The 72089-nt window shown below is 40.7% G+C and overlaps 1 long non-coding RNA gene across 1 annotated transcript; it reads right to left on the bottom strand.

Moving 5' to 3' along the window:
* Nucleotides 1–29114: 29114 nt before the first annotated feature.
* Nucleotides 29115–49960, bottom strand: LOC137096406 (uncharacterized). Its single transcript, XR_010909447.1, has 3 exons — nt 49419–49960; nt 48794–49165; nt 29115–29670 (listed from the first exon to the last, which is right to left on the bottom strand). It is a non-coding gene; the product is annotated as an uncharacterized lncRNA (long non-coding RNA).
* Nucleotides 49961–72089: the final 22129 nt, after the last annotated feature.

The raw sequence follows: 72089 nt of genomic DNA, 5'->3' as shown, positions 1-72089 counted from the left end.
GAGCCATGACAGTTAAGGTGGTATCAAACTGCATTAATTCTACAGTGTATATTTGTCCCCAGGTACATTTACCCAAATGCAGCTTACTTCTGAGTAGACACATATATTCAGGGTCTCTCTCTCTCTCTCTCTCTCTCTCTCTCTCTCTCTATATATATATATATATATATATATATACACACACACACACACAGTAAACAGTATACATATACACACACACACACACACATACAGTAAACAGTTTATAATTCTAGATTTTTTTCATCCTGGCCCTCACTAAAAATGTATACACTCTTTGTATACATTTCTTTGCTATTATTCCAATAGTAGAGAAATGTCATGAAATTAGAAATCAAACTTGAAGTGAGGTTTACAACTCTGTGCTTTGACAATGCAAAGCTGCACATGAATGACAATTTGCACACCATACACAACACTGTCATTTAAGATGGAATTTGCAACACTAATTAAATCATCATTATAACATTTATTTTCTGATATAAATATATTTGCTTAACCTTCAAATTTTCAAGACTACTATTAGCTGCTAAAGAGCCTCTACAGTGTGAAGGCATCCTAGGACTGCACTTTCGATATGGGTGGTATTTTCTTTTTGTTTTATTTTTTACAAATGAAAATATTTGCAAGACAAAAGGGCTGCTCTGTTCACCCTTAACCATTTCTAAAATGCAAATTGTAAAAACCTTGTACTACTTGATGGGCAATTTATGGCAAGAAGGAGGCAAAGGCTTTACCAAGGTTGTTGGGAAGATCAGTATGACAAATGAAAACTGATCTCTCTAACCACTGGACCATATTGCCTCTAATAATCTAGCTTCCTTCCAGTTTCCTTTGATTCTATTCGAGTCTGCAGCGCTCTCATCTTCAATAAATACCAGGGGGAAGGGAGGGGGTTGCAGGGCGGCCAGGCAGGCATTGATGTACCTTGTGATCTCTGTGGATACAAATTCTGTCAAAGGATCCCTTGCAGGGAGAATAAACACCTCAGTAGGGCTTTGGAGATACCAAGAGGTAAATGAAAAAGCTCAAGGGATAAATGTACTGTGTACTGGAGCTGTTTGCCCTTGAAAGAATGAAATTATAGGTTTCATTAGAGGGCTGCATTGCACAGCCACCATGCATAAATAGAGCATATTTATCCCATTACTTCCTCACCATGCTGGGCGGCTGACACTTCGCTAATGGGAAACTTGTGGAATGTTAGGATTTACCTTGCACATTTGCCAACCTGGCAGGTTTACTCTGTGTTGTATGGATGGAACTGGTATATTCACAGTCTGTCATGGGCAAGGTAGCAAGTGCATCAGGCCCGAAATCCCCAGCTGATCTGCTCTGCTTGATTCAGTCCATGGCACAATAGCTCTCTGTGTGTGTTTGTGTTTGTATGTGTATTCATGTGTCTATAAATTCAAAATAGGGGTAGCAATTAAGTAATATAGTTTACTGAACTGCTTTCTGTTCACGTACACAGAAATTAGGCTTTTGAATGGCACAATTTTTCAGCAGGTGACAAGGAAAGTAAATCATCCAGATATTACCATATATGCATAAACAGTGGTGACTGCTTACTTAAGCTGCAATCCTATACCTACTTATCTGGCATGGAGACACCACTAAACTCAGTGGGGATTCATGTTCATTTCGAACCAAGCTCTGTAAAACATGGTCTGGATTCCACCTCCAGATTTCAATTCACATATCTTTTCTGATATGCAAGAAGAACTTCTGTTATTCAGAAGAAGAAATATTGCACTATGTGGACCAATGGCTTAGTTCACTCTAAGCCTATCAGGATGACTAGGAAACATACAACATTAACTAGAATAGGACTTCAAAGCAGTAACTGCCTGTGAGACCAAAGTTCCTGTTTAGGTTTTGTTTTTGTGCCAACTGGTTTGACATGAATTCAAATCATTTGACAAAAGGCTGACTCATCTCTAAAGCAGATGAAGCCACCTGGTTCAAATAGTGCAACAGAAAGCAGAAGAAATGAAAGCAGGACCAGGTTGTGGCGCAGCTGGTTGGGAGTCAGCTTCATTAAAATCACTACTGACTGAGAGGTCATGAGTTTGAAGCCAGTCCGGGTCAGAGTGAGCTTCCAGCCATTTGTCTAGCTTGCTGTTGACCTTTGCAGCGCGAAAGACAGTCAAGAAGGAAATTTAGGTACCGCTTATGCAAGAAGGCTAATTTTACTAATTTACAAGGCCATAAAACTCTCCAGCAGCGCGCAAAACAATGAGGAAGTACACCATCGGTGTCACAAGTGGATGGTGAAGCGACAGCTCCCCCGGTGGCCAAAATTCAAAAAACATACCCTCAGAAAGCTGGAAAGTTAAATAGCTTCTGTGCCTCTGTCTATATATGGGGAAAGTATTTATTTATGCCCATTTCTTCTAATAATTGTTTTTGTTTTTATTTTGTTGCAGTTGTTAAGTCCAGTTGGCCCTTCATGCCCACAGATTCTGCCTCCACAAAGTCCACTATGCATGGCTTGAACATATTTTTAAAAATGAATCCCAAAAAAAAAATATTGATTTTACTGTTTTATATAAAGGGACACAATTTTACTATGCTACTGTATTTAAATGGGACTTGAGCATCCATGGATTTTGGTATCCACTGAGGGTCCTGGAATCAAACACTGGGAGATACTGAAAACTCAATGAACATTTTCTAATATACTTATTTTGAAAGTAATATTTTCTTCAGAATCTGGAATTTTATTAGCCAAATTTTTTATTGTTAAGATAAATAACAGGGGAGTGAGCGAACATCCTTTTCCCCTCTGGATAGGAAAATACTCAAAGTGTTCTCTGTTAATTTGTACTGTTGCCCTTTATTCCACTGAGGAATTTGTTGCCACAATTTATCTATGAATTTCCAATTGCTCTTATTGAATGCTTTTCCATATCCAAGAATATAAAGCTGCCTGTTTCTATTACATTGTAGAAATTTAATTAAGTTAGTTACCATTCTCATGTTATCTTTGGTTTGTCTACCAGATAGGAAACATGCCTGGTCCATGTTTATCCAAGTTCTCTTTTTTTATTCTGTTGGCCAATGTGGCTGCATATAATTTGTAATCAGTGTTTAACAAAGAGATGGGTCTATAATTTTGAATCTTTTTTATATCCTGGTCTTGTTCCCACTAGCCCATTCAACATTTGTGTCCAGTATCCTGCTCAGTTGTTTCTCCATCTCTGGTTCCTGTTTTTCATGTTCTGCAATCTCAATCCCCATCTTTCTCAGATTGTGGACATTTTTGGCATAATTAGAATTAATTCTGTGAACAACTCCAGATGTTTCTTATTTTCCTGGGGCAGTATGGTAAGCAATTCCACAAATGCTTCTACTACTGCCGATCTCAAATTTTCTATCTTTTCTGGGATGCCTCTTGGTTTCAATGAAAATTGACCTTGCAGATAGTCCAAGTGTTGTATCTGGTTGACTTCATTTAGAAGTTGTCCTTCATACTGTTGTTGTTTTCCTTCTAGTTCTTTTAAATTTTTCATGTTGGTCTTGTGTTGCTTTCATTTCCTCTGCCATTAATTTCACTTCACTCATTCCTTTTTTGATTTCATGATGTGAGATATTCAAATGGTCGAATTTATTTGTAAGGCCTGCTAGACTATTTGAAATGTCAGTGAAAATGTTCTCAAATCCATCCAGTCTTTTGTTAATTTTGCCTATATTTTAAACTGTGGCATCAACTAATTTGAAAAGTCTTCATCTTTTCTCCATTGCATCATCATATTACTTCAGTTGTTTTCTTTCTTTCTTAATTCTTTTATTTTGTTGCAATATTTAAAACCTGAATATTGACAAGAAAGAGCTCTCATTTGAGTTTCAAGATACATACACTCATTGTAAACAGAAGAGTATATCTGCATTACAGAGTTATAGCAGTTTGTTACCATCAGGCCCGTAGCCAGGATTTTGATTCAGGGGGTGGGGGGGGGGGGGCTGAGTCTGAGTAAAAGAGGGTCTACCCTAGCAAACCTTTTTGTATCGTTACCCCAATACCCGCATGCATATGGGATATATTGAGCATGGTGATCAGATCATGATATGAATAAACATTACAGTTTAAATAATGCACCAGTAAGGCCTTTTCGCGAACCACCATGAGAATTTCGAGGGGGGGGGAGGGGCTGAAGCTACATGCCTGGTTACCATTTAAACTGCTGTGGTTTAATCTAAAATGGGTATCTCCTGTCACTTATGGACCCACCATCAAGACTCTACCCTTTGAAGACCATCATACTCAGCCACAACTGATCACCTATGATGATGACCTGAGAGAATCCTGGGTTTTATTCCTTGTACCTTAAAAAAGTACTTAGAACTCTTTGATTGTACCTGAATTACAGTAGAGAAGTCTAAGTCCCTTCCCAACTGCAAATCTCAGAATTCCCTAGGATGGAAACTGGCTGTCAAAGTGGCATCACACTGCTGTAACCGTACTGTGCAAATATATTTTGAGTTTCTGGACAGTTAACACCACTGCACAGATGGGATTCTGAGCATCTCCACTGCCAAGACTTCATTAGACTCTCGGTTAGGGTTACAGAGCTTGAAAGTTGGAGCCATTCATGTGGGACAAAGGGCTTAGAGTCAGGATACCATTTACATGCCAAGACCAAAGGCTTTATCACAGCAGCCTGTTGTCTTGCAGCAACTGCATCATTTAAGCAAACAGAAACATGCCAGCATAGAAACAACTTTCACACCTTTCCAATGGTACTATGGTGTTACTTCAGTGATGCATGTACCTGCAATCAGTTTTCATTTAACCCTACTTTCTTACCCTGAACACTGTTCCATTTAGTATTAATTCTTCAGCTGTGCCAGTGCACCATTCCAACACCTCTTGAAAATGGAGGGTGCTGCCATAATTAGATAATTGCAGCATCCTGGTGATAGTTATCCAGCACAGTGCTGCAATTGTGCAACTATAGCAAAACATTTTTTTAAAACAAAATAAGCAATGACTTTGCCCTACTTAGGGATGGAGGCAGGGAGAGAAGAAAGCAACCATGCCCTCTCACAGCATGTGACTTCTGGAATATTGGAACTGCAGCAGAACAAAACAATAACTGAGTAGTAGTGATTAGGGCTGGGCAGTTTCGTTTCGTTAATTCGTAATTCGTTAATAACTCGTTAATTTTTTCAATTACAAAACGATAACGAACCATTCTGGAGCAATTATAAAAAAAACGAATTTTCAAAAACGTTTTGTAAATGCTTCGTATTTCGATATTGTATTCGTTTCGTTATTGTTTTGAGGTCGTTTCGTTATTATTTCCGCATGTCTGGGCCAGTTTTATGGTTTAATTAGTGAAAAAAAATTATAATATCACACCAACAGTCAACAACAGAGGGAGAGGGAAGCTTCAGAAGGTTTTGGAGGTTTTTTAGCGTATTTCGCGGTCGCGTCCGCCATTAACGAATCGATTCGTTATTGTTTCGGAAATCGATTCGTTAATTTTTTACCATTTACGAAATTTCGTAAATATCAAACTTTTTAAAAGGAAAATTTTGTAATTATTTTAAATATCGAAACAAAAAAAAACCCCAAATACAAATCGATTTTAGAAACAAATTTTTCCGTTGTTACCCAGGCCTAGTAGTGATATTGCAGCCATTGCTGGGTTTTCCCATCTTTGAAAAGATGTGACCTGATAATGATGGAAATGTAATGCAACAACAGTAGGGTCGTGATATCATGTGATAAGGACAGATCAAACATAGAACTTACTCAGTGCAATTTTGCCACAAACATATCATGTGATAAAGTCCCAAGTCACTGGAGATGGCTCAAAAATTGACTGACAGCCCTGTACGCCTTAAAATGGTTGCTCTTCTGTAGCCATTCTATTCTCATTGAATAAACAGTCTTAATCCTATCATCCTCATCACCAACACTACCAGACAGGGTACCATGCTTCTGATCATGTACTGTGTATGGGCAAAAAACAATGTTGCTAAATATATCTGTGTCCATCATATTTATTTATCGAGTCATCAGCAACCAGTCAATTATATTACATTTCTAACAGAACAAAGCAAACAAACAGACAAAATACAAAAATACAAAATACAGAATACAAAATTTGTGAGTTTAGTAGTTGATTAAATGTCCTTTGACCAGTATCTGGCCACTTGGAGTGCTTCTGGTGTTGCTGCAAGGAGGTCCTCCATTGTGCATGTGGCAGGGCTCAGGTTGCATTGCAGCAGGTGGTCAGTGGTTTGCTCCTCTCCACACTCACATGTCGAGGATTCCATTTTGTAGCCCCATTTCTTAAGGTTGGCTCTGCATCTCGTGGTGCCAGAGCGCAGTCTGTTCAGCACCTTCCAAGTCGCCCAGTCCTCTGTGTGCCCAGGGGAGGGAGTCTCTCATTTGGTATCAGCCATTGGTTGAGGTTCTGGGTTTGAGCCTGCCACTTTTGGACTCTCACTTGCTGAGGTGTTCCAGCGAGTGTCTCTGTAGGTCTTAGAGACAAGCTAACTACATCCCTCACATTTGAAAATTATGGTAATATAGAATTTGTTGAAATGGCCGCTTTGGAAAAGGGTGGTCTTGTTCTTCCATGAGTCCCAAGCAGATCAGTCATCCTGAAAACTCAGAATTAGTCCAGAGGCTAATGAAAGCCCTAATCTCAAAAGTGTGTGTGTGTGTGTGTGTGTGTGGGGGGGGGGGGAGAGAGAGAGAGAGAGAGAGAGAGAGAGAGAGAGAGAGTCTTGAAAAGCAAAAATGAAGCACATCCAATGAGTGGGATTTTGCTCTGCAGAATTTTTAAGCCATGATGAAGCGGCATTCCCCATTATTTGTTTCCTTGGATATTTTTGTGTGACATTTATGTCTTTGCCTTAAATGTTTTCACTTGATTCTTCATTTTTAAAGAAGCTAAGGCAGTGCATATGAAAAAGTTTGAAAATCAAGCATATCACAAAAACCAGTACCAATTTAATCAATGCAGAGAGAAATTGTGAGGCAAAGATGTCTCAGGGAACAATACCGTTAATTTAAAATGCCTGGGCAAATAAATGCCTCCTGACCTCGTGCCAAAGAGAATACAGAATCATTTCAAATAATAGTAGTGCATTTTTGAGGGCATTCCAGAGCTAGAATGCCACTATAGAAAAAAATTCTTTTTGTAAAAGGTAAATGCATTTTTATTTCAATGCCGGGACCCAGTGAAGAGCCTACTCTATCTTAGGTTGACATCCTGTTGGTTAGTCCTAACTAAGGTAGATCAATTCAATCAATTGCCAAGTAGCAAATCAATGCATGCACAAATTCTATTCATTCAATGGTGTATTTTAGTTAGAACTAACAACAGGATTAGGCTTTAGTGTGTAGATAAAATGTTACAATAGAATCCTTTCACATAGATCTGACTCAAGCAGTTAGAAGGTTGAAGATAACCTTCAATACTTTACATTACTCACTGTAAGCAATAGGGAGCCAAGGTAGTATGGTCCCATCTAGATAACCAAGCCAAAATCCTAACAAAATCATATTGGAAAATCAGTACCACTTCAAACTTCCAAACCATTTTCAAGGCCATTGTGGTAGGTACCGGAGCCTGGATAACCACCATATTCAAGAAAAGGATAACCATCACTTTGAAGAAAAGATCATGACTGGCAAACCAACAGAAGCTAAGCAAAGGTCATCAAGTCATTGAGGTCATTGTTATTTCTCCTGATGACACCAAGTTATCTCATAGCTCCCCAAGCTGTGCATCTACTCCTTTGGGTCCAGAATTGGTTAGACATCTATTTTTCAGATTCATGAGCCCACCTCTTGACAACATGTATGACAGAACTCAGCCTCTTGACAGAACTCAGGCTCAGTTTCTTCACCTTCCCATTACTGAACCCAAGCAGGGGGTCAGCAAGTTCCCTTATCATTCTGATGAAACAAAGAAAAATAGCTGGATGTCAACACATAATTTTGTTTCTCAATTTTACAACAAGGGCCATAGAAGCTTTATTATTATTATTATTATTATTATTATTATTATTATTATAGATTTGTTTGTACATAATAACACAGCACATATGTTAGGTCCAAGTGTCTGCGATTCATCTCTGAATATCGGGCTCTTCCCAAGAGCCTAGGATATTAGAGGTATTTTCAGAGAATGTGCACAATTCTGAGAAGTGCTGCCTTCTGCAGCATGAGGATTGATGTCCTGTCCAAATTAAGGTTTTTCCGGTGCTTTTCAGGGTTTCTTGGAATGCCTCCAAATGCACCAACCACTATTGGTACCATTGTTATTCTCTTTTGCCATAGTCATCCAATTTCAATTTGTAAGTCCTTGCATTTCCAGCTCTTTGTCCTCGACTACTGTCTCCTGGTACTGCAACGTCAATAATATAAACATGTTTCTTTTCCACAACAGTTATAGCTTCTTCATTTTTGCTTCTTCATTTTTCCATGGTCTTTTATGCTGAAACAAGGTTTTACTGCAGAGTAGGCCATACTTCTTGCAAAGGTTCGAGTTCACCATCGCTGCACACCTGTTGTAATGTTCATCATCATCATTATTGACTTTATTTCTACCCCACATTTCTCCCGGGGGGGGGGGGGCTCAAAGTGGCTATCAGCCACACAAGTTGATTCATTTACAACAAAGCAAATACATTTTTTTTAAAAAAATGGTACTGTGTGTCTTAGGTTAAAAATACAGTTACAATACAATAAATAAAATTAAAATGCATTTTAAAACACACAACCACCCCTTCCAAATCCCATCCACAACCTCTCCAGCAACATGTTCATTAACCTTCTCCAAATAGCATAGAGGCTGCAAGTGGCACCCCCCCCCCTTTTAGGGTGCTTTGTCATTCATGATTACAACTAATATAGCAGCTTCCCCTTTTGCTAACCAAAACTCTTTAGCCAAAAAGACCTCCATAGCAGCTTAGAAATCATGAATTTGGTAATTTCCTGCCCTCAGACTTACAACTTAATACAGGCTTGTGTGTATATCCTGTTGTCACATGTTGAATTATGATGACCCAATGAATTTCATAGGACAAGGACAAGGAATACTTAGAGGTATTTATTAGGCCTGGGTAACAACGCAAAAATTTGTTTCTAAAATCGATTTGTAATTGGGGGTTTTTTTTGTTTCGATATTTAAAATAATTACAAAATTTTCCCCTAAAAAAAGTTCGGTATTTACAAAATTTCGTAAATATTTACAAAACATTTTGTAAAGATGGCGCCCTTTTTTTTCAATATTTTTAAAATATTTTTTTAATTTAATTATTAATTTAGTAGAATAGGGAGGAGAAATTAAAATTATTATTAAGGAGGGAAGGCAGGCACTCACTCTGGCGGGCCCTCTCGCTCGCCGCTCGCTCGCCCCTCTCGCTCGCCGCTCGCTCGCCCCTCTATGCTTAGGAGAGACGGAAAGCATCCCAAATCCTCCTCCAGCCCCCTCTCCACCACCCCTGACTTGGGACTGAACGGCTTCTGATCCCAGGACAAACTCCCTTCCAAGGAAAAGGAAAAGCTCACCCTCAGTCCATCCATCCAGCGTGCTTTTCTCCCACTCTTCCCCGGCTTGGAAGAGGGGGAGGAAAGAAGTCATTCAAACACCCCTGCCTGCCGTAGGTATGTGCTTTAAAGCTCTTTCTGTGTATTGGGGGGGGGGGGAGGAGATGAGAGATGAACAACACCAAAAGGACTCCTTCTCTACCACCAAAGATAGACTAATGCAATGAAAATGTCTCTGGTTAATCGCCCCTCTCGCTCACCGCTCGCTCGCCCCTCTCGCTCGCCGCTCGCTCGCCCCTCTATGCTTAGAGACGGAAAGCGTCCCAAATCCTCCTCCAGCCCCCTCTCCACCTCCCCTGACTTGGGACTGAACGGCTTCTGATCCCAGGACAAACTCCCTTCCAAGGAAAAGTAAAAGCTCACCCTCAGTCCATCCATCCAGCGTGCTCGCCGCTCGCTCGCCCCTCTCGCTCGCCCTCTCGCTCGCTTGCTCAGCCGGTGCCGAGAGAGGAGAGCTCCCAGCAAGCATCGGCAGGCGGCCATCTTACGTATTTCCAAAATGGACGGAAATACAAAATTTTTTGGCGCCTGCCGTTTCGATATTTAAAAACACTTCCGGGTTTAAAAAAAAGTTTTGTAATCGTTTTGTAATTGCTAAAATTAACGAATATTTAACGAATTACAAAATTAACGAACGAAACCGCCCAGGCCTAGTATTTATATCCCACCACCATCTCCCTGAAGGGACTTGGTAGGCTTACAAGGCACTACACGTGTAGTATATAACATAAACAGTACATGAGTATAAAAGCATTATCACATAAAAGTTATAAAAACAACCACAATCAATACATAAAATAAAATAAAAACACAGTTCAAAACACAGACCATTCCTAGCTAAAACTAGCAACCTTCAATTCATAAGTAAAGTGCCAAAGTGTCAACATCATATGGGCCCATTTCAGCCTACTCGAGGTCAAAAGCCTGCTTAAAAATCCACGTTTTTAGGTTGGAGGGAGTCAAAGGTGGCAGCTAACCTAATCTCTTTTGGGAAGGTATTCCAGAGCCAGGGAGCCACTACAGAAAAGGCTCTCTCTATCATCCCCACTAACCACGCTTGAGACGGTGGTGGAATTAAGAGAAGGGCCTCCCCTGCTAATCTCAAAGCCTACAGCACCTGGGATTCATTAGAGACCCTTGTTAACTTCCAAGATCAAATGGTATCTGGTGCCCTTAGGTGCTTCAGCTTTAAGTTACAGGACATCCTAGAAAAATTGGGTGGAGTTAGGCTTTTTAGATGCCAGAGCAAATGCAGTTGGGATCTGTAGCAAGTGATTTTATTGATTGTTTATTGTTTATTGATATTGACTGTTATGTATAATTTGTTTTAATGCGTATGGTATTGTCTTGTGATAATTTGTATTGTGTAAACCGCTTTGAGTCACCTAAGGGCTGAGAAAAGCGGTATAGAAATAAAGTAAATAAATAAATAAATAAATAAATTTTCATCAACCGCTTGGGCATGTGCCTTACTCGGAGGCCAGAGCAATCGTTAGACTACGGACCTCTTCAAACAGGCTCTTTTTCAGTAGTGTTTAGCAGTTCTGCCATGGAGCCCCATGACTCTCGTCATATCCCAGAGAAGTCCTTCTGGGGCGGGTCTGTGGTGAAATTGGCAAAAAAAAAAAAAAATCTCCAAAAAACCTGCTGCCACTGCAAAATAGCTGCCAGTGAAAGATGGGAGGCATCCCATCATTCGATTGGAATCTAGAAGACTGTGTGATGTTTCCCCCCTGTGAAGGGAAGCCAGGATGGTGTGGGGTATGGGGCAATGGGTCTCCATGCCCCCTGGGCAGGCACCACCATTATTGCTGTGAGCCATGGCAATCCACAGCGATTTCGATGGTGCATATGGGGAAGTCCTACAGCCTAGGTCTGCAATATTGGGGGATACACTCTAATATCAGCAGAAACAGAAATCTTCCACTAGTCAATGTATCCTCCTTTCTTTCCTTTTCTTTTTTTTTTGGGGGGGGGGGTAGCCAAAGACTGAATTGGAAGCAGCAAGTTGACATCCATGTGACTGGGTGGAGTGGAGGGAAATCGTAATAAATTATATACATGCACTGAATACATGTAATAAATGTAGGTGAAATTGGAATAAATAAATTTAATGGAATTTAGCTGGCAAAGTCTTAATTAATGCAATGAATTAAAATAAGTGACAAGGAAATTAAGGAGATTGTGGTGTTTAAAACAAATTGGATGAATTAAATTAGAATACATTTGAATTAATTACATTTGTGGGTGTGCGCACACACGGGCACACATTTGTGTCCATGTCCATATCTGTCTGTCCACATGTCTCAATGTATGTCGACATGCACGCGTGTGGTTACCAAGAGAGTCCAAATGCAGTCCTCATGGAGAAAAAGTTTACGTACCCCAATGTAGATATTAAAGGTTGTGGGAAAGCATCCAGACAAAGGCACAATTCATTACAAATTACCAGCTGAAGTCAGTTTGCAATATATTTAGAATACAATGAAATAGATATTAATTGCTAGGCAAAAGTATTTACAATCTCCCCCTGCCAAGCTCTCCACTGTGCCAACTGCTAACAGAAGACCTTGAAAAAAAACAACTGCTGAGGCCGACAGATGATAGTCCTTCCCCCACTGGGTTGAGCATCCTTCTGTATGCTGCTACTGCTGTTAAGTACTGAAGTTTTTGTTTTTTAGGTGCATCTACACTGTAGAATGGATGCAGTCTGACATTACTAACTGCCATGGGTCAATAACAGTTAAATACTTTTACAAGATCTCTAGTGTTCTCTACCAAAGGGTTAGTGCTTCACCAAACTACACCAGAAGTGACTTGCAATCTTTCAAGTCGCCTCTGACACGATTAAAAAACAACAACAAAACTACAACTCTCATAATTCCATAGCATTGAGCTATGACAGTGTCAAACTACATTCATTCTACAGTATAAATTCACCTTTGTGGCACTCTCACAGGAGCAAAATGTCTTTGGAAACAATTTTATTTTTAAGCTACTACCACCTTCACCCCTTTTCAAATGTTGGAACTGTTACTCTGATTTCTGAATTGTTAGGCCTCTTGGTGTTGGCTTCTCTTGTTAACTATTACACTATTTGTAGGTACTATTTACTTATTGGAAATGATCCATTTCAAATCCAAGCAGTTTATGTTCTACACAAGATGTGCAAGATAAAGGAGAACCACAAAGACAGGTTTGGCAAAGCCTTATTTGCCAAGAGAACGGCAAATAACTGTGGTGATGATCAGTAAGAGACAGAGCATGAAAAATACTTTGGATGGGAATCTGCTTTAGGTTTCTGGAGCAACATGAACATAAAGAGTGGGCCAGACTGAAGCTTTGCCAAGATTAGTATGAGTGTTTCCAACAAAGGCTGACCAAATGGTGGAAAAAAGACTCAGATGTTGGAAAAGAAAGAGACCAGATTTTGAGGAGAGGTAGTTTTATGTTTAGTAATATCAGTATATTTCATACCCGTGCTGGCTAGGACACATAGTCCAGCGCATCTATAAACCACCAGACTGGGGGATTCTGTGTCAGAAAAAATACAAAGAAAGACAGAAGAAATTTGTAGTTCCTTCTAGGCAATTTTAAGGAAAGGAACCTCCTTATGGCCTCTTTCTGCACCACAGCTATAATGTGTTAACTGCTTTATCACATGCAGGATTTAAAGTGGGCAACCCCACATTTGGGGCTTCTTCTACCACCTACAGAATTCTGGGTACTATAGTTTAATGTGGGGCCTTTTGAATTCCCAGCTATAGAGGTCCTTGCCTTGAAACTACATTTCCCAGAATTCTGCAGATGGCAGAACCTGCCAAAATGCAAAGCTGCCCGCTCTAAAGCCCTCATGTCATGAAGCAGTAAATAAGCAGTTGACCTTCATTCCCTCATGCAAACTTCATGTATTGACGCTGCATCTGAAGCACACACAATGTGCTCTAGATAATGATGCATGCATTCAATTGCAGACATTATTTAGCAGCTATTTTAATCTTTGTACTGTTGAATTGGTTTAAGTATGTATTTCTCATTGCCTTTGGCTAAAGCAATGCTTATTGATTTGCCAGGGCTGACCCAAGCACTGTATGTGACAATCAACAAAATCTAATAAACTATTCTAATTGTATATATGACAATAGAGACTAAAGGAATGCTTATGGATCAAAGCTACACTTCTTGTGTCATTAAACAATATCCAAAGATGGATTCCTAGGCTTCCCAACTGACCATACAACAAAACATAACACCAAAGTGGCTTGAACTCCAGAGAACCAGATAGTGAAGTCCTTCACTGTATGAAAAAAACATGAATGTCCAATGAATGAATGACATTTGCAGGTTAGATGTGTTTGCGCATTCATGGGCGTTCTAGTCATCTGTTAATTTATGGTGACCCAGTGAATTTTTCATATGGTTTTCTTAGGCAAGGATCACCCACACATAAGTGCTTCTGCCAGTCCCTCCCTCTGAAATATATCCAAAGACCTCTCCCAAACAGCACAGGCGAAGGCCCATTCAGCAGAACTGGGAACCTAAAAGGCCCATGAATTTTAAAAGAGTAGCTGTGTTGCAACCAGCTGAATGACATGGTTTAATGGAATCTTTAGAGACTGGAGCTTTGTTGCGGCATGAGTTTTCCAGGCAATAGCCTTTGAACATTCGCTCATGCTGCAACAAACCAGGCAGTCCCTTGTGAGCTATATCACATTTTGCCCTCTTCCTGTAGGAATGTGTTTCATCTCTTTTTTGAACGCACCACAGCTAAACTGTCTAAATAAATCACAGAATGGTATTTGATGTCTGAAATTCATTCGCATTTAATAAGGTAAGGTGCTATTAGCCACACAGCAAAGAAAAATTGTTTTTGTTTTATATTTTTATACTGTGTACAATTTTTTAACCTGACAGCGTCCCTTTAATTAAGCGATCAGATGAGCTGGAGCGTGAATAACAACGTGCTAATTCATGCCTAACAAGTTAGGCACAAGGCCAAGAAAGAACCTCTTACTGCAATTAAAAAAAATTCATTAAAAGTGTTTTATTTTAATGTAGGCTTTTTTAAAACACTTGTTAATTTAGCAAGAGAACTAATAAGTTACAAGCAAGGGAAGTACTCTTCAATTAATCTTCCAATTTAGCAATTCTGTGGGCCAATGGGATTCTTGGTTTCTCCTTTGCAGCTGGGTGATAATTCATGATACCGATAACTAGGTAAAAGGGGAGAGAAATTAAAACAGAAACCTTGGAAGGGTCTTTCAGTTTGATGGAAAGAGGGACAAAACATGCTCAACAGCTAAACCTGATCCATAAGCTCTCATTTGACTTGCCTTTCTTCTAATCCAAAACTATTTGATCACCCTCAAAAGAGTGCGGGGGAGTGCTCCTAAGTAGCCGTTTATTAACAGTTGTAAGTATCATTAGGAGGAGTGATGTGGTGAAATATAGATCAGGGTAGGATAGAGCGGGGAGATCAGAATGCCATTTTTCCTGTTCAGAATGTCATTACACATTCCATCGTGGCATATTACCGAGATGATTAGTGGCATCAAATGACTTCTGAAAAATGATTATGTGCCATTAAAAACATTAGTCTGTCTGAATCCAGCACAAACAAATGGCCATGGAGGGGATGAGTCATTAGTTTTAGAGGCCGGGTGATGTGATGGGAATAGCAGGGAAATATTTCTGCAAATTAGTAAGTGCAACAAGTTGAAGGGGATGTGGTCGAGGTGGTTTCTTGCAGAGCTGAGGAATCAATTGTGTTGCAGAGGAGGGAAAAGGACAGCCTGAGGGAATGAAGAATTGCGGCTGGCTGATGAAAAACAAGGATGAATTATGGATGCAGCTGGGAGATAATATTCTGCAAGGGTAACAATGCATACATATGGGCTATGTATGTATTGTTGTTATGACCCAGAAAGCCTTATATGAATTAGGTCCACACTATCTGAAAGATCCTATCCTTCTATACCTACTGTCTTAAGGTCCTCAGGGAAGGGTCTCTTGTCAGTCCTACCATCATCATGTCTGGCGAGGACTCAAGAGAAAGCCTCGACTGATCCCAGGCAATGGAACTCTCTTCCGAGGGAGGCCCCCGCTTTTTTCCATCCTTTTTGCTCAAAGTTTGTTTTAATTATTTGTGTATGTGTCAGGAACATTATTATCCGAGGAGAGCACTATAGCTTTAATCTCATTAAAATTTATATGATCTTATACCATTTAAAATTTAATGATAATTAATGGTGTTGTGCAATGGTTATCAACCTGTGGGTCCCCAGATGTTTTTGCCTTCAACTCCCAGAAATCCTAACAGCTGGTAAACTGGCTGGGATTTCTGGGAGTTGTGGGTCAAGGCACCTGGGGACCCACAGGTTATGAACCACTGGTGTCATGGATTGAGTGTTGGACCAGGTCACTAGGAGACCAGGGTTTGAATCCCTGCTCAGCCATTGAACACCACTGGATGATCTTGGGCAAGTCACAATTTTTCAGCCATGGCAAAGCTCCTCTGAATAAAACTTGCCAAGAAAACCACAAGGTAGTTTCACCGTAGAGCAACTATATGTCAGAAACATCTTGAAGGTGAACAAAAATGTATTTAAACTTTCGTTATCATGTTTTAACTAATCTTGTTTTAGCCTTTGAAAGCCACCTGGGACCCCATGCCAGGAATAAGTCAGCATATTGGTAAATAAGATAAAATACACACACAAACATACATGTTTGCATACTGACAATCATTTGCACACTCAAAATGCATGAATTATTTCACAAAAATTATCAGGCCTTAAATTGTCCGATAAAATAGTCATACGGTAGATGAGGTACAATAAAGTTGTGAGTGTGTGGCTTCTCTGAACCCTCTCCCAGAAGTGCATGGTTGAGTTTTAAGTAAAGGACTCCCCAGTTCACAGTACAGCTAGTTCATCTCATACTGGTTCTTCTTAGGCTATGCTTTTCCACCATACAGCTAGAACTAATAGAGGGGCTCTGCAGAAAGCTAATCTAGCCAATTTCATTACCCAAGAGTGGGGATGAAAATCAAATGCTTGGAACAGTTATCCAAGATGATTTGCAAATTTGTATTCAAGACTGGCATACAATTCAGACATCCAGAAAATAGCATTCACTAACCCTTGCCAATTTTTTCTTTGTTCATTCATATTTTATTAAAGCAAAATGCACATTCATTTGTTTGTTCTGATATTCCACCCATCATTCAGTATTTTTTTTAGATTTGGGTGAGTTTCTTCCAAGATCCAAGATAGCTTATACAACTGAGGACTTAGTTCACTGACCATTTCTGATCTAACTAGTTATGGGGGGAAATTGCCATTTGTTTCAGCCATTACATGCAGGATCTAATGGGGCATGCCGCTACAAGTACTGTATATGCCAAGCACTCAATCTTGTATATGGCAGTAGATGCCTCCACAAATTGAAATAGGCAGAAAGCAACATAAAACAAAGCTCTTTTCCCAGTTGTTATGAACTCTGACTACCTGAATGTTAATGGAAAGTTCATTTAATCCAATCATTGAATTTGCATACTGAACATTCTGCTTTTACTTTTAGAAGTGATGGATAAGATTTCATCAGTCATACCTGTATGTTGGTTAGCATGGAAAACAAAACATGTGGGAAGAGCAGTAGTTAAGTTTTATTCCCAGGAACATCGTGGTTTACAGAGTTAGAGCTGAATGATTCCAATATAAACTGAAAAATATTCACAAGACAACAATATCAAATAAACCAATACATGTATATGTACATGCTTTCACATTGTCTGTCAATTTATGGAAACCCCATATAGTTCACAGAGTTTACTTAGGTGATGAATACTCAGAGGTGGTTTTGCCAATTCTTTCCTTCGAAATATGGCATACAGCAACTGGTATTCATTGGTAGCCTCCCATTCAACTACTAAATGGGGCTAACCATCCTTAGCTTTCAATATCAGAGAGGATCTGATGACTTTAAAGTACATTAGCTTTAAACTAATAGGTAGGTAGTGAAAAGCAAATAGCTAGAAAAAGGTTCTTCAGGACCTTGGACAGCAATGAAGAGATGGTATCAGATAGGGATTGCTTCAGCCAAAGCTATAAGTGCTCAGCTGTGCACTGAGGTATTACTTCCATTTTTAATATGAATGCTACCATTCCCGAAGAGTCTTTTCAACAAATCTCCTGAAATGCCTTTTGCACCTTCTCTGCAGAGTGGAGGCATGTTGGCTTATTGGCAAATTCCCAACCTCCTGAGACTGCAAGCCAAATTGCCTTACAGGTTTCTGACAGCTATTACTCTCTCTCAGACCCTGATAGGCTTCTACAGGAAGACTTCAAGATATCAGAGAAAACCATTAGTTAATTATCCTCCTGATAACTGAATCATGCCAAGATGCTACAGAGGCTCAACACAAAGCTGAAATATCCCATTCTTATTCATGTTTGCAGAAGGTCTGCACATGTCACGCATGGAATCACCCTTAACCCTGATGTACTGGGAAACCAACTAAAATTCCAAAAGAGCCATGCTTCCACAAACCAAAATCCATTGTCCTATCCAGGTGTCTACAGGAAACTCAAAAAGAGGAGAAGGTTGCACCTTCCATTTCTGTTCCTTAGCAATTGGTACTGAAACAATTGCCTCCAGTTCTGGAGGTAATATATAATCCTGTAGTCTTGATTGTGTATATCTCTATATGCACATGTATACAGTTGTTTTGTTTTGTCTGGCAGTAAATGATGGGAAAATGTGCTGGCATTAATAGGCTGGGGTTGTTGTTTTGTGAGAAGCACCACCCTTCTCACATTATATTCTCATGCATCTGAAGTCTCATCTGTGCTTTCCAAGCACACATCAGAATCTTTTTTTAAAATAATGTAGGAAGTGGCCTGGAGACTTCATTAAAATCTGAGTTAATTGAGGTTAGCAAAGTCAAACTTTTGGTGCTGTTAATTAATTCACAGACTTGTAGGAGCTTGAAGAAATCTGGAGGTAATCCAACATAACCCCATGTGTTGAGGCAAGATTTTTTATAAGAAAAATATTTGGAATAAAAATACTCATCTAAGAAACAGCCTATTTTGAAGCCAAATTCTAGCATCCCATTTGTAGGCATTAGGAGCACCAAAGAATACAGATGGCTCTTAAAACATTTTAAAGGGGTTAATTGAATTCTGTGATGCTTTGAAATGTAACCAATTTTCAAATTTTGTATATGAACCAAAGTGTTTTTGATGCTTTCAACCTCTATGCTACCATATAGTGAGCTGAGATAATGAAAATGAAGTGGAAGAGGAGAAAATCATAATGGGAGCAGATAGGAGTGTGACAAGCATCTACTCAATTCAACCATGAGGAACATGGAAAACCACCTGAAATTACTCCAGATGTTGGCTACTTGCCATGGTAAGCAAAGTCATTTTTAGACCACAGTGCACAAAAAGAGACCTCTTACATGCCAATACAAAGCAGACTAAATATGTGTTGGCATTGACGTGCTATAATTCCACTCCAATGAACCAATGTCTGTTGAGCTAGGCTGGTGAGAACAACTGACAGGGCTTTCTCTTTAGTCCAGTGGTTCTCAACCTATGGATCCCCAGGTGTTTTGGCCTACAACTTCCGGAAATCTCAGTCAGTTGACTAGCTGTTAGGATTTCTGAGAGTTGAAGGCCAAAGCATCTGGGGGCCCACAGGTTGAGAACCACTGCTTTAGCAGAACCTTGACTGTGCGACTTCCCACTAAGGAAGCTGGGCTAGCTCCATCTCTCCTGAATTTCCAGTGAATTGTAAAAATTACATTATTTCACTTGGCCTTGAGTTCTTCTAATTATTGAGTGTCTATTCTTACTGTTTTAAAAAAGTTTTTAATCATTTTAGAACTATCTTTAAGTGCTTTGGAGTTATTTCTATAGTTGTGAATTTAACATTGTAAGTGTTTTTATTCACTTCAGAGGCCCTGGTGGATCAGGAAACAAGAAACAAATGCCATAATTAAATAAACAAACTGTTTTGCACAGCCATACTATTAAACAACATCATATGTTCATGTGAATCACCTCACAGTCACCCAAGTATCTTTCTGGTACACAAACTGGGAAGCTGAATGCAACTGAAGATATGGGTTATAAAATGTTTGAATTAACAATATAGAGCAATTGCATGACTCATCTCAAGCTATGTGATCACAGATAAAGTATGATTGATGAAAACACTGAGAACCCATGGTCAAGGTCCCACAAGTTATGCCCATGTTTACTAGGCAAATGTTAACCACTCTGAGTCCCCTTCAGGATTGAAAAGGGTGGTATACAAATATTGCAAATAAATAATAAATATTTCTGTTATCCAGCAATAATACAGTAAAAAGAATCTTTGAAATTGCTTTCCTTTTCTCTTTTTAACCATCAAGTGATAGTTTGTTTCTCCCACACAATAAAGGGAAAGGGATGGTGGCACTGGCAGTATTGTTCCCCCTAAGACTGAAAGAGAAAGAGGTAAGTTTGAAATTGCCCTTTGTCTTCTTCCATGAAGCCAGTCAATATACAGATGAAGCTTCCTGGTGACATTAAAAAAATCTCATGACCTTTAGACTGAAGTAGTAGGAACAAGATGAGGTTGTTCCAGTAAACTATGTGGACAAGTCTACATAGGGACCACCAAATGCAGCACTGCCCAAACAGGAATCAAGGAACATGAAAGGCACTGCAGACTAATTCAGCCAGAGAAGTCAGCCATAGCAGAGAACTTGATGAACCAACCTGTACACAGCATATTATTTGAGAACACAGAAATGCTGGACCACCCTGACAACCACCATGTCAGACTACACAGGGAAGCCATTGAAATCCCCAAGCATGTGGATAATTTCAGCAGAAAGGAGGAAACAATGAAAATAAACAAAATCTGGTTACCATTATTATTATTATTTTAAAAAAACACCAGAATCAAGTAAGTAAATAAAGAACATCACTCAAAATCATGAGAATTCCAGAGAACAATCAAGTGCCAGTTAACACCTCCCAAACAAAGAATTCCCTGAGGTAACAATGACCAGGCTTTGCAACTGCAAGGCTACTCAATGCTAATTCAAGCTGACTAATTTGCAACATTCACACTTGCATCAAACAGACAAGGGTTCTTTCTCCTACCCTGGACATTCCACAGATATACACTTCACTTGCCTCATTTCTAACAGACATCTGAACAAACATAGATGCAGGCAATACATCAGAAGAGAATACTACTGGAACATTACTGCACAGCCTGAAAGCTCACAGCAACCCATCTTCTCGTGTTTTTCTGTCACCCTGTGTTAACCATTGTCATGCAACTCCAAGTGTTCTTGCTCTATGGCAATTCTCACTCGTGGCCTATTGGTGAGTGGGTTGCAGCTTACGAAAGAACGCAGTATCTCCCCTTTTGAATGTAAGACGCATCAATCAGCAAAGCTAACCTATTTCTTTTGAGAGACATTTTTCTCCTGGAATTCATTCAGGGGCTGGCTGTTTGCTAGGGCAAATCTTAATCAACTGATGAGGAGAAGGAAATCCTTGGCTTTGTCTCCCTTTTTGGACATCTGCCCTGTCCCTGGATGACGTTGTTATACCAAACAAGCCCTTCCTCTTTGATTGTAGTCCAGGCTGTATCATCCAGCCAAGCAAGGATTGTTTATTATCTCTGACATGACATGTAATGATGTCTGCCCCTTTTACATGCAAATGTGAAGATACCTATTAAGGCTGCCGCTAGACACCAGTTTCCCCTATGTCTGATTTAGCATGAAGGTGATAAACCAGGACAAGGTGCCTGGAAGAAAACGTACCCATTTGACTATGTGTAAAACTTTCTTTCTTCTATTCCTGGTTTATGGAGACTCTCAAATATCACAATGGCTCTATCTGTCATGTATGAGCTTTTCCAAATGTTTCCTACATAGCCCAAAGCTAATAGAGATGGGCATTCTCTGCCAAACAGAATAACTGTATCTAAAAACCAATGGCTTAGATGTCATTACCCTGCGCTGGAAACATTCTGTCTTTGTGTGGTCCAAATGTTCTCTCTCTCCCTGCCAGCCAGCTTGCAGTCCAACAAACAATCTGCAGGATGGCTGAGCTGCCCAGAGGCTGGATTTCTTGGCCAGTTGCTAAGTCGGTGCTTTGTGAAAGCTTCGTTACGCAGAGAAATCTGTTAGATTCTATTTCCTAGCAATTCCTTCTAATCTTATGACATTTCTGGCCTACGTCCAGTTGTTAAGCCCAATTAGAGTACTCTCATTGAATCAGTAGGCTTTACATAAGTATTGATTTACCAAGTTTTCACTGACTCAATGGGTCTACTGTAGATAAGGGTAGCTGCTGGGTTTATTAGAATTTTTAAATTGGATTTATCTGCTGTTCTCATGACTTGTCCCACAATCCATAAAAGGAAAAAAAGAAGAATTAAGACTTCCGCTGCCATACCTTTAGGTGGCAACCATTCCAAATGAAATCATGTTGCCAAAATAAGGAACACTAACCTTCTGTCCGGAGGTGAGTGTTTTCCTCAAAGGCTATTTCTAAACAAAAGAGAGAGGATCCTTATGCTTGCAATTAGAAGAAAATCTATTTCTTCTTCACCTTTTTTCTGGTGTATTTATTTATTTATTTGTTGTATCAGAAGTGAATCGAAAGTGCAGTTGTAATGTATTTACATACCAGTCTTTCACAAATGGAAAGCAGGGTGCATGAGGCCAAACGACACCAGAATGTGGTCAAAATAGCAGCAGTTATGAACAGATATGTCAGGAGAGGCTGCAGCACTTTGCCTTACCTGAGCCTACTGCACTGGGAAAGGCAAGATTCTATCCTTTCCTCTCTTGGTGCAGAGTGGATTAAGTTTAAACTAATTTGGCCCTATGGGAACTGCAATTACATCAGTTGAAGTAAGAAAGGAATGTGAGAGGACTACAAAACAGACTTTTTAAACAGCAGGAAAAGTGGGATGCCGTAAGATTAATCAGGACTGTCCTTGCAAAATTGATACAGCTGGGGAGTATATATTTATTACCTCTTAGGGCTCCCCAAGACATAATGCATAATAGATACAACCATTATTTAAAAACAAATTAAAAAGAATATTTTAAAATAAGATTCAAAAACACAAACATGATTAAAACATCCAAGAGTTAATCCTTATTTTGAAGAGAAAACTAGGCTGCGAAGTGGGGGGGGGGGGTATTTCAGAGTTCCAATCAACAATCTCCAACAGAACATCCATGCTAGTTCAATGGTCTGTGGTATCAAAAGCCACCAAAAGGTTCTGCAGAGCTAACTCCTGCTACCCAGGTCTGAGTTATGTCATCCATCAAGACAATCAAAGCTGTCTTCACCCCTTAACCAGACTTGAAAAGGTTAAATTATTCAACTCAACCACTGCAACTGGAAAGCCACCACATGCTCTAGTATCCTGCCCAAAATGCAATGTTGGAGACTGGCCTGTAGTTATCCAATACCACAGGATCCAGCAGATTTCCCCCTCCAAAGAGATCTTACCATAGCCTCCTTCAGGCATGTCATTATAAAGAAGCATTGAGAAGGTCTCTTACCTACTCAATTTTTAGCAGATAAGTAATACAAATCTAAACAGCCAATCCCCCCCTCCCCCCCCCCCCCCCCCAATGTGGAGTTAGGACCTTTCTCTCTATCTTCGCACGCTGGCAAAAAGGAGTCCACAGAGAACATCCCATGACACATGGCCACTTCCAGTGGTTACCTATGTCAGCATGCAAAAATGGAGAGAAAACTCCATTCTCCAGAAAGCAGGTAGGGGGAGCAAGGGAAAGCAAAAAGAAGATAGGGAAAGGACAGGGGATAGCTGGCCATCCCCAAAGACGGACCCTGCTGGGAGAGAACAGGATAAGATAATTTTCGCACTCTTCCCATCGCTTTCCCTCACATCCCTCCTGCCTGTCTGATGAAGTCTTTAGCTTCTGTTTCCACTGCAGAATTCACATGCAACTGAAGCTAATGAGAATAAAATAAAAGAAGGAACCCAATTCACAGGGGATAGTAAGCCACTGGCGAAATGGGAACCCGAACTCCAATGCTTTCAAGACAAAACAAAGACGTGCAGCTACTTCAGGTAGAAACAAAATGGAGCAATCCACTACGAACAACCTACTGGGAGCTCTTTGAAATTGAAGCATTTATTTGTTTGTGTGGAAGAACATCCTGATTTTAATTGCTTGTGTGGAAATATGAACTAAGATGGTATATAGTTCTATTTTTAAAGACCACTTTAAAAATGGTCTTTAAATGTTCATGGCCCATGTACCACTATGCTGCTTCTGTAAATGGAGGTGCTCTTTAACCTCTCACACTATAAATGAAGAGTTTGCAGGGCTGTCTGGTTTTCATGACATTGCCCACTGCATGTTAACACAGGCCAGTCTATGTTTTACCACTTTTCTTTCTGTTTCCTCTTTTAAGGCACCATAAATCTAGTTAATAGTTACATCCGGTGCAGAAAAATCAAAATGTCACATCAGTAGAGACGGTTCAATTGAAGGCATATTGATTGTCGCAGAGAATATTCTCACTTTATTCACCTACTTAGTCGCTTCCCCTAGGCACATATGAATTCATCAAATATTGTCACAGCGCATAATAACACTTGTTCCTGGGTGTTGATGTAACGGCTCGGGCATTGTACCAATTTCTCCAGTCACGTACACACTTAGGAATGGAACAATGTCTTCATGAAATGAATATGTCTGAGGCAATATAGTTTCTGCAGTCAGAAGGCCATGATAAATGAGCCCCCCTCACATACCTCAAACCAAAGAGGTGCCCAGTGGAAATAAATGCAGAGAAAACCCACAAACTGATTAGAAAGGAGAAGTGTTTTTGTTCCCAAGGAGCCCAGATCATTCTCTCCCACAAAATGTGGTTGCAGACAGAGCCAAGACAGATAACTGAAATGAACCTGAATATACACCAAATGCAAAGACCTTAAAAACTGGCTTTAAAAAAAAATCATGTCAGAAACAAATTCAGAATATATTGCAAGTCGCTTCTGCTGCGAGAGAACTGGCCATCTGCAAGGACGTTGTTACCATCCTATGGAAGGCTTCCCTCATGCCCCTGCATGGGAAGCTGGAGCTTATAGACGGGAGCTCACCCTGGCTTGCAGATTTGAACCGCCGACCTTCAGGTCTTCAGGTCAGCAGTTCAGTCATTTATTTATTATTTGAACTTATTATTTGAACTTATATGCCGCCACTCCCCTGGGGCTCAGAGCGGCTTACAAGAATGGCTAAAATCTAACAAAATTTAAAAGCAATTTAAAATAATTTAAAAACAGCAATATCAAACATTAAAAGCCTGTCGAAACAGGTATGTCTTACATGCCCTGCAGAAAGCTGGTAAGTCCCACAAGGCATGGACTTCAGGTGGCAGAGTATTCCAGAGTGATGGTGCCACTGCTGTGAAGGCTCTGCATCTGGTTGCTGTTAGACGCAAGGTCTTGACACTGGGAATTTCCAATAGATCTTGGTCCTCAGAACGGAGGGATCTCTGGGGTTGGTAGGGGGTGAGGCAGTCCCTCAAATACATCGGCCCCAGACCATGCAAGGCCTTAAAGGTGAGTACCATCACTTTGAAAGTGATCCGGTGCTCAATTGGTAACCAATGCAGCTGTAGTAAGTTTGGGGTTATGTGGCATCTCATCGGAATTCCCGCAAGAAGCCAAGCAGCTGCATTTTGTACCAACTTGAGCTTCCGGATCACCGACAGAGGAAGGCCAATGTAGAGGGTGTTACAGTAGTCCAGTCTTGAGATGAGTCATCACAATAGTTTAACCCATTGCGCCACCACGTCTCCAAAATCGGCTACTTTAGTGTTAATGAATTAACTGGACCCCAAAGAGTGTTAAACTGTTTAAATGAGAAAATTAAAGTTCTAAAAGTTTTTACCTGCATTGTAGCTGTGTGACAATTTGGTGTGTGGTAGAGGGTGCATCTAGATTGTAGAATTAGAGCAGTTTGGCACCACTTTAACTGCCATGGCTCAATGCTATGGAATCCTGGGAGCTGTATTTTGGTGAGGCTCTGGCACTCTTTGGCAAAGAAGGCTAAAGACTATGCAAAGCTACAGCTCCCAGGATTCCATCGCATTGAGCCACGGCAAAGTGGAGTCAAACTGCATCCATTGTACAGTTTATATGTACCCCCAAAATGATGGGGTGAAGGTACTCTGTATCTACCTAAAAGCCATTTCCCCTACATTTGTTATGTAACATATTCCAAGGATAATTCCAAAGTGAAAAACAAGTTTCCGATATAGAAGTCTGCCCCGTTCAGATGGTTTGTTCCAGGAGAAGCTGGGAATTATTTCAGCCAAAGATCTTCTGCATCCAAAGCATGCAATCTGCGAGCACGTATTCCGAGTTTTAGATACTTGTTGAAAGAATACCGAATTATGCAGACATTTCCCATATAGTCCAATTTAATATCTATTTCATGAGCCAGGGAAATAGAGTTCATTTGTGCATTGTGTATATTTTATGTTTTATTATTAGTATACTGGTTTGAGATCTAAGTAGTTTATAGGCGGTAGTAAATAAATAATAATGAATAGTACTGAAATGCACCCAATTACTGTAGCCCCTTGTTTATATTAGACCTAATTATCAACTTCTGTTCTATTTCTGGAGCCATAGTTTATTCCCTCAAGTTGTGCTTGATACGTTCATGCCGTTATGAGAAAGGTTCAGAGTTCTGAATCCATCCACCAGCTTTATACTTCCTTAGAATTTCCCAACTGTTTATTATGATCATATTATACAAGTCCTTCTGGAATCCAGGACATACTATTATAATACAAAATCCTTTATCTGATCCTCATTTTAATATATTGCATTATTTTTCCTTTGGTCTTTCAGCTTAGCACTCACTTGTGCTGACTTCCTTTTGACAAAACAACAATAAAAAAGAAATCAGCCAGAGAACCAACAAATGACAGATTCCCTTTTAAAAGCAAGAGAATTAAACTCCTGCTTTAATTTCACCTCCTTGCAATATCTGTTTATTTGACAGTATTTTCATATTGCCGGTTGTGGGAGTTATGCTTGTAGCTGCCAGAGATCAATTTTTGTTAAACGGATGTTAAAATTACCTCTGGTTTTAAAATATAAGCGAGCATTAACCGAACAGCTGCTAGAGATGTAGCATCAGCTTCATTTATAATTTATTTGATTTTTCCAAATACCTCTTTAAAATATCATTTATTTTGCCTGATTTATTTCTTTTTTTCTGTTTGTCTTCCAAGCCCATTGCCGATTACTTCAATGCGCCTGGACTTATGCTATTTAAAATTAACTGCACTCATGGCCATTATTTCAAAATGAGCTGGTACTTTCCCACACGCTAAAGCATTTTTATTATATTATTTTATTTTTTTTTTGCTGTGCAGGAGAGGTTTGAACAATGACAGCTGTCAGCTGTCGATAGCTCCCAACATCAACTGAATAGTTCTTTATCCTTCAGAAAAGCATGTCCCCTGGGTACTTTGGATAAAGAATCTTATATTACATTTTATGTAGCAGCTCTTGAGGATTAACAATACGCTTAGATACACTTTTCAATACGACCTTGTTGTTTAAACATGTACTATGAAATTGTGGGTGGGATAGAGTTTGGCACATTCACTTCAGACTTGATACGTTCATTGACACATTCACTTCAGACTTGAATTCTAGGGTTAGTCCAATAGGCCCTGTCTCTCGTTCCTGCCAATTGGATCTGCGTAGAAGGCGGGACTGAGAGCAGGGCCTTTCCAGATGATCTTAAACACCTAGATGGTTCATAGGAAGAGAAGCGTTTCGACAGGTAAACTGGGCCAGAACCATTTAAGGTTTTAAAGGCTAAAGCCAGCACTTTGAATTGTGCCCAGTAGTAAATTGGCAGCCAGTGGAGCTGGCGCAACAGAGGAGTTGTGTGCTCCCTGAGTGCCTCTCCTGTTAACAGCCTGGCTGCTGTCCGTTGGACCAACTGAAGCTTCTGAACAGACCTCAGAGGCAGCCCCACGTAGAGGGCATTAGAGTAGTCTATATGGGATGTAACCAGAGCGTGGACTACCGTGGCCAAGTCAGACTTTCCAAGGTACGGGCGCAGCTGGTGCACAAGTTTTAACTGTGCAAATGCTCCCCTGGTCACTGTGGAAACCTGGAATTCCAAGCTCAACAATGAGTCCAGGATCATTCCCAAGCTGCGAACCTGTGCCTTCAAGGGGAGTGTAACCCCATCCAACACAGGTTGTAACCCTATCCCCTGTTTGGCCTTGCAACTGACCAGGAGTCTTATCTGGATTCAATTTCAATTTGTTCGCCCTCATCCAGTCCAACACAGCAGCCACGCATCGATTCAGGACCTGAACAGCCTTCTTAGTAGTAGGTGGTAAGGAGTGACAGAGTTGGATGTCATCTGCATAGAAGTGACACCACACCCCGAAACTCTGGATGACCTCCCCAGTGGCTTCATGTAGATGTTAAACAACATGGGAGACAGTATTGAACCCTAAGGAACCCCACAAGACAATGGTTGTGGGGTTGAACAGGCATCTCCCAATAGCATTATCTGAGAACTACCCTCTAGGAAGGACCGGAACCACTGCAGAACAGTACCTCCAAGGCCCATTCCCGTAAGGCTTCCCAGAAGTATACCATGGTCAACGGTATCAAAGGCCGCTGAGAGGTCCAGCAGAACCAATAGGGACACACTCCCCCTGTCTAGCTCCTGGCGTAGATCATCCACTAAGGCAACCAAGGCTGGCTCGGTACCATGTCCCGGCCTAAAGCCAGACTGTGCTGGATCCAGATAATCTGTGTCTTCCAAGAATACCTGGAGTTGTGAGGCCACCACATGTTCCAGGACTTTGCCGAAAAAGGGGAGATTGGAAACAGGCCGATAGTTGATGAATTGAGTGGGGTCCAGTGATGGTTTCTTCAACATCCTGGATGATGGTTTAAGCTCGCTGGAATATTTCCTTCCTGGAGGGAGGTATTAACCACCCCTTTACTTATTCGGCCAATCCCCCTCTGGCTTCCTTTATAAGCCAGGATGGGCAGGTGTCTAGGATGCATGTGGTCGTTCTCATCCCTCCAAGTATCTTGTCCACATCCTTGGGTTTCACCAACTGAAATGAATCCATCAAAATTGGACAAGCAGGTGCTCGTGTTATATCCCCAGCAACTGCCTTTAACATGGTGTCCAGAGCAGAATGGAGCAAAATGACTTTGTCTGCAAATAACTGAGCAAATGCTTCACAGCGGGCTGTTGAGTTGTCAGGGCTCCCATCCTGGACGGTGGGATTTAATAGGCCTCTGACAACTCAAAACAGCTCCACCAGACGTTTCCTTGCAGACACAATATTGGCTACCAGAAAAAAAATTCTTTGCAGCCTTTATTGCCGTGGCATATGCCTTTAGAAAGGCAACAAGACACGTTTGATTTGGCTCACTCAGATCCAAATGCCACATGCCCGCTAGACTCCTCTTCCTAGCAGTTCGAAAGCATTCAAATGTGAATAGATCAATAGGTCTATTACCAGTAGGAAGGTAATGGAGTGCCATGTAGTCATGCCGGTCACATGACCTTGGAGGAGTCTACAGACAACACCGGCTCTTCAGCTTTGAAATGGAGATGAGCACCAATCCCCAGACCAAATACAACTGGGCTTAATGTCAGGGGAAAGCATTTACCTTTACCTTACTCATAGGCGGTGCACATGGTGCGGTCCAGAGACTGTTAATCAAGATGGCAGACAACAGTGTCAGTGTGTGCATGGAACAGTTTGTAATGATGAACTGTCTTGTGAATGGAGGCATAAAACCCATGGATATCTACAGAAGACTTCAAGCACAGTACAGTGATGAGATGCTCAGCTGCAGGAAGATATTTGTATGGTGTAACTGTTTCAAAGATGATTGTATGTCCATCAGTGATGATCCTGGTCGTGGTGGTTCCCAGCCCACAACAGTCATTCCTGTCGCATGAAATGCCAGGTCCTGGATAATCAATGCATCACCTGTCATGAAATTGCACAAGAGATTAATCTTTCTACAGGAACAAGGAACACAATCATTCATAAACATTTGCATTTTTGAAAAGTTAGCACATGCAAGGTAACAAGACAGCTTTCCGCTTTTGACCGGCACAGAAGTGCTGATGTCTGCACTGAGGTGAAGGAGCGTTTTGACAGGGAAGGCCAGGATTTTCTGGATGGCATCATTACATGTGACAAAACCTGGGTACATTACTTCACTCCAAAATCAAAACAAGCTTCAAAGCAGTGCAAACATGCAGACTCACCACCACCAAAAACATTTCAAGCAATTGTGTCTGCAGATAAAGTGATCGCAAGTGAAGTAGGCTGCCCTAGGATTGTTCAGGCTACTGACAAATCTCTCTGCTGAAGCTTTCCAACCATTAGTTAAATGTTGGGATAGGGGCATAAATGTAGCAGGGAAGTATGTCAAAAATACCATAAATGCAGTTCCCACTCCTTGAAATGTGTTCTTTTATTTTATAACCTCAAGAATCTATGTTTGACTTGACCACCTTCATAGTTTTACAAAGTCGTTAGCCTTCATCACCAAAGTGTTATAATATTTCACCAAATTACAAATCCCTGGATTCTATAGCATTGAAACATGACAGTTAAAGTGGTGTCAAACTGAATTAATTCTACAGGGTAGAGCCATTCCTGAGTAAATTCTATAGAGAAGACCCAGTAGGATTTATTTGTGTGCTGATTCACTGTTCAACCATTTTGTTTATATTCGTTGGGATTAATCAAGAATATTCAGGTCTGAATATCTCACAACAGCAATTCTTTTTTTGGAGGGGAGGGGATCAATCATGTAGCCACTGTATATGTTCCCAAGTAAACCTGTCATGCCATACCAACATGTTACCCAAGATGGAGATATTCACATTAGGACAGTAGTTCCCATCATATGTCACAGTCCAGGAAGGTCCTATTTAGGAGAGGGCACATTACAGCCTCCTTTAGAGCAGAAGACAGGGGGTGACAGGGAAGAATGTATCACCCCCTAGACTCATCAAGTTAATCCAGTTACTTCTGTTAGATCTTATCAGCCAAAATGGACAAAGGGAAGCTTACATATGATGATTTGGAGCAATTAAAGCATCAACATATAACAATTGAAACTGATCCCAATACATTTGACAAGATGAAAGACTGGACACTTCCCCAGATACTTCTGTAACTGTGCCATTGCACTCTGAATACGAGTATCTTTCTCTCTGAATCACCTAGCAAATTGTGGGCTTCAGAGTATTGGAGTGGGTATTTGGAAATGACCATATCCATGACATCGACATATAGAGGCCAATGGTTCAATGAAATTGCCAACTTCATCAGCTTGTGAATCCCCCAGAGCATTCAGGAGTTTAGTGGATTCCATAAATCTCAAGGGAAGGATGATATTAATTAGTCTCCCATCTCTGGAGTCTTGGCCTAATACTTCATGAGGAAGTGACATGACAACCAAGAAAATTCCCCATGAAGTCCCAAGTAAGCCCAATTATGACAGCCCATACATAGAACGGGTTTCTATTATTATTATTTGATACACAACAGGATTAGTACACAGCAAACAAGATCACAATGCTGGCTTTTGTATTCAATCACATCCCAAGTATCTAGGACTGTGTCATGTATCAGCGAATAATGTGTGCCGAACCTAGTAGGGTGGTATAACGAAATTAAGGGCCACAGCTTGGACAGGGTGGTCAAACAATCCCACCTCTGCCACCAATGTAATATAATTTAGACTATACGTGACGTAACTCGCCGCTGGACACCACTGTAAAATAATTAGAGGCTGACCAAGGGTTAAATATATCAATGACCAATGTTTCTGGTAGAATTAGCTGCCACCACCTCAGCTTTATTGGACTGAGGAACCAAAGGTGTAAATGTGTTGTAGGTGAGGTGTGTTTGCCCTAGGTTCTTCTGTAACTGCCTTACTGGTTGACTGGACTCTAAAAGGATTTGACAGACTGAAGCTGACACCAATTAAAAGTGAACTAGAAAAGGTTTATTGAACTTTAAACACATATCAACTCAAAGAATGAGCGGTACAGAAGCGTAATTTAGTTAATAAGACTTAGTTATTCAGACAAGTAGTTCCACTGACATTAAAGCTTTTAAAACCGTGAGTTTCCTTAAACACACTGCTCTATTCTTAGAAACAGTATCACTTAGAGAACAGACCCCTATCTGTCTCACACACAGGGCAAAAAGCTCTCTTATACTTTCCCTAAGTATAAGAAGACAAGTCTCTCTGTTACTGATTCTGTTACTGACTCTGTTACAGTAACCCTAGCCCTTGTCTGTAACTCATTCCCTATCCTTAAGGCTCACTTTAAAGCTTTCTTTCCCTGTCAGACTCCTATTCTAGCTTCCTCTCTTAAAATCCCATCCTTCTGTGTCTGATGTCAAGACACTTCTCCCCCTGTCAAAAGCTGACAGCCTCTTTCCCTCTCTCAACCGACTCCTCCCCTAATTGCTCCAACCAATCAGGAGTTGGCTTGACTCCTCCTCCTGCTTCTGCCTGTCTTCCAAGATGATAGCTACTGACCTTCAGGCTTCGGCCTGGTCGCCTAAAAGGTAGATTTCACTACAGGTGGCCTTTTGCAGCTAACAGATGGTAAATTATTATTATTATTATTATTATTATTATTATTATTTTCTTGCCAATCTTATTTTTAATTTCCATTCTATTCTAGCTATACCACCCAAGACAGTAGTAGTGGTTTCTAAAAACATTTGATTGCATTTTTTCAATAAAAATTCTTATTTTAAAAAGAGAAAATTATTTATTCCCCTACACTTCCCCACTTCTCTTATCTGGCTTGGATAACCTCTAACACCATTTGTAAACCAATATGCTGTCAACTACCTAACATTAGTTAACATTGCACACTCTGTCTTTCTTCCCTCCCTTCTTGAAAGGATTTGTATTTCACCTTCAACGATTCCCTTCATTATCTGTCAAATTCCGACCAAATCTGTTGAGATATCCATTCATTATCTGACAATATTAAATGTCATCATTGTCATCATCACCTGCTCTAGTGGTGAATTGTAATGGTGAGTGCTGACAGAAATAGTACCAAGACAAGCTGACTGAAAAGCAAGATGCTGTTATCATCATACTTAGCGCCTGAAAACCCTGAGGAAAAGGTTCTCAAACTAAGGCCCATGAGCTGGATGTAGCCCTCCAAGGTCATTTACCCAGCACCCACCCTAAACTTTAGACTTAGGGTCCCCCTGAAATGACTTGAAGGCACACAACAACAACAATCTTAATTGTCCTAACTATCAGATCAGCCAAAAGCAGGCCCACACTTCCCATTGAAATTCTGGTAATTTAATGTTGGTTAAAATTGTTAATTTTAAATATTGTATTGTTCTTTCATGTTGTGGGGGGGGTGCACATAATAAAATATGTGTAATGTACATAGGAATTCATTTATGTGTTTTTCAAACAATAGTCCAATCCCCCAAATGCCCTCTGCCTAAAACGTTTGAGGACCCCTCCCCTAAAGGCGCTAGGGTTAGCCCTTGATGGGATACCAAGGAATATGACATGCTGTAAGCTATATTTCAGAGAAAAGAACTGGCAAAACCACTCTGAGGTTTCCTTGTCTAAAAAAATCCTATGAAATTCATGGGATCATTGTCGATAGGGGACTTGAAGACACATACACTACCATCATCAAGGTTTATAAATGTATAGATACTCTCATCCTTTTTACCTCCCATCTAGCTAGGGAGGTAAAAAGTGACCCGATCATAGAATCATCAAATGTTAAGAACAATTGGAAATAAACAGATAACTTAAAAGAAGGTGGAATGGCATGGAGTATCCTGAAGAATGGGAATGGCTAGCTGCATAGCAGCACTCCTGCAAGAAGGGAAGGGTGCAGTGAACTTGTATGGTTGAGACTGATAAGATCCTGGGAGTTTACGAAATGCTGAGCTCAGGCAGCCTCTGCAAGGCTTGCCAATTAAGTGGATGAGCAAGAACAGTCCCATTTGTGAATATTTGTGTCTCAGCTGAAAACAAAACTTATTTATAAATCACAGTTCCCCTAGTTTAGATGTAGCAAACTACATCTAATATTTCTTAACATTTCACAGCTACCGTGGAGGAGGAGAACTTTGCAAGCCTGAGGCTCATTGTATAAAATGCTAAAGCAGTTCTGGAAAACAAACAAAAAAAACTTAAATGTTGAGTTATTTTCTCTCTCTTCTTCCTCTTGAAATTGAGGGGGAAGGCTGAAGCTGTTTCAGGTAATGATTAGTCAAGTAAAAGTTAGGCCTTCAGAATGGGTTGCTGTACAAAACACAGATATTTAAATAGAGCCTGAATTTTGAGCCAGATCAAAATATTTGATATTATTTATGGTTTTATTTCCCTTCAATCAAAAATATATCCACCCTCCCCCAGAATAATTTGTGGACTACTCTAGATCTTCCAGTGTTATGCTTCTAGCCCAAGTATAGTCAAAATATAGGGTTCCCTAATATCCACAACTTCAGGTATCTATGGGGTGGGTGGGATTGTTATCTTGGAACATATTCTCCACCAATACAGAGACTGAACTGTACTATGGGCAAGTTATATTGCTTTTCTCAGTTATGCTGCTTTCATCTGAAGCAACCAGAACCCAGTGGTGCAATAGATTAAACCCTTGTGCCAGCAGGACTGAAGACCGACAGGTCAGAGGTTTAAAACTGGGGAGAGCTCCCTCTTTCAGCTCCAGCTCTCCATGTGGGAACATGAGAGAAGCCTCCCACAAGGATGGTAAAACATCAAAACATCTGGGCATCCCCTAGGCTATGTTCTTGCAGATGGTCAATTCTCTCACACCAGAAGTGACTTGCAATTTCTCAAGTCTCTCCTGACATGAAAAAAAAGAACCAAAATTAGACCTTACATAAAGCTTCATTCAAGGTAAGAAAGGCAGGAGAACTTCCTCCCTAAAGATGTTTATATCATGATTCATTTGTGTGACAGTGACAGTGATGACTATAGTAGGGCACAGACAGTCATGAGGGTGACTGACAGGTTCATTTTCTTATCCTATGGAAAATTTTATTACTTGGATACCCATTCACTGTGTTTTGTAGCACTGATAAAACTCTTGATTCTAACTCCCATTTTTTAGAGTGACAGAAATAAAATGGGTAAGGATTGATTTTCCCCCTGCAAAATAATGTTGCTTTATAAATCAATGGGCAAAGTGTGACTCATACCCTCAAAAAGCCCTATAATGATATTTTTTTCCAGACCCTGATCTTGATTCCCGAACAACCCAAAAATGGGGGAATGGGATCTCTTCCTGGACACATCCCGAGTAGACTGTTTTATCCTCAATGAGGTTGCAGTGCTCTCCAAATTCTCCAAATTCATAACCAGAAAATGTGTATTTTTTTATAAAAGGTTTTACTTATTTGGGGCATATATTGACAAATCTGAAGTTGTCCACCTATGCTATAGATAAATGAGATGAAGCAGGGTATGGCATGTCCTTTGTTCCAGTGTAACTGTGCTTCATTATTTTAAAAAGCTTTAAATTGATTTTCTAGAGGTTTACAAATGCTGCAGTTTTCCCTATTTCCTGAAGTTTTCATTCTGAAAACTAGGGAACCCTTAGTGGAGTGTATTGGATTTCTAAACACTTGCACACCCCACCCATATCCACATCCACACCCACACAGACACACACAGGGAGGGGGATGGACATGAAAATTAATCAATCCCCCTCTTTCTTTGAATTTAATTTGACATAAAATACTACCCACATTTTGATGCAAAGTACCCAGTTACCCTTCTGGAATTTTGTAGATTCCATAGAAAGGTCTTCCTCTCTTTTTGGAATAATGGTCCAGTAAGCATGCCAATCAAAGTGTGTCCTTTCTGAAAACCCTTGCAAAGAGAAATCCTATACTTGCAATAAAATACCTCTATCTATTCATCTCAAAGGAGGCAACCTTTCCTACAAGTTTCTCTCAACTATGTCAACAATTTTTAAAAGTTATTAGCAGACCTTAAAGGTAAATAGCAAAAAAATTAATGTGCCCATCTCGTTCACTTTTTGCAGAAATTATCCCTTCCTAGAGAACTACTATGCATCTAAATTTCAAATTATATGTCAAAAAAGATGTCCCTATTTGTAGATGTCCTTGAGAGGCACTCAGCTTTGGATTTCTGAAATGTGACACAAATTCAGGGCCCAAAAGAAAATGGGCTATTTCTGAACAGAGTTGAAGTAGACAATTTTCTTTATCAAAATTTGAACTGAACCTTCTGGAAAGAGTTATTAGTGAAATTTTCCTTTGAGCTCATCCCTTGCATTACTGTGTGTTTTGGGATTTTGCTTTTCCTTCAGAAATATAAAGCAATGTCCAATTCTACCTTTGATCTCTTGGTTCAAATGTCAGGTTATGACATCAGCTGGGGGTCCCTCTGACTATTGCTACCTGACTCAACTTGGGCACGACTCCCTTCTTCTAAGTGTCAATATGCCTGCTGAACATCCCAGTGGCCATAAACCAAGGTGCTCACATATGGCCTCAATAAGGGAAGTCTTTTGACTTTTACAAAGGACAAGAAATTGGTTTTCTGTGGCCTTTTAAGAGCTGCCCCAGCATGCTGTGTGCAGGGAAACTCCAATGCAATAGCAAGTCCTTTCAGTGGCATGCCTGCATAGTTGGGACTTATTGAATTGATTTTCTTTTCTTTTTTTCCCACAGCTTCTGATTTACAATTCATAACCTGGATTACATTACGAGCTCAGCCCTGCTGGGGTCGGTATGTAATTTAGATCGTGGAAATATTTGCAGAGCTTTCAATTCCCTTGACATCTGAATGAGTGAAATGGATTCCTTCCCTGGAGCTTTGATGCCAACCATACAAAGCAGAGTGGGTGGGGGCAGAGGAATCTAGAGAGAGTTAAACACCACATGGGAAGGGGATTAATATCCGTAAAGAGGAAATGGGAGAAAGAAATGCTCATGCTAGCCAGACTCTTACACGAGTAGCATTTTGGGTGTATCATTGCATGTTGGATGTAGGGCCACATGAATATGGCACACAATGCATACATTTGTTTTAAAAGATGAGTGTATTATTCTCATCAAAGGCGACCTCTCTGGTGTATATACATTGGTCAAGATCCTACATTTTCCCATTTAGAGGAAGATTTCCACAGGTAGACCTCCTTAGTGGGCTCCCATTTTCACAGTTAGGATTCATGTTTTGCTGCAATAGTTTCCCTGAATAGCCATCCATAAAGAATATGCCTGGAATCAGATATCTTCTGCTACCTTCTATTTACAGGTGGAATTTTTTCTGCATTATTTTGTTGCCATTGCAATTATCATTGCATCATAGTTGTCACATCTCCCACAGTCCCAAAGCCAGGATAGACACTCAATATTAGTAACCTGGGTTTTACCAAATTGCCAGTCTTGGATATGTGTGAGTGTGAGACAATAAGCCTGTTCTCAGCCATGGAGTTATAATAAATCCAATGGATAAGCTATACTGTTTCTTCTGCAGGGCTGAGGGTGCTTCTACACTGTAGATTTAAATCAGTGGACACCAACTATCTTGGCTCAATGCTATGGAAACATGGGATTTGTTGTTTAATGAAACACCGGAACTCTTTGGTAGAAAAAGCTAAAGACTGTAAAACTGCAGCTCTCATGATTCCATGGGATTAAGTGATGGCAGTTAAATGTGCCGGCAGGACTGAAGTCTGTCAAGTCACAGGTTCAAATTTGAGGAGAGCACGGATGAGCTCCCTCTGTCAGCTCTGGCTCCCCATACAGGGACATGAGAGAGGCCTCCCACAAGGATGGTAAAACATCAAAAACATCCAGGTGTCTCCTAGACAAAGTCCTTGCAGACGGCCAATTCTCTCACATCAGAAGTGACTTGCAGTTTCTCAATTCACTCCTGACATACACACACAAAAAGTTAAAATGGTGTCAGACTGCATTAATTCTAAAGTGTAGATGAACCCTGGCATGCACTTATATATTAATAAGCCAGTGATGCCAGCCTTTGTTGTTACATGCACGTCTTGAGTAGAATTCCATCTACCAATAATATAGTGTTTTGTTTTCTGATTGGTGCAGTAGAGTATTTGTTTTAGGACAGGAATGGAGAAAGTGTAGCCTCTTGGCCAGATCTGACCCATGGATACAACAATTTCACCCCATTCCCAACAGCCTAGGAATATCTGCACATTTAAGACTAAAAAAAACAATTTCTGCATGTTTCGTGTTGAGTGGTAGGTGATAGGGGGCCTCTGGGGTCTCCTGGGAGACAATAATGTTTAAGAAGGAAAGTGAAAAGCTGGACTCAGTCCTCCCTTTTTCCCTAAATGGGTAAGTAGCCATGTCTCAGCTGGCATCATTGACCAACCATTCAGTACCACATGGACAAAGGAACTCAGTTCAGCAACAGAAATAGTGCCTATTGAAGTGGTAAGGCCAATGGAATATAAGGTATAAGAATCCAATGCCTCATAGTTTTATTGTTTTTGCTAACTTGCTAAAACACACACACACACACACACACACACACGACAGACAGACAGACAGAAATATATCTCCCTGTTCATTTAAACTCCACTGTAGCAGTCAGATGGTTTCTCTGTGCTAATGTGGAGATCTTATAACTCCCAAGGAAGATATTTCTGCTATTTACTCAGTTTGCAAGAGGGAGTTATGCCATAGGACTTGGGGAAATGCAGTGGAGCCTATTTAATCAAAAGCAGTTTCTGGAGAGAACTTCTTGAGAAGCTTTGGCTCAGAACATAATCATAGAGATAAAATGATGAATGCTCAGCTTTGATTCATTATATTTAAAGAAGTGTGTGCCCTTGGGGGGCAGAGAGAAGTCACAATGGAACCAATCATGGATATAACACACTCACTCTGGGTCTGCACTCTCTTTTTCTTGCTATATGCAAAACATATGAAGACCAAAAGAACATCACGCATGGCCATCTCACCTCACTGGACAGTCTTAGCACATTAAAGAATCATATACTTTCTGTCTCCATTATGAGAGGAACTACAGTGAAAAACAGAAGTGTAAGAGTGGTAAGGTAGCCTGCAGATGGGCAAAATAAACTTATTAGCCATACATTCCCACACAGTTGCTCACTCACCCCTGAGATAGGGAGAGGCACTGATTTTGCTTATGTGTCACAATGTTTGGTACTCAACTTGTTGTCCTCAACTGAGTGATTATCACTACACCGTTAAAGCGTTTCTATCCTATTTTAAACTCTATGGCTATCTCCTGCAGAATTCTGGGATTTGCAGTTTAAGGAGGGGCCTTTAAAATTCTCAGGCAGAGAAGCCCTGGACCTCAATAAACTACAAATCCCAGAATTACACAGGAGGCAGCCACAGGATTTAAAGTGGAATGGCAACTCTTTAAAGCAGTGGTTCTCAACCTGTAGGTCTCCAGATGTTTTGACCTTCAACTCCCAGAAATCCCAACAGCTGGTAAACTGACTGGGATTTCTGGGAGTTATAGGCCAAAACACCTGGGGACCCACAGGTTGAAAACCATTGCTTTAAAGCAGGGGTCCTCAAACTTTTTAAACAGAGGGCCAGGTCACAGTCCCTCAAACTGTTGAAGGGCTGGATTATAATTTGAAAAAAGCATAAATGAATCCCTATGCACACTGCACATATCTTTTTTGTAGTGCAAAAAACACTTACAAACAATACAATAATTAAAATGAAGAACAATTTTAACAAACATAAACTTATTAGTATTTTAATGAAGAGTGTGGGCCTGCTTTTGGCTGATGAGATAGGGTTGTTGTTGTTGTGTGCTTTCAAGTAATTTCAGACTTAGGTTGACTCTTAGCAAAGGCCAGGTAAATGACTTTGGAGGGCCATATCCAGCCCTTGGGTCTTAGTTTGAGGACCCCTGCTTTAAAGTCTAGTGAGATAATGTCCCCAGATGCTGACAAAAAGCATGCATGCATGCATATGCAATCCAAATATAAATATTTATCTGTTATGCTCAGAGGAAACATTAATTTTGCAAGAATTCTTGACATATAAGCTATCTCACCTAGTACTCATGAAATAGACACAAACAACATCTTATTCAATAAGCTGGGGAAGAGAGACTTTGCTCCCCTAGATGTTTTGACATATAAACCTCATCAACCCAATTTGGCATGGCCAATGGTAAGATGTGCAGGAGGACGAAAGGAACCCTCCTCCCCTTATATAGCCTTTCCCTAAGTTCTCATAGTGTTTGGTACACAATGCTCTGGATTCTACTCATAATCTCAACAAGAGTAGATCCATTCAGTCCACAGGATTTACGGAAATATTAGCTTGCCATTCAGCAACCGATTCAGTGAGTCCACTTAATTTGGGAGTCATCAGTATTTAGGCCATAATCTTAATAATATTTATAGCAACTATGTCAAGTTGCATTAGTATCCCATTTTGTTGATATAGAAAGAGATAGAGACTCTGGGAGACACTGGTTTATTTAATTCATTGGTCTGGCACTTTATGAATGCACAGTTCGGGAGCAATTGAGGAAGGAACCTTCCATGATACTGTTTATTCACTTAATCACTTGTGTTGTACCATGACAGATACCCTGGGCCACAACAAGAAGCCCTCTGGGTTCAAGCACTCCTTCTGACTGAAAGTCAGTCAGTAGCCTGGGGGAAGCCACCCTATCTTAGGGCTTGTTTTATAGTGCCAAAAAGAAACACATTCATCTTGTAGCCACTCTGGACACACAACATTAATAACAATTTGTTTGGTTTGTATTTGATGCCTAAGGATTTTAATCTGATTAAAAAAAAAAAACCTTGTATTTCCAGTTTCCTGGAAAATCTGAGTTTTTTAGCTTGCGGCCAACCCTCTGAGACCAAATTGCTGCAGAGCTGGAGGAGGAGGGGTGGGGAGAGTTGGTGGCAGGTGGAATAAGTAAGTTGGAAAGACTATAAACCATCCTATGCAATAGGAATGAAGATATATGGTACCAGAAAGGTGATCAGCTCCTTACGCTTAAAAAAGAAAAATGTATATTTGCATGCACGGTGGGGAGCCACACAGCCACAGCGCCAAAAATCATGTGAAGAATCATGTGAAGAGGAACCAGAGTTGCTGCCAAACTTTGGGCCATCTGATGAGGTCTGTCTCCACAAGGGGTGGAAAGTCACAACAGCAGGGTTGACTCCTGGTGTGTGTAACTGGGGAAGGGGGGGGGGGTCTGAGCAAATGTCTCCCCAGTACCAACCCTGGGGTGGAAAAGGAGCTGGGCAGTGCCATAGCCACCAACAGAAAAGACCAGGTAAGGTTGCCAGATTGAACACTGGAGAGGGAATCTGCATTCTTAATTAATGTGTAGATGACATTGGAAAACATTAGGAAGAAACATCCTGGTGGTAACAGTCATTCAACAGTGGAGTAGTCTGCCTTATCATGTGGTAGAATCTCCTTCTCTGGAGCTTTTAAACAGAGGTTGTTGGAAGTGCTTTGATTGTGTGTTCCTGGATAGCAGAATGGGGTTGGACCTTGGGGTCTCTTCCAGCACTACCGTTCTAAAACAAAATTCCAGAAAATGCTTCTTATTACCTGTGTGCAACAACACTTGAAGAAATTTCCTCATCTAACCATTCATTAAAGGGACAGCTACTCCTGTTTTCAACCTGAGCATCAGTTGAACAACTCTAGCACCAGGTGAACAAAATGCATCACTCACCATCGTCTCAGTCTTCTCATAATACCTCTAGTTGGCTCCTATTCTTTTTTTTTCTCATGTCGGAGCACAAAGACAGTTAAAACCTGAATCAGAAGCAGTTGCAGCCACAATAGGCCTTAGCCCTTGCCCTGTCTTGCCAAGTGCCCAGAAGCTGATCATTATTGCAGGTTTATTGGTTGCTGGTTGATGTTTGCTTTTATATTATTGTTATAATGTTGTTTTATTTTGCTGATGTATTTTAATGTGTTTTATTTTAACTATGTTGATTGGGCTCGTCCCCATTTAAGTTGTCCTGAGTCCCCTTGGGGAGATGGAGGCGGAGTACAAAAATAAAGTTATTATAAGTGCTGCTCTCAGGCTCACACAAAACCCTTTCCTTTCAAAGGAATGCAAGAAGCATACGGGCAGCTGAGCATAACAATATGTGCCATGATTTGCCTAGCACCTTCCTTTATTTTTGGTTTCCCAAACCCTTCCAAGCACCTTGCGTTTATCAGCCTTGATCCCTAGTCCTCCGATCCCAGAATGCTAATTACTGGGTTTTTTCCTTCTCTCTCTCTTTCTCTTTCTCTTTCTCTCCTGACTTGAAATGATTTTTTGAGGCAGCTGGTGGCAAGGGAGTACAGCTGCTGCTAACTTATCCAAATGATTTATCTTAAGATTCATACAGAATTCATTGTGTGGGGAGCCTGGGCCTGTTGGCGTTTAATATTCATGTGAATTGGGAAGCTGCGTTAATCACAGGGTCCGACCGTTTGCATAGCCCTTTAATTGTGCTTACGGAAAATGGTGTCCAACCACTCTTTGCCAGCCCCTGCCACTTCTGTTCCCTGGGCTATTTACACTGAGTCCTTGTATATATTTTACAGCAAATGTATATATTCATTCCATTGAGAGGCTAAGTAACGTGGCTTAAGCAGGTGGCCTGTTTGAAATAACGCAGATGTCAGAAACTAGAAACAATGTTGCTATCAGCACTGGCTGGTCTTATGCCCTGAAGTTTGTAGTTATATTAACAAAAAGCAAATTGCAGTGATGCGGGAACTGATCTTAGCTTCCTAAGGGCTTGTCTCTACTACATGTTTACTAGGCTGTACACTGCCTTCTGTTCACTGTTTAAAAAAGGAAGAACAGGTGGAGAGGTTGCTAGTGGCTACCCGCAGAAAGTAAATTCAGTCTGGTATAGCAATTTAACTAGGACACTGGGGATCAAAGTTCAAATTTCTGCTCAACCGACCTGGGACATGTCACACACTCTCAGCCTCAGAGGAAGACAATGGAAAAACTCACCTGAATAAATTTTGTAAAGACAAACTCATGATAGTTTCTCATTATGAATACTTTGAGTGGGAAGTGACTTTAAGGCACACAATAACAAGCCACAGATAAGACAGCAAAAGGCAGAATATGTTTCCCTAAGAAAATAGAACATAACTTGGGACTTGTTGCTTAAATCCATAGCCAGCAAGATGGGTTGAAGCAAGGACAACAGAAAGGCAGTCGGTTACATGCAGCTCTTGCATGACTGACCCTAAGGCTCTTCCAGAATCCCCTGTCACACCATAAAATCCAGAATTGTATATTTGAAAGCATAATTTTGCTTTGAAACATGGCATGTACCCCACACATAAATTTGTCCACAAACAGATTCAAACTGAAACAAGTTTCCTGGAAGTACTAACCTCTTTGCAAACCAGGTGCATGTGGAGATGTCCTTTCTTTTAAACCAAAATGCAGGTGTTGTTTCCCTTTAACTTAGGGTGCCCCTAAGCTAAATATATCACTAGTTGTTCTTTGCAAGCTTTGTTCAAGGGTGTTTGTCTTTGCCTTTCTCTGAGGCTGAGAGAGAGTGATTTACCAAAGGTCACCCAGTGGGTATCCATGACCATGAAGGAATTTGAACACTGGTCTGTAAAAAAGTTACGTTTTTGTTATATCCCCCTTTTCAGTGAAGAATACAGTTCTGAGGTTGCTAGAGTGAAAACTGGAGAGGGTTGTCATACTTTTAATGGTTGTGTAGAATGGGGAATTTCATCAAGCATTGTTAGTTGTGCAATAGAAGTAATAAGCAGGACTTGCTGGAATTTCCTCTCCTGCACAAGTATTAAAGTGTGCAGTGGGATCTTGTAGCACACTGAGAGAAAGCCTCAAAGGTGCTAAACATCCCTTTGCCTACTGATATTCCAGATTAACACTGCTATGCAGGGCTGTATTCAAGGGGGGGGGGGAGTTAGGGGTTCAGGTTAAAAAAAACTTGGTTTACTCATGAATTTTAACTGGTTAAGCAAATCACCATGCTAAGTCTATGAGAAGAAAAAAATAAACAAGTCCCTCCAGAACTGAAAGCATTATCTCAAGCAAATTTTGGGAACTTATTCACACTGTCATTACTTGTAGCAATAGCTGATATAGTGGAAGCAACCAAGTTGGCTCACCCATAACTGGCAAGCAAAGCCTAAGGCATTGGGGGAGGGGAGGATTTGAAGACCCTCATGAAGGAGACCTGACTTGATGGGGGCACTTGACAGGGGTGGAGCTGCAGGCTATTGGAGGTTGCTCTGCCCCCCTGCTGTGCTCTTTGCTTCAGTGTGAGGTAAGAGGCAGGTTCCTAATGGGGAATTAGGCCTTTCCCTCCTTGCTTCCCCACTTTTCCAGATAGTAGGGTTCCCATTGCTATGCCTATATATAGGTCATTTTCAACTCTTAAACTTTTGAAAACATACATAAGAGGCACAATGGGGCAAGAAAGACTGACTGTACTTGCACTCTTGGGTGTTCATTGAAACTTATCAATGGAGCCTGATTTCTGTCCAAGTGTATTGACACAGTTTTCAAGTGTTTCCAACAGACATTGTGGTATTTTTGTAGCTATAAATTACCAATTAACAGTCATTTTCAGTTATTTTAAGACTTGAAACTGAAATAGAAAATTGGTTGAATTTAGTCTATATAAAATATAAAATGAACCATACTGTTTAAATTATTTTGTTATGGAACTACTTTTCATGATTCACTAAAAAAAAAAAAAAAGCTTTGACCCTGCTGCTATGTCTTTGGAGTGACAACTATGAAAGGTATATGAACCTCTCCAGTTTTCACTCTACCAATCCTATAAAGAGCTTGTAAGCTTCAAAGTGCACTGTATCCTATTGACCGTTCAAACTGTGCATCCCTAAATACTTACAAGAGATAAATAACCCTTTTCAAGCACCCTTCATTAGCAATATCAACACAAAAGAAGCTTTTACATGGCATAATAGTAAGGGTGAATTACATAAAAGTTCAAGGTTTTTATTATGTATTTGGAACAAACAGGCCTGGATGAGCACACAGGAAATTCATCCAGCAATTCAGCAAAGCTCAGGTGTTTCATCAGGATATATTGGATTGCTACATCATGCCCATCTAGATTGAGGTCTGAAAGAGCAAGGAAAAAGATAGCCACAATGAGGATATGTTGAAATCAAACATAGTTTCTGACATTACACATTTTGTTACAGGTGTATCTCACTTTACAAAGGAGATGCATTCCTGGCATTATTTCTTTAATAGAAAAGCTAGTACTGGAAGCAGAAATAATAGGGGGGAAATAGGGGTAGGTTTCTACACTATAAAAGAAAGAGAGCAATTTGGCATGTTTTAGAATTTTTTTTATTCAATACTAATAATATGTACATGTAAAATGAAACAACTGGGGCAGATAAACCTTGTATAAGATCCTTCTAGGGACCACTACCAAGCTTCTTGCAAAATGCTTGATTTTTAAAATCTTTCACCAGTCTCCATTTTTAATGTCACCTGGTATACCTCCAGAGCTCTGGCACAAATCTCTTTTGGAAACAGATTGGGACCGGGGACCCTGTACAGCAGTTTTAGGGTTCCATGGGAAATGCAGTCACCTTCCTAGTCTCAAACCTGTTCCAGACAAGTCAATGTAATCATCTACTTAACAGCAGTACATGTGAAAAAGATCTTGGAGTCCTTGTGGATAACAAGTTAAGCATAAGCCAAGAATGTCATGTGGCAGCAAAAGAAGCCAATGGGATTTTGGCCTGCATAAATAGGAGTATGGTGTCTAGATCCAGGGAAGTCATGCTACCCCTCTATTCTGCCTTGATTGGACCACACCTGGAATCACACTGTGTCCAATTCTGGGCACCACAATTGAAGAGAGATATTGACAAGCTGGAATGTGTCCAGAGGAGGGCAACTAAAATGATCAAGGGTCTGGAGAACAGGCCCTATGAGGAGTGGCTTAAAGAGCTGGGCATGTTTAGCCTGAAGAAGAGAAGGCTGAGGAGACATGATTAGGGCCATGTATAAATAGGTGAGAGGAAGTCATAGGAGGAGGGAGCAAGCTTGTTTTCTGCTGCCCTGGAGACTAGGACGTGGAACAACAACAACAACAACGATTACTTTATTTTTATACCCAGCTGATATCTCCCTGAAGAGACTCAGGGTGGCTTACAAAGCGACAGGCCCAGAGAGCACAGAGTTAAAACGAAATGTAATAAAAGAAAAACAAAACAAAACCATTAGAAACATATCGCAATAAAACATAACATACATGAAAACAGTACAATATGAGCAATAAAAGTGCAGAGTTCAAAGGGCTCTGGGTTTGTGCAAAATTCCTAGATAGAGCTAAGGGAAAGTGCAAAATTCAGTGGCAGGGAGGGGAGAGTAATATCCTTGGGCTTTATGATGTCAGGATTGTAGAGTGGAGGGCAATGTTAAAGTGCTGGAACTTAGATATTCTAATTCTTGGAACTGCCTAATCAAAGGCACAATGAAACATCCATGATTTTAGGTTCTTGCGGAAGGAGGACAGGGTAGGTGACCAGACTGTCACCTATCCTGTCCTCCTTCCGCAAGAACCTAAAATCTCCCTAGGAAGAGAGTTCCAGAGCCAGGGGGCCACCAACAAGAAGGCCCTCTCCCTCGTCCCCACGAGCCACGCCTGAGGCGGAGGCGAGAGGAGGGCCTCCCTGGGTGATCTTAGGGCTCATGTTGGTTCATAGGGGAAGATGCAATTGCAAAGATAGGCAGGTCTTGAACCATTTAGGGCTTTGTAGGTAATCACCTGCACCTTGAATTGGGACCAGAAACTCATTGGCAGCCATTGGAGCTGTTTATAACAGAGGGGTTGGCCGTTCCCTTTAACTTGCTCCAGTTTGTAATCTGGTCAGCAATTTTTGCACCAGTTGCAATTTCTGGGTCGTCTTCAAGGGCAGCCCCCTGTAGAGTGTGCATTGGAGTAATCCAGTCTGGAGGTAACTAAGGCATAGACCACCAGAGCCAAGTCGGACTTCATGAGGTAAGGGCACAACTGACACACAAGCTTTAATTGTGCAAAGGCTCTCCTGGCCACTGTCGACACCTGAGCATCAAGTGTCAGTGCAGAATTGAGAAGGACACACAGACTGTGGACCTGTGTCCTCAGAGGGAGTGTAACCCTGTCGAGCACAGGTTGCCATCCTATACTCTGATCGGCTGAATGACTGACCTGGAAGACCTCTGTCTTGTCAGGATTAAGTTTCAAACTACAGGAAAAGAGATTCCACCTGAACATTAGGTAAAACTTCCTAACTATGAGAGTGGCACTCTCTGCCCCAGACTGTGATGGAGGCTCCTTCTTTGAAGGCTTTTAAGCAGAGGCTGGATGGCCATCTGTCGTGGGTGCTTTGAACGTGATTTTCCTGCTTCTTGGCAGGGGGTTGGACTGGATGGCCCATGAGGTTTCTTCCAACTCTATGATTCTATGACCCTCACAGTGGACAAACCCAAATGGTCAGTGTAGATGTGCCCCTTACTGTTGGATGTTTTGTTAGCATTGCCTGTAATGTAAACAGGACGTGTTTCTTAAGACCCAAATTGTATATTTCCAACTTTATAAAGCTTGAGCCAAGAGGAGGGAATTGTAACTTTAATCTTAAACCAAGAGGGGTTTTTTTTGGGGGGGGGGGTTGGGGGAGTGTCCTTTACATGAAATTGAATATAGCAGAGGTTGAAACAAAACGTCTTTAGGGATTCACCTTTTATTCAGAAACCAATAATGAAATTCACTCTTCTGAAACTTTTCAGCTCATATCTGAAACAATTCTGTATTCCTTCTTGTCCTTTGTCATTTATCCTTTATAAGTGTTTAGATTAGAAGCTGCTCGAAGAAGGGACTTGTCCTGTACTGTGTGCCAAAATTGAACTCAAGCTGCATTCATGGAGTAGAAGATACCAATGACAAAGGAAACAAACTTATATTCAAACATTTAGCTGGTTCAGGTTCTTCATTTGTGGAATATGCCTAAAACTACTTTGGATTATTTGTTCTCATCTTGTCTTGAACGGTGGGGAAACAACTGAGACATGGGCCACTAGGAATCTGAAGCCCTGGGCATGAGCCCGCTTTAGCACTGTTAGGATAACTAGTTAAGGATAACCACGAGGTCTCTTCCAACTCTACGGGCCCTTCCACACAGCCATATAACCCAGAATAGCAAGGCAGACAATCCCACAATGCTTTAATCTGGGTTATCTAAGTCCACACTGCCATATATTTTTGTTCAAAGCAGAAAATGTGGGATTTTATTCAGCTGTGTGGAAGGGGCCTATGATTCTATGTAGATTCATTTTACCTCTACACTCTTCTTCTGTCAAACTACACAATCAGGGTGCTTTAGCAATGCATTACTCCTACTGAGACCCCTTATGCATTGTCCTTATATCCCAGGGTCTGATCCCAGAATATCCATTTATCCTAGATTATCTGGCAGTTTAGATTCATATAATCCACTTTAAAGCAGATAACCTGGGATATAAGGACAGTGTAGAAGGGGCCTAAGTCATTGAAAATGTGTATTTTTTTCACACTAAAATATTATATTAATGACCCTCTTTTCCCTCCTTAAACATTCACAAGGAAATCTCTTACAGAAAAGCCACAGGTCATCCCTCTCAAACTCCTCTTAAACTCCTTTTAACCCATTTTTCTAATTTCTGTCATTTTTTCCTCTCTCTCTGCCCTTATAGCATCATGTCCCATCATCCTACCATTCTGCTGTCAAAGCACTGCTATGGTTGGAATTTCTAAAATTTGTTTAGAGAAATGAATAATGGAATGAGGAGTAGGGTAGAGAAGTCAGTAATGATACCATTGTGGCAAATTTAAAAATGTGGAAATTATACTCTTAAAATGCAATTTTTTTCACCCTTCCTACTGCTTCAGAAAAGTCCTGTTCAGCTTCTCAACTTTCCCTTAAATCATTTTCAACTTATCTGCCTCAGAACCACAGACCCTACAACTGTTGTCAAGATGAGACCTAACTGGTATCAAGTAAGCAGATCTATTACCTTCTGTCTGTTATCTCCCATGACTTCATTAGCTGCAACTGCTTTCCTGCCAGAAAGGAAGGCCAGGAGAGGCAGCCTCATGCCGCGTGTATTGACATGTTAGTTTATCCATGCGTAAGGACGGCTGTGCAGTGATCTGATCTGCAGCTCACTCCGTAGTTTTCCACTTGACTAGTCCTTTCATACAAAAGGCAAGACAAGTCAGTCTGCATCTCTGCCAAATCCCCCGGTTGCATGAGAGACATGGAGACTCTTCAGAACAGTGGCAGCAGCAGGCAAACCCAGTAGGTGGGAAGACACTCGCTGAACCTCTCGACTTCTGTGCAATCAAAGCAAATGGTGGGTGAACACCCAATTGTGAGACAGTCACTCCTGTGGAACAAAATTCATTAGAAGCTCCTGAGTGAGCTGATATACCATCTACAGTAGGTAATTTTGAAATATTAGCATCATATGGGCAAGCAACTGCTCAGTGATCCTGCTCAATCCATAACGGTAATTTTTAATATAACAATAGCTCCCAACAAGGCAGAAATCATATTTATTGATTCCTAGCAAGACAGCATCTCATATGATGTCACCAGCATGTGGCTGGGAGGAAGCTACTTGCTAGTGGCTTACTTACTTGGGTGATCCCTCGTAGCCCAAGGATGATGGCCTCCAAGTGTAGTGTCTTGGCAGTGGGTCTGTAGGTGGCTGTGGAGCCCTTTTCTTGATCCGCATGTTCTCCTGCAGTGAGGACATCAGTTTCCATGTGGAAGCCGGTCACGGTCAGGGTTGGCTTGACACGTCTTCCTCTTGGCACATTTCTCCCTTTCACCCTCCATTCATGCCACTTCGAATTCTGCAGCACTGCTGGTCACAGCTAACTTCCAGTTAGAGCGCTCGAGGGCCAGGTCTTCCCAGTTCTCCGTGTCTATGACACAGTTTTTAAGGTTGCCTTTAAGCCCATCTTTAAATCTCTTTTCCTGTCCACCAACATTATGTTTCCCATTCTTGAGTTGGGAGGATATCAACTGCTTTGGGAGACGGTCTTCAGGCATTCAGACAATGTGGCCAGTCCAGCAGAGTTGATGGCGTGGGAGCATCACTTCATTGCTCATGTCTTTGCTTCTTCCATCACACTGACATTTGTCTGCCTGTCTTCCCAAGAGATTTGTAGTATTTTTCAGGGGCAACACTGATGGAATCATTCCAGGAGTTGAGTGTGACGCCTGTGGCAATGGCAAGCCCAATGTGCCCTTAGCCCGGTTGACTGTGTGGATGGCCACCTGACTCCAGAAATACTTCTTGGCTACACTGTAACAGCTTTGGAGCCCTTTACATTGGATTTATCGGGAAGGGGCAGATGCAGTCTGTGAGAAATAGCTAGACAGACAGATAGAATGACAGATGCCAAATTGTGTATCTTTGTACTTTGTCACTGTGCCAAAGAGAGAAGCCCTCTTTTTGTAATCTTTTTTCAATGCAATTTGAAGTGTCATCGTGATTTTTATTCTGTTAAAATGAATACACCGCAGGCTTAAAATGAAAGGGTCATCCTTTTTATGAAGCTACATTCATCTGTGGAACTTAAGTGACCGTGGGACATTCCAGAGGCTAATAATAGAATCATATTGAAAAATGTACAGGCCGACTTTTTCTTCTCCACTCCCTCCTACTTCAATTGTCTTGTACTTGTGGAAATAATTATTCATATGATTTACCATCCCAAACATGGGGTGTATAAAGGATGTTTCTAATTCCCAAGATAACTAGAGATTTCTAGCTTCTTTGTGTCTTTAGATCGTTTAAATAAGGTTGTCAATGATACAACCTGGAATTTTATCACAGTTTCGAATGTTTTATTGAAAGGTATTGCAAGTTACTAATTGCAGATAGCAATTGAATAATTTACAATTAATTACTTTGCTCCAAAAACTATAAAATTTTATCATAATTGCAATGCAATGATTTTGGAAAATTGTTTTTGTGGAGTAAATTCGGTGGAGAGTGATCTACTATGGTATTGTCAACAACGTTTAGGTAGCCTTGGCTTACAGTTTATATGTATTTATTTTCTAAAGTCTTTCCTGCATCCTTCTTTCCTTTTTTTTAAAAAAAATCAATCATTCCCTTTCAGTGGGTGTGTGGGTGAACAATAGGGCTTCCAAAAAAAAGTTTACTTTTTTCTCAAGCCATAGCAGGAGAAGAGTGAAATCATAGATTAGATTTTTAACCAGTTTTCTAGCAAGTGCTATAGGAGATGCCAGTGGCACAATGGGTTAAACCCTTGTGCCAGTAGAATTGAAGACTGACAGGTCGGAGCTTTGAATCCGGGAAGAGCGTGGATGAGCTCCCTCTGTCAGCTCCAGCTCCCCGTGTGGGGACATGAGAGAAGCCTCAAAGCATCAAAACATCTGGCCGTCCCCTGGGCAATGTCCTTGCAGACGGCCAATTCTCTCACACCAGAAGCAACTTGTAGCTTCTCAAGTCACTCCTGACATGAAAAAAAATCTATTATATTATGTGACACAAATTTCAATGCCAAATGAAAATCAGTGTAAGGTAAATATCAACTCAAGGAGGTTTTTGAAACATACTTTTCCCACTACTTTTCTTCTTTCTTTTCAATTGCTTTCCAAAACTCTGTGTGAAGATGTATATTCATAGACTCTATCAGTCCATGTCGAGCTCTTCCAGTTTCTCGTGTGGACACCCATCATTCCGAACAAGGAGGCTTCTACCACAACATAGAGGCTCTCCCTATGACCTGGAACTGTAAAAAATAAACATAAAAAATAAAGATCAGGTTCCCAGTTGGAAGGGGAACTTCTGGGCACACTAAAAGCTTTTCTATTCTAATATATTGGTCTCCCTAAAATGAGAGTAGGGGAACCGAAGAAGGCCTTTTGTGAACTGATGAGGATGACTGAGCACAGCTATGAAGGGTAAGGATATAGATAGCAGACATAATCCTCCTGTTATGCTATGCTTTTCGTACATTCTGAACATCCAAAAAGGGTGTTTCTTACCTGGGTCAAAGGTAAGAAACAATAAGGCACACGTTGATTGTCTGTTGAATTTTATTAGCGAGTGCATTGCTTCCTTTGGAAACCTAGCTTAGACATTTGGCATTTCTCATTCCACAAATGGTAAATGCCTTTCTTGAAGCATCTTAAAGATCACTTAGCTGGATGGAAGACTAGTACAACTCTGCACTGATGACTACAATCTTTGATGCCCCCTTTTAAGATATATTTCCCCCACTGATCATTCAACATCCCTAGTTGGGGTTACAATTTTTCAGGTTTCTGTATTGACTATCTGGTGATATACATGTATATAATCTCATCCGTTAGGTGACATGCAGAATATGTTTCCAACTAAGGAACTATTGACTTAACAAAATTCTGTAAGTTGTTCTTGTGCTTCATTTCTTGATTATAGGCCAAATTCTCCAATATTGTTTGTTTCTACTGTTTCCTGCTTTTGAATACTAGTCAACTATGATGATCAACATGTTCTGTTTTGGTATATGATTTTTTTTCTTTTGATAGCTTTATAGAATCTGCCCAGCCTGGACTGTAGCTATATTGGCATGTTTTTAATGCAATCCTATTGACATTATTTGGGTAGAAGATCTCATGACTACTTCTTCTACATCACACCTCACTATGAATGTCAACCCATTTCTTCTTAGATTGCCAGCAATGTCCCTGTTCCATAGGCAGGGCTAATTCAAAACTTTATGCAGCCCAAGCCAAAGGACAGAATCATCTTTTCCCCACCTCCCAAATCCACATGATAAATGTCAACCAGGCTGTCAACTGAATCTCATGTGACTGAACAGGTATCTTCCCAGGCTACAGATGTAACAAGTTACGGGTATATCATGTGGCAAAGGGGAATGGCCTGGTATTGTTGCCACTACTGATCCCTCCCTGCCCCCTGCGCACTCCCCCCCCCCCCAATCTGCCGAATGAGTCAGTTGCCTCAATCTGGCTCACAATAAGGCCAGTCCTGTTAAACAATCTACATCATACATAGAGTTATAGAATTGGAAGAGACCTTGTAGGTCATCCAGTCCAACCCCCTGCCAAGAAGCAGGAAAATCAAATTCAAAGCACCCCCAAAAATCACATTCAAAGCACCCCCGACAGATAGCCATCCATCCTCTGTTTAAAAGCCTCCAAAGAAGGAGCCTCCGACACACTCTGGGGCAGAGAGTTCCACCGCTGAATAGTTCTTCCTAATGTTCAGATGAAATCTCCTTTCTTGTAGTTTGAAGCCATTGTTCCCCGTCCTAGCCTCCAGAGCAGCAGAAAAACAAGGTTGCTTCCTCTTCCCTATGATTTCTTCTCACATATCTATACATAGCCATCATGTCTCCTCTCGGCCTTCTCTTCTTCAGGCTAAACATACCCAGCTCTTTAAGCCGCTCCTCATAGGGCTAGAACATAGGCAGAAATTAGAAAAGAGAAGAGAAAGAACATTGATCTCTTAACCATGAAGAATGTAGAAAGGTTGTTTTAATCCTAGGCATGTTCGCATAGCCAAATGACCCGATTAAACCTGTTTCCAAATAGAGATGCTTAAGATGAGGCTGTTGGTGATGACAGACAGATGGATAGCTAGATCAACAGATAGATATGTGAGGAGCTTATCTCCCTGAACAAAATGCCAGTCTGTCCGTACGCTTGATTAGTATTCCATCCTCATTCTGAGGCAGCTGGTTGGTAGAGGCAGACAGACAGGCAGTGACAGGAAGCACCAGTCTCAGCAAGAATGGCAGACTGAATCCCAGCGGAAGGCAGGAGGGAGGCATGAAGGAGGCATAAAAGCCAACTGCATATTGTGTTTCTAACACCTTCAATCAGAAGAAGACCTACATGCTTTAGTGGCAAAGTCAAGGACACAATTTTGTTTCCCCTTTACTTCCACCACACCATTCTTACTCCAAGGAGGAAGAGGAACAACTAACCTCAGGCATTCACCCAATTCGTTCTGTACACTGAATTATTATTATTCTGGCTGGAGAGATGTTTCCAAGTTTGGGTAGTCTGACCATCTTATTTTCAAGTCAGTTCAGCAGATGAACTAATCACATTAGACAGAGACCTAGTCCCTATAAGATAGCAAATTTGATACAACATACACTGACTTGTACCAGCACTATGGACTTTCAGATAAAAGTTTTTTCCCATTCCTACTTATAATATTTATTAGATATTGAACGCTGAACTTTCTGCACACACAGCACATGCTCCATCACTGTACTACAGATGCATTTTATGCATGACCCCCCAGAGTCATGCATAAATCTGGCATCTTTCTTTTGGCCATTTGCTAAGTTATATTGGGAATCTTGAATAGAATTTATGGGATTACCAAACCCTGATTTGATTCTGAAACCATAGCATTTCAGAGACTTCCAAGTTAATACTTTGCTTTGGACAATAAAGGAGAAATAAGCAGAGCAACAGGGAGTCACCATGGTGTATTAGTGAGAGTGTTGACTCCAAAAGACCAGCATTTGAATTCCCGCTTAGCCATTAAGTAACCTGGAGCAAATCATGTCCATTATTAAAAAAATAATAATAAATTAGTGGTGTTTTAGCTTTGTAAGTATATGGGTTGTAGCTTTGTAGGTACATATATATTTAGAACTGGTCTGACAAAATATGTTTTTGTGGTTGTATCTAACTACGGGGATATTTTAAAGGAAAACAAATACATTTCTGCAAAAAAAAGTGTATAAAAATTATAGACAAATCATGTAAGTGTGATCCAGTGCAGTCCACACACCACACAACTCCTTAGTGATGCTACTCCTCTCACCACTCTCATTCTTCTTCTAAGGAGATGCAGCCTCAGCCTCTCTTGGTCTTCAAAGCTGTCGGATATGGAAGATTTTTGGCCTGAGCACAAAGGCAGGTGAATAGCCATCTGCACTTCAGCCAATAAAGGACTACTCAGGATGCTAGCCAATGGGTATGTAGGAATTCCAGCAGGACACTGAACATTTCCCAACCAGTTCACAAAAAGCTACACTTACGGAAATCTGCTCTTCATCACAATTATTAAAGACAGATGAACCTTTTAAGATTCTTTTGGGAACAAGGAAAATGCTGAAAAGTAGTCTAAGCAGAATATGGTTTTATTACAGCAGTTTTAATCCAAAACAGTAGACAAAAAGGTGGACAGATAAACCATTTCCAAGCTATGTAATTTCTGCATGTTGTCATCTGTTCCAAGTCCACTCCATTTATGTTCACATTATTAACAATATTAATTATAGTGCTAAATAAAGTAGTCTAAAAGATGCTTTTAAATTTTATAAGTGCTAGTTTTTTCAAGTTAAAAGTTTTTTTTTTGTTTCTGTGTTTATTTTAGAGCAAGTTAGTATGCAGCTGTTATTGTGCCTGCTGAAAAGTGGCTATGATGTCTGCAAAGGATATTGTGCGGTGATGTGGTAATCCCATCCCAGCGAAGGACACTGAACAACAGGAGGGATGGTTGCTTTTCAAGCAGAAACATTTATGACCTGGGAAATATGAAAGATATTTCATATTACCAGCTCTATCAAGAAGAGGAATCAAATTTTCAAGGCAGAAGCTGAACTATAACCAATCCCACACATACAGGTCCAGCAGATCAAATAAATAGCTTTATATTCTTTGCAATACTCGTATATAGACAGGTAAGAGGTTCAAATCTGGGTGAGCTCCCTCTGTCAGCTCTAGATCCCCATGTGGGGACAGGAGAGAAGCCTCCTAAAAGGATGGTAAAACATCAAAACATCTGGGTGTCCCTTGGGCAACGTCCTTGAAGATGGCCAATTCTCTCCCACCAGAAATGGGAGAGAATTACAGTTTCTCAAGTCACTCCTGACACACAAAAAATAAAATAAAAGTAGCTTCACTTAAAATGCTCATTCATAATAAAGTACATAGTATAATAAAGGAAAAAGGAGGAGGAGAAAATGGTTGCAGGTTAAAGCAATAAAGGAAAGGAATGCAGAAAAGTAAGAAACAGGATATCTACAAATTTGCAGTTAGTAAGTAGAAGCATAAAACAATTGCTAACATTTTCAGAACCCCTTGTGGTGCAGCAGGTTAAACCACTGAGCTGCTGACTGAAAGGTTGGTGATTCAAATCCAGGCAGTGGAGTGACCTCCTGCTGTTAGGCTCATCTTCTGCCAACCTAGCAGTTCAAAAACATGCAAGTGTGAGTAGAACAATAAGTATCACCTTGGTGGGAAGGTGCTCCTTGCAGTCATGCTGGCCTTGAAGGTGTCCATGGACAATGCCGGCTCTTCAGCTTAGAAATGGAGATGAGCACCACACCTCAGAGTCAGACATGGCAAGACTTAATGTCAGAGGAAACCTTTACCATTACGTTTTTAACATTTTCAGTCAAATAAGAATTGGATTATTCACAATTCCCCCAGATATAGATATCTCAGCACATTGGCCCAGGAGGTGCAGATCCATGTCATTTCACTCCAAAATCTGGGGCACAGGATTTCCTCAAGCATTCCTATTCTGAAGTACAAGAGTTCTATCAGAGTCCTAATAGCTACCTGATGGCAAGTAGCTGGTGTGAAGACAGTAAACTTAAATCCTAAATTGTGGATGGGAACTGTGTAGCCCTCCGAGTGTTGTTGGATTGTAACTCCCAGTAGCCCTGGCCAGCATAGCCAATGGTGAGGGAAACTAGGAATTGTAGTCTAACAATATCTAGTGGTGTACAGTTACCATTCCAGTTCTATGTTTAACTTGGACAAGAATTTCTCCAGTTTCTATTATTCTACATCTATCAGGAGAACATGAAGTTGACTGCTAACATCACAAGTCCTGTCTCCCTTGTTGTTTTGAGCTATTAAAGAGGCTTAAATTGACACAGGGCAACCCTTCAACAATTTGTTCCTGTCTCATTCTCTCTGCATCCTACGGCTCTACATTAAGTAGCTCTCTTGTGGTATAATCCCAAATGGAAAGGGTTTCTTATTTATGGAGCATCTGATTTTTAAATCAGAATCATTTTCCCCCCTGCATAGCACTGTGGTGTAATTGCCCTAATTAGGCAAGCTTATTTTGATGAGGGTTTAAAAATAATAATCAAGTGTAAATGACATTTGCTGCACCCTGCCTCTTGCTACTGAAGCGTCAATGTAACTTAATCTGAAAATTATGCATAAAGAGAGAAATTATCATAATATTCCCTTGCAAAACTGCAACACATCTGACTCCATTTTTGTTTGGTATTTCAAGCTGCAGACTGAAACAGTGGCAGCAAAAACTGAAATTGCTTGGATTTTTTTTCTGGGTCCCCACTGTTTATGACCCAGTGTTCTTGTAAACTATCCCAACTTTTGCTATGTATGTCAGAGAGCATCAGAAAAGCTAACACCTGATCCCATAAACAATATCGGCTAAGAGGTAGCCGGGGGGGGGGGGGGGGCATGAAGGTAGTCCAGACCTGCTTGATATAATTCCCTATGAATCTATATAGGTCCCCCATAAGATGACAGGTGATTTGAAAGCTCACTCACATAAACAAAGTTCAGACACAGGTCCACAGTCTGGGGCTCCTCCTGGACTCAGCGCTGACTCTTGATGTTCAGATGTCGGCAGTGGCCGGGAGGATCTTTGCACATGTAAAGCTTGTGTGCCAGCTGTGACCGTACCTCCTGAAGTCTGATTTGGTCATGGTGGTCCATGCCTTAGTTACCTCCAGATTGGACTATTATAATGTGCTCTACGTGAGGCTGCCTCTGAAGGCGGCCCAGAAATTGCAATTGGTGCAAAGGTTAATGGCCAGGTTGTTAACTGGAGCGAGTTACAGGGAGTGGTCAACCCCCCTTGTTTAAACGGTTCCACTGGCTGCCAATAAGTTTCTGGTCTCAATTCAAAGTGCAGGTTATCACTTACAAAGCCCTAAACGGTTCAAGACCTGCCTATCTCTGTGATCACATCTTCCCCTATGAACCTGCATGAGCTCTAAGATCTTCTGGGGAGGCCCTTCTCTCATTCCCACCTCCGTCACAAGCATGGTTGGTGGGGATGAGTGAGAGGGCCTTCTCAGTGGTGGCCCCCTGGCTCTGGAACTCTCTCCCCAGGGAGATTAGACTGGCACCTACCCTGTCCACTTTTCATAAAGACCTAAAAATGTAGATGTTCCACTGTGCTTTTGATTAAACAGTTCACTAGATAACCCCCGCCCCCCAGCCATAACTCTACATTTGGCTCCTGCACTTTACCACTGTTTCCTGCCTGATAGATATAGTATCTTAATTGACATTGCCCTTCTAGCCCTAACTTATCATATGGCTCCTGCATTTTTTTCCATCTGCCCTGCCCTTGAAACTGTATTGCACAGGTCCTGCCCACCGGAGTTTAGTATTTGGCTACTATGTCTGGCCACTGGTTGTTTGATGATATTTTATGTTGCTTTACATTGTTGCTTTTATAAATTTTACTGTGCTATGTTTTAATCTATGTTTGACCAGGCTTTTCACCTTTGGGGAGATGGTGATGGGATACAAAAACAAATTGTTATTATTGTTGCTGTTGTTGTTGTTATTATTATTATTATTATTATTATTATTAAGTTGCACTCAGTGTAAAACACTGTGAGAAGGCTGCTAAGAATAGCATCCTGCAAGAAAGTATGACATCAGTAGTGAAAGCAATGCACCAGTTAAGGTCAAGGTCCTTGTATCAATGTATAAGCTTTCTACAGTTTAAGACCTTGATGACGAATGGAACACCTTCTCCCCCATAATCTAGTGGAAATGCTCTTGAGGATGAATCATTTGCCATAATGTGATAGATGGCAATTCAGCCATTCCAGTGCAGGCATGTAGCTCCAAATTCCTCTCCTTCCTGTATAGTTAGCAACAAGTGACTTGCTGTTAGAATCCATTATAGACTTATTTATTTACCTAATTTTTTGGTTGAATTCATGCCTCTGAAACGGTTTAACTCTCTATAAGCTGTCCCGCATTTTATTGTTTCATCGATGGAATGTATTAATTCATTTTGTTTTATTAGCATAGCACCCTGCTTTGGAATTATTTTTATAATCGAAAACAGGTAATAAATGGTATAAATGCCATAAATTACAAACAGAGAAAGGCTGTTCTTTAGATTTAACACTCTTTGGAAGAAAGTTCAATAAGCAGATCAAGAAATATAAACTAATTTAGCCAAATGCCGGGGTTAAGGGTATAATCAGCTTCACCAAAAAGCAATAGGAATATTTATGGAGCGGAGTGTTCTCCTTGTTGTTCCTGTGCCATGCCCACATTCATTGTTGACCTTTTCTCTTCAAATCTGCTAAGTGTAGCAGTCTTTGTCCTTTTCCATTGTGTGAGCTTTGTTGGTTGCTAAGCATGCAAATAGGAATGAGATGATGATGGGGACTGTCTAATAATTTGGTGCTGAAGCACTTTTGGTTCCATAAAGGACAATGCCATTTTCTGGGTCAGTACTTAGAGTAAGGGGCACGATTCCAAGGGAAAGTTGCAGGTTCCACCATCATTTTATTACTTTCTGTTCTTTTTTCTCTACATTTTGCAGGTAATTATCACCATGCTACAAATGGGTATAAGATTAAAAGGAAATAGCTTTACAGAGCTGTGCACCTTTGCTATAGATGATTCAGAAACAAATGTAGGAGTTTTTGCTGGCAAGGCAGGGGCTCTAGCAATTGTGATCAAATCTCTTTTTCAAAATGTTTTTATTGCAATGATATCCATCTAATTCATAGAAATAAACTTACTTTATATACATCCATAAACCATTACATTTTGCCCCCCTTTTCCCTCCCCCTCCCTCTCTCCAGCTTTACAAAGCATTTTTAAGTGCAACCAGTCCAGGAGTCTGTCCGTTTTCTCCTTTATCTGATCATTAGCTTTCCCTTCTTCAGTCCATTTCACATATCTTATTCTTTGTATTTTTATAATCCATGGAATATCTTGCTGTATTATTCCCATTATATCCTATTGTACAGGAGCAGCAGCATAACTTCCTTTTATAAAATGCGCACCATTCAGTCGGTTGAAGATATAGTGGAGCGCTAGTGGTCTCGTCCGAGAGGCGGGAGTGTAAAGTTTTGTCCTGACACAGTTCAGTCGCCATCATGTGTTGGAACAGTGAGGAGCATGCTTTTGCCGTTAAGGCCTACTTTTCGAGCGGATTTGGAGTGGCCGGCCAGCTCTCCAGATTTGGCCCCTTGTGATTTTTTTCTATGGGGTTTTTTGAAATCCTGTGTTTATGTGAACCGTCCAAGGACCCTACAAGATTTGAAGACCAACATCCAGGAAGAAATTATCACCTGCTATAATGCCTGCTATGCTGGCAAGAGTCATGACAAACTTCAGAAATCGGTTTATTCAGTGTATGGAGAATGGGGGAATGTCACCTACCTAATTTGATCTTCAAAACTACGTAAAACAAAACTTTAGGTATGCGCCTACATTATAAAAAAATATAAAAATTTCTGATTCATACAATGGGTTTTATTAAGTTTTGAAAAAAGGAAGTTATGCTGCCTCACCCTGTACTTGTTCACAAATGTATTCATTCCATCTGTCCATTGTCCATTTTTTAATCCTTCCATCCCAATGCTATTACAACATGGGCAGCTTTAACCATCGCTATCAAAGTTTGTTGGTCTTCTTTCTTCAGCATTTGTAGACCCAACCGTCCAATTTCCAACAATCCTGGTCCAATGTACAAATTTACCTTGAATAACTCATTTATTTGATCTAGACCCAAGCTCAAATATGCTAATTGAGCTTGGGTTTTATGCCATTTTTGATAAATCTTTTTTTTCTTTACTAATTCTTGAAACTTTTCCATTTTAATGGTACTTACCCCCTTCTTTATCTTTTCCACCCTTTCTTTTGAAAACGTCCTTTCCTTACTCCATTTTTGTATTATTTATTTATTTATTTATTTATTTCGAGGTCTTATATACCGACCCTCTCACCTTCAAAGAGGGATTCGGACCGGTTCACAACATGTGTTAACATACAAAAAATATACAATAACAACACAATGCCACTTCATTACACGGTTAAAATATCAGCACTATACACGTTAAAACATTATCATCACAGTTAAAAGAGCCAACTCGTCCAACACCATCACAATCCCATTCATCATCCTCCTTTCATGTGGGCAAAGAATTAAATCAGTTGTCAAATGCCGCGTTCCACAACCAGGTCTTTGTTAGTTTCCTGAACGTCATGAGGGAGGGGGCAGTTCTGATCTCTAATGGCAGGGAGTTCCAAAGTCGAGGGGCCACCATCGAGAAGGCCCTGTCTCTCGTCCCCACCAGCCGTGCTTGTGCAGGCGGAGGGACCAACAGCAGGGCCCCTCCAGACGATCCAGATTATCACCATTCCTTTTGCTTCCACTATCATTTTGTATATTACTCTCACTCACTCCCCCCTTTTTACCTTCTTCCCTTTGTCTGATCAGGGAATCCAACTTATTTTCCTCTCTTTTTACTCCATTCTTAACCGTTTCCCATAATCCTCTCAATTTCAACCAGTTTTCTCTTCCACCTTTTCCCACCAACTCCATAAAATCCATCAAATCTCCTCCATTGTTATATAATCATGATCAAGTCTCACAAAATAGAAGCACTGGAGGCATTACTGCCATCATAATAGAAAGTTTAGACTCCCTCTTGTAAGCTGTATACATATGTGTCAACACTGTGATTCCATAACTAAATAAATTTATCAACAGAACATTGTGTTTAGATTGTGTTTGGGGTTTGAGATGATTTTCAATAAAATGAAATCCATCACAGGAGGGGGAAATGCCCTTGTTGTACCAGCTCCACTGGCTGCCGATTTGCTACCGGGCTCAATTCAAGGTGCTGGCGCTGGCCTATAAAGCCCTAAACGGTTCCAGCCCAAAATACCTATCTGACCGCATCCTGACCTATGAGCCCACCAGGACTTTGAGATCGTCCGGGGAGGCCCTGCTCTCAATCCCACCTGCCTCACAGGCACGCCTTGCGGGGACGAGAGACAGGGCCTTCTCGGTGGTGGCTCCTCAGCTGTGGAACACCCTTCCCGTGGACATCAGACTGGCTCCTTCCCTGATGATATTCCGCAGGAAATTAAAGACTTGGCTGTTCAAGAAGGCGTTCGAACAAGTAGTGCAATAACTGGTAATAACCACAGGAATGGAACAACGGAAAATGATACTGGATTGTGGCTTAAACGATGAGACGACGTGGAATGGCCTTATGTATTATTGATATTGTTGATGTTTTTGATGATGATGTTTTTGGTTAATGCTAGATTGATATTTTAGATTGTGTCTCGAATTTTGAACTTGTTCTTGCTATGTTGTACACCGCTGTGAGTCGCCCCCGGGCTGAGAACAGCGGTATATAAGCAAAGTAAATAAATAAATAAATAAATAAAAATGGTGAATGGTCAGAAGCCAAGGTCTTATAAAGAAAAAGATTTGGGTATGCTAAGCCTGAAGAAGGGATGGTGTTGCAGTAGGAACCAACTTGCTCCAGACCTCATATCAGTAAAAATGGAAGAATTTGATAAGGAAAACCACAGGCTTCTGGCATGGCTCAATGCTATGGAATCCTTGGAGATGTAGTTTGGTGAGGCACCAGCACTCAGACATCAAAAGCTAAAGACCTTGTAAAACGACGATGCCCAGGATTTCATGGCATTGAGACATGGCAATGAAAGTGGTGTCAACCTGCATTAATTTTACCATATAAATGCACTCCTAATTATCCACGTCCCTGTTACTACAATGGAGGAAGCACTCCAATCCAATCTGTAAAGGGGATTTTCTTTTAATGCAAAGAGCGCATTTGGAAGAGAGATTCTTCTGAGGCTCATGGCGGCAGACAGATGGCTCAGATTCTTTTTTTCCCTGCCTGCTGTGATCCTGACACTCATCATACGCACCCACACATACACACAGCTGGTGCTATCTGCCTTTGAAAAGGGTTATGCATTACATGCAAACATTAAATTTAGTTTAGCCTATAGTTTTTATCTTGGTCATATTTCTAATGCTGTGGTCTTATGCGCACTAACATGGGAGGGAGTCTCATTGAACATAGTGAGTAAACACTCCAGGCTGTCTATTTAAGGTATACACATGATACATAAATGAATTTCATGTTTAGAATTGGGTCTCATCTCAAAGATATCTCATTATGTTATGTGTATACAAACAAATCCTGAAATACAAAACACTTTTGGTCCCAAACATTTCAGTACAATCTATCACTGAGAGCATTCATGCATTCCCCTGCCTATATTTGTGTTTTAGGTCTCAAGGCCAAGAACGCATATATTCATTCTGCTTTCCTTCATATCCCTTTGCCCTTTCTCATTCCCAAACTGGACGTAGTGCATCATATCACTCCACACACCAGAAGTCTTTCAAGCAGCAGAACCTCTAGGATCCTCTACTCTCTAATCTCTATTGCTTCCCCTGCATCTAGAAAACAGACTCTCCAAGGGCCTCAGTTTGACAGAAAAATCAAAAATTACTTTTCTATCATCCCACCTTTTCAGTTGCTTTTAAAATGTCCCAGTTTCTCAGTCCACATCTCACTTTCCTCCTTTGCCCTAAGGTTACTTCAGTTGCTTCAAAAACGGTATATGCACAATTAACCCAGCAGGGGAAAAAGAAGAAGTGGGGTTGGAGTCTTGCCCTGCTGCAGCCTCTTCTAGCTTTCTTTTTTACTTCTTATAAATATATTTTTCTGTTCTGACCACCCTCTAATGTTGCTTGGCCACACGTGTCCTGGTTTCATCTGTGAAATATTGGATGGTATGAAAAACTACGTGGTGAGAGGGGAGCACAACTGCTCTTTCCTGTATCCTATGATTACTGGAGACTTTTACGTTTCATGAACCAGCCCTGAACTCTCTCAGATTTGTGATCCCAGCAGCTCCCGAGGTCCTGGAGACATCTGTCTCTTTTTATGAAGGGCAGTTGTTAAGACAGGCTTTTGTTTATACAGCCAATACATATAAAGGTGGGTGTCTCTGAAGATGAATAGCCCAGGAGATGGCAATCCATTCAAGCCCAACCTGGGCTATTAGTCAAAGGTAAATGTAATACTGAGCCGATGAAGGGAACAGGGTACTGCTCTGACTCCCCAGCTCATTCTGAGCAGAGCCTGAAGGACAATGAAGTGTGATATTGTGCCATTCAGTGTAGCAATCAGCAGCAAAAGCACAGCATAAAACGTTTTGATCCTACTTTAGCCTATCAGGTGCTAACAAAGATAAAGCTGTTCAATTTCTCAGCTATGCCGCAGGTAGGGCAACCGTGAGCATTACCGCAAGGGCTCCAGGCTGAAGAAGCATGGTCCTTGCTTTGCTTAGTGGAAACAGCCTTGTTCTGCTCAGAGGCAAGAAAGACAGGTGAGAGGGAGCCACACATGCTCAATTTGTTCTGAAGCAGGGGAAAAGGGAGAGCTCCTCAAATGCAAACACATCCTTTATCTAAAACCAGGAGTATGCTTTATTTTGGATCTTAGAATACTTGCATATACGTGATCATACACTCACACACACACATTGGAGACAGGACCTAAAAATAAACACAGTTCATTCATGTTTCAGATATACCTTATATACATAGCCTAAAGATCATTTTGTACACAATATTTTTAACAATTTTGAGCATAAAACAAAGTCTGTGTACATCAGAGAGCAAAGGCGTCACCATCTTATCCACACCTCATATTCACTATATTCATCTCAGACATCAGTTGTTTTTAAAACATTCATGTCATACTCCTAGCTACACTTATTTGTGCACATACTCCTTTGCATGTGTCTAAACAACTGTCCAGGCCTAATCTTTGCAAATGACACTTCATCCGGCGGACTCCCATCAGCTGATTGGCCCACTGGCCGGCAAATCCCATCATTTCCCAGTGAAAAGGAATACACACCTGGAGATGTCATCAATGCTATCAACCAGTCAGGGTGTGGATCCAAACCAGCCCCTCTCTCAGCCAATCAGAGAAGAGAGAGGGAGTTTTGAATAGCTGTCAAACTGTATAAGACATCTTGCTTTCTCTGTATGTTTTATGCTTGTATACTTTGAAGGATTCACTTGTATTTGCATCCCTTTTGGCTGAATTGAACAAACCTCTGTGGCTTGTTTTCAACCTGGTGAGTGTTTCTCTGCCTTGCTCCATTCGGTTTAGCTTGTGCTCACCAAGCACAAATCCTTTTATTTGTGGTACTAGTTATCCACTTCAACACTACACAGTTATAGCAACAGAACTCCCCTCTAACTGTCATGGCAATGTTCTATGAAATCCTGGGATTTGTAGTTTCATGAGGTCTTTCACATTCCCACCCAAATAGCTCTAGCACCTGACCAAACTACGTACTCCATGATTATTAAGGATGCAGCTCTCTTGTTAAAACAGTCTAAGCACCATAATTGTGTAGCATAAAGACTCCAATTCTAACTGGGTTCATCCACACCAGAAGAAACCTTTTGGGTAAATTGAAGGGACTTTAGTTATTCATCCAGGATCAAGTTGCCCCAAAACAATTTGACCTTGTAACAAGGATAGATCACTAGAATATGTTTATTACTGGAAACATGCATTTATTCACCCCCAGAAAGCTAAACTCAAAGGGAGAAAAGACACTCAATGGGAATGGTGAATTCCTACTGGTACCTTAACCCCAGCACTCTGATCTAACTAACCCAAGCTCCGCCGCATTTATGGATGTAAGTGATTCTCAAGGCAGTTGGAAAGACAAGTGTGTAGACTGCATTCCTTCCCTGCAGGGTGTGTTAGGACTCTGTATTTTCTGCATCACTGGGCCGAATATGATGCTTCTATTGCCCAGCTACTTTCATACTTTTAAATGACTCCATGGGAGAAACCCTTAGAAGGAGACTCAGCAGTCCTTGGGGTACTTCAAAAAGCTTCCTTTCCCATCCAGGACTTGCCAACTCCTCAATGCCAGAATCACATGCATGCTATCACATGCAGTTGACTTCCCAGTTAGCCTTTGGATTTCAGAAGAGAAATCCCATCCCCCGGCTCAAAGCAGCATCCTCAGAGGGAAAATGAGCCAGACTCTGAAGAGTCATTGCAACTCAAGCACGCTAATGAAATGCAATTAAAGGAAAGCTCTCTTAATCTTCCTCTCTTGCTCCCTCCTGAATTTAATAAGAGTTTTTGCTGATGATCACTTAGGAGCTGGTGTTTGTTTCAATGACTTTACGTCCCAGGCATCCAAAGGGCACCTGGCCCAGTTCTCAGCAGAATACACTGGACTGATATACACTCAACCTTCTACATTTTCTGGCTTGGCTTTTACAGATTTGCTTATTATTGATGTGGTTAATTGCTCTCCATAGCAATTTCAAGGTCCTACAGTGTGACTCTATGGTCAACTTCTGCTAGATGGTGACTATAGAGTCAGGCTGGAGAACTGAGAGATTCCTAGAAATAATATTTCTCTAGGAAGCTCTAGGTACATTCTATGGTCAATTTCTAGCAAAAGTTGACCATAGAGTCATGCTGGAGGAACTAAATATTTCTAGAGAGATGTTCTCTAGGAATTTTGTATTCACTACTAACTCCAGTGAATGAGAAGGGCTCTGCTTCCTCATCCCCCCACTCCCGCCTTTACCACTATCACCACTGCCTCTATGTTTTTTTTTAATCCCTGCAACTTTCACTAAGAGCAAATGTGCACACAACAATTATGGGTCCCCTTCTACTCCTGACCAGAATGTTTTGGAGCACCAAGCTATTAAAACAAAGCACAATCCACCCATCCCCACTTGATGGGATGTTAAGAAGGAAAGTCTAAAACCACAAGACTTATTGTCTGAAATTTCTATCTAAATATGAAAGAAAACTAAAATAGAGGGCTTGCTTGTTAATCCGAATGGACAGATATTGTTCTTCCCCTAGATGTGCACAGAAGGTCCACAGCAACAAATCTCCAGAGCTTCACTGGAGATCATCTCCTGGTCGGTCTTTCTCTCTCTCTCTCTCTCTCTCTCTCTCTCTCTCTCAACTGACTTGCAACCCAAACAGCCACACTATCTCAAGCAGCACGATTTCCAGACCCTCTGCTACAAAGTAACTTCCTATATTACTTTTTATTTTTCCCTTTTTTCCTATAAGGAGGCAGGGAGGGAGTTTCAAAATGTAGCAATGTTAATGCATAAAAACTCTTGTGTATAAAAATGCCTGCTTATGATTATGCTTGCGCGCTTGTTGCTATACAAGCGTCCCTTCTGCCTAGATTGAATAAAGTCTCTGTCATTTCCTTCAACCTTGATTCTCGATCTGGAACATCTGTAGTTAGTGAAGCTTACCAGGCATCCCTTAGTTTTAGCGGGGCTTGGAAAAACCTCAAATTTCCGGAATCATGCCCTCATCACATAATACAGAGACTTATCTTGTGAAACAAGGATACATTGTTCACTCCCAGAGAGATAAAGGCTTTGAATTGGCAATAGAAATCACTGAAGAGAGTTGACTAGGTTGTTCTCTGGACAGCTCTGAGAAAGGATTATTATTTTTGTCTTGAACAAGATGGTATTCTCTTAAGTGGTTAGTTTGTATTCTCAGAATCATCACACTTGTAAGACAGAGACAAGGAAGGAGACTTTTTCATACTGGATTAGAATTTGGAGAATAGAGCCTCATTATATTCTTCATATTTGCTTATTTTAAAACTCTTTGCATATTGTTAGTTATCATAGTTGACTTTTCAGACAGAATGTGTGTGTGTGGGGGGGGGGGGTTGCTAACAGTCACAATGTAAATGTGTTATGAACCCAAAGAGGTTCCTGTTCTTTTGTGCAGAGTGTATAAGGAATGGTAAGGTAGCTTAGATCAATGAGACACTTTGGAGACCAAATTTGGTTTTGCCACTATTCATGTAACATTTATTGAAATACAATCATATCAGAATCACATCAAGGAGAGCTCTCTTGCACACACACACTCGTTCATACTCACACACACAGGCCTCTTCCGGTGAAGGTGATCAGTCTTTCCGAAGAGGGACGGACGCTCCCGGTGCCGCGGATCAGGAGACGTGCAGATCGTTAGAAGCCCCCTACATTTATAGGCCAAAATCCATTTTTCTTCATCTCAAGAGTCAAGTTGTCCCGTTCTCCTTCAAGTCCTCCCAAATCTTTGTTCTGTCCAAAGTTCGGGACATTAAGACTCCAGGCCTCATGATTTATGGGGTACCTCCTGTATGGTCATGTTCTCCTTACATGCTCGGTCGCACATCTTATTGTCCATTGTCCTCCAGTTATGCCTTGCTGCATCCTCGCTTCAGCTGCCAAGGCCGTCCCACATAATGCCTTGCGGGGACTCCATGTTGTTCAGGCCTGTTTCTTCTGCTCTTCTACATGCATACAGACATTCATTCCTTACATACTCCTCCCCTTGATACATAAATACTAATTTATTGTATCACATATATGATTCATACATGATAAACAATTCAGTGATGGTTATATTTATAATAAAACTTGATTAGGTGTGAGGTATATATGTTTTTATAATCAAACTTGATTAAATGTGAGGTATATATGTTTTGGTTAATACTGAACTTACATGATTAATCAAACATCATAGTTCATAGTTGTGTTTCTAAATACGTTAGCTTGTTTTCAAATATAGAAAAACGATTAGTCAATCCTGTCATTCGTCTAAGAAGCCATAAGATCCAAATAATTAGCAGCAATAAAAGTATCCCTATCCATACTATCGGATGTATCATTAAATGTAAAAATGCTGTTGCTTTTGGTGAATAGCCCATGAAGATATCATACCAGTGATGTTCTGTCAAAGTACTCTCTTCCGCGGCTACTCTCTGGAACTCTCCATTAACCTGTTGGATTCTAACAAAATCCTTTTTAGTTTTTTCTTCATAACTTTCTAAATGCTTTCTCACTTGTTCATTGGTTTTTATTAATGCGTTCAATTTTTCCCAATTAATTCCCAATTCTATATCCATTGATTGTTTCTTTAATGTGAGGTAGATTTCAGTATCTTTGTTTTCCATTATATATAACAAATTTCCAGTCTGAACATCTTGAACAAAACTTATACCACATTTGCATTTCAATTGATTATCTGTTTGTGTTTCCCCATCAGACCAATATAAATCATTAGGTGATATAGCACATAGGCACTGCATTCCATTGTCATATACCATGGTTCTGGGTTTTAGTTTTTGCAACCTGCAAATTGCATCTGATATTTCCAATGCACATGGTTCAATTTGCCTTATTGTCAAGGGACACACATATCCCATTTCCCAATTTTCGCATCTATCAATATCAATTGTTTCATTTAAATTTGTATATTTAGACCTTGTACATATGGCCTTTTTAGATAACAAATATGGAACCCAAAACCATTTTCCCACATGTATAGGCATAGGAACTATATCACAAACCAAATTCTTTTCAGTATCGGCTGTCTTTTCCAAAGTCTCAATTTTTAAACTTAGCATATCATTTTTCCAAGAATATTTGACAAGCTTACTCCATCCTTTATAATCAGTTCTTAACCAATGATGTAGTTTTGTTAATTCTAGGAAGGCTTCTGAGTGCCCTCCCATTATCAGCATTAACATTTTTTCTCTCCAATCTCTCAAATTTATTTGTATAGTTAAACAACTCATGGCCTTACTTATTTGTTGCAAGGATTCATTTTCAACTTTCATTAAAGCAACCAAGGATTGATTCAGCTGGTCAAATATACTTAGTTGCAATCCGGCAGAGAGTACATGGTTTCTGAATGTTCCCACAAATGTCTTCCCTGTCAGTTGCAACTTTCCCATTTGTATGAACATATTTGCATCATTTTCCAGCAAAACAACCCCTAGATTTTTTTTTCAGATTAATAGTCATTTGTTATAAAACTATACCAATCAAAGCTTTCCCTAGCAATCTTGAGGTATCATCATTTAAATCCTTCATTGTATATTATGTTTTATTCAGCTGTAGATATTCCTCCAAACTTAGAACATATTTTGCACATCCAGGTTTCCAAGAACTCATATTTAAAACTATCATGTTTAATTGCAAATCCCATTTGTGAAATCAAAGTCCTATTACTATTGGTTTGGCTTCTTACCATGATTTAACCAAAGAAACTAAAATCTCTATTGAATCACATTTTGAATCACAGGTTCTGGTACCAGATAATAATATGAATCACCAATATTATTATTATTAATATGATGAGTGCACTCCTTAAAAACTATAAAACACAAACAATACACACACACATATATTCACTATTCTAATTAAGAACCCAATTGCAATTTTTTCATAAGTTCTGTCTCCTTTTAGTTGGTGGCCACCTACATTCCTGTTTAGAAACCAAATAAAACTGTTAATTAACTTGTGCAGCTTTCCAAGTTTTTCCTGATTCCGATGAACTTGCACCTGTTTGTCATTAACCTGTAATCAATAAGAATGAGGGTCTTCTGCTCAAAACTGCAAACACTTTATGAAAACTGTCATTTAATCTGTAATCAATAAAAGTGAGACTAAATAAAATCCAAGATCACGTATGGTCCCTTTCTGTATCTAATTCAACCTGTCTTTCCTTCAGTTAAAACCTTACATATATTCTTGCTGTCATTATAAAACTTTCCTCTTCTTCTCCCCCTCTTGTTCTTTTATGAACAAAAGAACATATAATACAGCTTCTACCATGCCCATTCAGTAATCCACTCTGCTTTTTCCCTACCATAATCTTTTAACCTGCAAAACAATCCTAGGTATCTTCTAGTTAACTACTTTCCCCTGAAAACTTTTCTCCTTCACAGGACCGTCTTTTAAAACTGATAACATTAAATCTAGACTTTGTATTGTCTGAAAATCTATTTCTCTTACACCTGCTTCCACAGCTATATAAACCTCACTTGTCTAGTTCTCAACAGACCTCACAACCTCTGAGGATGCCTGCCATAGATGTGGGTGAAACGTCAGGAGAAAATGCTCCTGGAACATGGCCAGACAGCCCGACAAGTTTACAACAACCCAGTGATTCCAGCTATGAAAGCATTCAACAATACATATTTTTTCCTGGTTTAACATCACTGTCCATTATTTAAAACTCTAGCTCTTTTGTTTATCAGTAAACTTGGTTAAACAGACAGAATTAACAAAAGGTAACACTTTCAGGTAAAGGCTCATAAATTGGTTGTAGCAAATTATTATTATTATTATTATTAACTTTATTTGTACCCCGCTAGCATCTCCCGAAGGACTCAATGCGGCTTACACGGGCCGAAGCCACAAAACACAATACAATAGAAAACATAACACAGCAATAAACAAAGCAAATCAAACAATTAAGCAAAATAACCACAATGACAATACATCAAGACACTATTATAACTGGTTCGGCCAGCGCAATGGGGTACAGGGTTAAAAGTGCTGAGATGGCAGGAGGAACGTAGGATTAAAAGTGCGGTGTGCAGCAACATTAGTTGTGCTAAAGTGCATCTAGGACTTGGGATGGGGATTCCTAATCTGCGAAGGCACATCGGAACAGCCAAGTTTTTAGGTTCCTTCTGAAAACTGCCAGAGTAGGGGCCTGACGAAGCTCTTTTGGAAGGGCATTCCAAAGTCGGGGGGCCGCCACAGAGAAGGCCCTGTCCCGCGTCCCCACCAAGCGCGCTTGCGACGTAGGTGGGATAACGAGCAGGGCCTCCCCAGATGACCGGAGCGAGCGTGTGGGTTCGTAGATGGAAATGCGGTCACGCAGGTAGGGTGGTCCCAAACCGTTCAGGGCTTTGTAGGTGAGCACCTGCACCTTGAATTGGGCTCGGAAAATAAATGGCAGCCAGTGGAGCTCCTTGAACAAGAGGGTTGACCTCTCTTGATAATGAGCTCCAGTTAGCATCCTGGCTGCTGCCCGCTGGACCAATTGTAGTTTCCGAGCCGTCTTCAAGGGCAGCCCCACGTAGAGCGCATTGCAGTAATCCATTCTAGAGGTGACCAAGGCGTGGACCACCCCGGCCAGATCCGCCTTCACGAGGTACGGTCGCAGCTGGCGCACAAGTCTCAGTTGTGCAAAGGCCCTCCCGGATACCGCCGACACCTGAGCCTCAAATGTAAGCGAAGAATCCAAGAGGACTCCCAAACTGCGAACCTGTGGCTTCAGGGGGAGTGTAACCCCGTCCAACACAGGTTGCCACCCTATACCCCGATCCGGTTTACGATCGACCAGGAGGACCTCTGTCTTGTCGGGATTGATCTTCAG

Source organism: Anolis sagrei, chromosome 2 (assembly GCF_037176765.1).
Source record: "Anolis sagrei isolate rAnoSag1 chromosome 2, rAnoSag1.mat, whole genome shotgun sequence".
NCBI lineage: Eukaryota > Metazoa > Chordata > Lepidosauria > Squamata > Dactyloidae > Anolis > Anolis sagrei.
The sequence above is the reverse complement of the archived record's forward strand: the minus strand, read 5'-3'. Positions and strand labels throughout refer to the sequence as shown.